We start from the raw sequence: 72089 nt of genomic DNA, 5'->3' as shown, positions 1-72089 counted from the left end.
ATGGGTTTAAGCTTCTAAGGGATAGAATTTTGGACATCAATCTTTCTTTTTCCTTTGTTGTCATGGGATAAGTGATGCAAATCGCATGTAAAAAATCATATATCACTCTCCTGAAACTCTGGCATACTGAAACTATGGTCTAGAGTCCAATATTTCAATATCCCGAGCAAACAAGGAACAAGCATAAGTCGAAATCATAGCAAGTGACCTACCAATACCAAATATGTCAAACAAGCGATATCCTAGGTTCAAATCACAAAACATAGGCCTCTGATGTCTCTTAAGAGAACCCCGGTGTTCGCTTGAGCAACAAACTCAAAGTAGGTGGGCATCACTTTAGTGATAAAAGGTCGATTAATCGACCAGTCACTTTAGTGATTTTTGGTCACTTTAGCGACTCCCGGCTTCAGGTGCATAGTCGCTTTAGCAAACTCCAAGTCTCTTTAGCAGAAATCAGTTTAGTGACTAGGAGTCGCTTTAGCAATGACACCCAATGCCTATTGGTTCAAGGTGAGCTTGACATGCCAAATTCTCTGATACGGTGTTCCGAATTTGTTCGGAACCCCGTCTGTTGAAATGAGATATGCTACCCTACAAATTTGGCATTTCAGACCCAATGGCACATTCAAAATTCCCATACGAGGGCTTTTTACAAAAAAGTGGGTTCCATACCCAAAAGCCAATTTCCACAACGGGCCTTGGGATTAAATTGGAAGCCTCAGGAAGTGAATGAAGGGTCGTTCTAGACCAAACTTGACATTCCAAAACTAACTGCACAATCAGATTTTCCATTTGAGAGCGATTTCCATGAATGTTTACCAAGGTGAACCATAGGGTAATTTTCAAGGTTAAAAGAAACAAATGGCTCCAAACTCATATCAATTGCCTCGATACTCATCCCGACCATGCTAATAGCCTAATTTGACTGTCTCAGAGCTCATGAAATCGTCTGAATTTTATTTTGAGATCGTTTAACATATGTTTTGACCAAAGTCATATTTTTAAGTTATAAAGGTTCCAAAATGAAGTAATGGGCCTAAAATCAATTTGAGCACCTTGGGAACCAAAAAAAGTTCATTCCAAACCAAACTTGGCGTTCTGGAGATAACTACGCTGTCAAAATTTTCATCCGTGCGCATTTACTAAAAATGTTGATTGGAATCAAACTTAGCCAAAATTTTAATGTTAAAACATCTCATTGCACAAACTCAAAATAAGGACTCCAAAACCCTAACCAAACTTCCTTCTAGACTAAAATGGCCCTTTTGGAGCTGATGGAACTGACAAAATCATCATCCAAAATCAGAATCTCTGAAAGTTGACTCAAGTCAACTCTTTCAAGACTTAAGCTTTAAGTATGGTCAAACCTTCCAAAAACTCAACCGAACACTTTTAGGGGACGTTTCACCCATTCCAACATCACATAAGAGCTATAAAGAAGCTATGAGTAGGGGTAAAATGGTAAAAACACGCCAAAACATGAAAATAACATTGGAGGTCATTTTAACATCCACTACTTAAAAGTCTTTCATCCTCGAAAGTCAAAGAAGAAAGGTAACTGGTGGCTCAAAAAGGTGAGGATATCAAGTTCGTATGTCCTACTCGGTCTCCCAAGTAGCCTCCACAACTGAATAAAGACTCCTCTACACTTTTACCCATGGGATCTCCTTAGACCTCAATCTCCTAACCTATCTATCCAAAATAGGTGCAGGGTCCTCCGCAAAGGCTAAGGACTAATGAAATTGAACTGAATCCCACTGAAGCACAAGAGACTCATCTGGAATACACCACCGCATCATAGAAACTTTGAACATAGGGTGAACAACTTAAAGTATTGGGAGCAAGGCTAATACATAAGCTACCTCTCCTACCTATCTCATGATCTCAAAAAGACCGATGAACCTAGGGCTAAGCTTTCCCTCCTCCCAAATCTCATTATGCCCTTGATGGGCTACACTCATAAGAATACCCAGTCCCCAGCCATAAACTGCAAAGGTTGAACCCTCTGATAAGCATAACTCTTATTCTTACTTTGGAAAGTAAAGAGCCTCTCCTAAATCATACGAACAATGTTCATCAAATCACGTAGCAAATTGGTGCCCTAAGGCGTAACCTCAAAGGCATCAAACCAGCCCACTGGGAAACGAAATCTCCTACCGTATAATGCCTCAAAGAAAGCAATGGCAATGCTCGAATGGTATCGATTATTATATGTGAACTCTGCTAAAGCCAAGAACTAACCTATTCATCTCCAAAATCAATAACACAGGCTCATATCATGTTCTCCAAGACCTAAAGGGTCCTCTCTGACTGACCATCATTCTAGGGTTGAAAATTGTGCTAAGCTCATCCCGTGTACCCAAATCTCTATGTATAGACCCATAAAAATATGAAGTGAATTGAGTACCATAGTTTAAAATTATAGAAACTGGCATCCCATGCAATCAAACCACATCTCAAATATAAATCTGAGCCAAACTCTACGAAGTGTAGATAGTTTAGACCGGTAAGAAGGAAACAGACTTGGTCAATCGATCTATGATGACCCAAATAAAATCAAAACCCTTGGAGATATGTGGTAATACCACTATAAAGTCTATAGCTATCCGCTTACACTTCCACTCTAAAATGGGTAGTCGCTAGGTCAAACCACCTGGCCTTAGATACTCGAACTTAACATGCTGACAGTTCAAGTACCTTGCTACAAAAGCTGCAATGTCCTTGAAACAACACCACCAATAATGCTGTCATAGGTCATGATACATCTTCACTACACTAGGATGAATGGAATATCTGGAATAATGTGCTACCTAAAGGATGAGCCTGACTAAATCTCCAACTCTAGGAACATAGATACGACCCTCAATTCTAAAAATGCCCTCTGAATCTAAGGTCGCCTTCCTAGACTCTCCAGTGAGTACCTTATCACAAATCACCCTCAGGTGTGGGTCCTCAAACTATTGTACCCGAATCTGCTCCATCAAAGAAGACCTAGCCTTTACACAAATAAGTACCCTGCAGGAAGACCTAGCCTTTACACAAATAAATACCCTGCCCAGCTCAAAAAATGACAAGAAGAACCATATGGTTAGCTAAGGTTTGAATGTCCAAAGCTAAAGATGGATCCTCAACTGATAATAATGCAAAACTCCCCATACTCACCACCTTTCAGCTCAAAGAATCTTCTACTACATTTGCCTTGCCCGAGTGATAGAGAATAGTGATGTCAAAGTCCTTCAGCAACTCCAACCACCCTTGTTGTCCCAAATTAATGTCTTTTTGGCTGAATATATTCTGAAGACTATGGTGGTTAGTGTAGATCTCACAATGAGCTCCATTAAAGTAATGCCTCAAAATATTTAATGCGAAAACCACCGCCATGAACTCTAAACCATATGTGGGGTAGTTCTGCCAATGCACCTTTAGCTTCCTCAAAGCATATGAAATATCTCTACCCTGGTGCATCAAAATCCAACCCAAGCCAATAGCTGAAGAATCACAATACACTATAAATCCCTAATCTGCCACAAGAAGAGTAAGAATCGGAGCTTCAGGAAGCTAGACTCATACTTGTCAGACAATCAGAAAGGAACATTCTTCTAAGTCAATCTGGTCAAAGGTGCTGAATAGAAGAGAGACCAACCAAAAACAATTTGTAATACCCTTTCAAACTAACAAAACTGCGGACCTCGGTAGGAGAAGTAGGCCTAGCCCAATCATAATCTACCACTATCTTCACCAGATCCACCATAATCCCATCCTTAGACATTGCTGCACCTTGGAGTAGTCAAATAAGTCATCAATATGTGGAATCGGGTACTAATTCTTGATGGACACCTTATTCAGTTGTTTATAGTCAATACACATGCATAAGCTACCATTCTTCTTTTTAACTAACAGAACAGGGGCACCCTAGAGAGACACACTAAGCATGATAAACCCTTTACTTAAGAGGTGCTGGAGCTATATCTTAACCTCCCTCAACTCAACTTGAGCCATCAAGTATGGTGGAATAGAGACTTGTTGTGTACCCAGCTCAATATCAATACGGAAATCAATAATGCACTTAGGAGAAAGGCTAGGTAGATTAGTGGGAAATACATCATAAATCTCTCGGACCACCGGAACAGAATTAATAGAAGGAGTGTCTTTACTAGTGTCACGGATATAAGCAAGATAACCTAGACCATCCTTTCCAACTAACTTTTGTGCCTTGAGAAAGGATATCACACATCACGGTATATAACTAATTGAACCTGCCCACATGACCGGAGAAATACGAGGCATACACAAGGTAATAATCTTTTAGAAGAAATCTAAAACCACATGATAAGTAGACAACTAATCTATGACTAGAATCAAGTCAAAGTCCACCATATCTAAGTACAATCAAGTTCTCTCTAGTATCATACCCTACGATAGTCACCACATAGGATCCATATACTCATTCCACTAATAAATATTCACCTACGAGGGTAGCTATATATATAGAAACAAGCAATGGCTCACATATAACATCCCATCGAGTAGCATAACGAGCAGAGACATTTGAGTAAGTGGACCCCAAATCAAATAAAGCATAGGCAGGCTGATGAGAAATAAAAATCATACTTGTGATAATGACATCTAATGTCTCCATCTCCGGCCTACCCAAAAAAGCATATATGTGGTTGCGTCCACCTCTACCATATATCCAACCTTCGTGAGGACTACTCCTAGTACACTGAGACTCACATGTACCACCTTGTACACTATCTCTAGGAGGTTGAACTAGGCCTTAGGGCCCTGAACCTGCTGACCTGGTGGAGCCTACTGACTCTAGTATATGCGATGGCTAATAGTAGTACTCCCTAGAAAAGTGTCATATCACATCACACTCATAGCATGACCCTTTAAATGAACCTCGCTAAGATGTACTAGGTAAACTTGAATGGCCACCACAGCCTGAATACCTAGAAGTCGGACATCGAGAACAATGACTTGAAGCCTGGCCACTTTGATCGCCAGCACGTATTGATCTACCATCAGTAAGCTCTAAGGTTGCCTGATTTGGTCTACTAGGTAGATACTGTTATCGAAGGCACCTGTAAAATAAACCCCTATCGTGCAACTGGCATCCCCTGAAATTTCCCTAATGGTGAGGCCTTTTATTGATTCCTCCATAGGCTTCATGACGTGTAGCTTCAGTAGTGCGGGTATGGTCAACTATCTGTAAGAATGAATAGCCCGATGAAACCATCTACTCTGTAGCCATCCTCAAGGGAATAGAAAACCCTAAAATGAATAGCATGCCTAGAGAGCTTATGGAACCAAGACTCATACTCTGTGACTATCATCGCTCCTTGTACCAGTGCTGTAAACTCATCCCGTAGCCTCTCTCTCAAATTATGGGGTACATACTTCTTTAAGAAAGCCTTAGAGAACTAGTCCATCTCATCAGCATGGGTCTATAGCTAAGATTGGACCTCCAACACTTCTTTGCTGGTCCATCTAGCTGGAAAGTAGTATAATCAACCCTGTGGGAATCCACCACGTCAAGGTTATACAACCTATACTGTAAACTAAACAAAAACTCATGGGCATCCCCGCCCACAATACCTAAGAACCTGGGAGGGCCGAATCTAATAAACCTGCCCAACATCTTCTGCTCCTCAACAGTCATAACCAATCTAGCTGCCATATACTGAACAATTATGGGAATAAGCTGAATAACCGAATGGGGAGCCATTGTAGTAGGCTGTAGAACTGCGATTAAATCATATTCGTCCCCTGTCTGCCCTGAAGTATGAGCCTCCTCTCGAACTTGGGGTCTGGCTGAAGTGCTAGGTAGTGTCCCAGCTCAGAACATACCCTCAATGAAGTCGAGGATCCAGGCCAAAGTATCTTATAACTCCGGCTGAGTCTCCAACTGCTCTATCTCTATATCTGGCTCCGACACTGGTGATGGGGCCTGAGATTCACCCCGACCTCTATCTATAGGCTCAGGTGGTCCTTGCTATCCCCGGGTGGATCTCATCCTTGCCATATGAGAAAGAGTGAAACCAGTAGGATTTAGAGGTGTTCATCATTATTAACACACGATCAGAAATAAGAATAATGAATTAATCCCTAATAATGCCCTATAGCCGGCTAGACACTTGCTCCTATAATGGTGAGACAAGTGAACGTAAGTTATAATACCACTTTGTGACGACCCATATCAGGATCGTGATGACGCCAACCATAACCCCTGAGTAGGTAATACAATCCTAACTATTGTGAAAGTCAAATTTCAATATAATTAAATAATTAATAACATAAGAAGGCGAAAGTAAAGAAATAAAACAGAAGAATAGTCTAGCCAAGGTATAGATATGTAAATACGATACAAAATATATAAAAGGCCAGATAGCGACCAAAATGAAGAACTTACACTAGACCAAACCCTAGACCTGGTGTCACCTATAAAGGATCTACTAACTACAAAAGCTGACAATATATGTAAATATAAAACACATAACTGACTGTCCAAAATATAAAATACAAATTAGAGCAAAAGAGGGAATATGGAAAGTCTCTGAATGCCTGGATCTCACCACAATCCGGATCTGGATCAACTACGGATGATTAGGCGCGTGCTAAGGGTGGCTCAAATTGGGAGTTGCATCAAAAAAGATGAAGAAGTGCACTATGAATACCAAAACATGGGTACTCAGTAGGTATCATACGCCGACCGAGCTCATAAAGAATAAATATATAATAAGCAGCACGATGAAACTAGTAATAACATAGAAGAAGCATAAAATCTACGATCTCAGGGAAAAGGGTACAGGAAGATCATAGAATAATCAAGTAAATCCAACAAATCACATGACCGCATCAATAATCTCAACTCATAAATACCAAAAGAATGACTAAATGTAAACTCGTAGTTATGGCCCATTTTCTCTAAAAATATCATGAAGTGCCCAAAATAACCCTCAAGATCATCAATAAAAGTGCCTCCTCGAATCATACTTTGAGCTCATCAACATCAAAATAATAACCTGAAACATGTATCAATGGGCCACCCAGAACTCACACCTGGAGCTTATCAATTGAAATAAAGTTTAGCCTAAAGTCAATAAAGGGGGCTTCCCAGAATTATGCCTCAAGCTCATCAACTATGAAATGTCATAAATGAGATATCACTGCATTTTCCTAAATTACTCCATTTTATTCATCCACTGAAAGTCGTAAACTCATTATTTATTCTTCATTCTAAAAAGGGTTCCTTTTAACACCAATGGGATAAATGATGCAAGTAGCATGTCGAAAATCATATATCACTGACCAAAAACTCTGGCATACTGAAAGTACGGCCTCCGGCCCAACATTGCAATATCCTGAGCAAACAAATCACAAGCATAAGTTGAAATCATAGTAAGTGACCAACCAATACCAAACAAGTCAAACAAGAGGTATCGTAGGTTCAAATCCCCTAGGAGCAATTTCTAAGGATTCTAGACATTGTAAGAAAGTCGAGCCAGCACCTAAACGAAGGCTCCAATGGCTAAAACCCAAACTATCTACTAATGATGACCCTTGGCTTCAAAATACTTAATAAGATATCAATACCTAAAACACTAACCTAATCACACGTTACCACCTAAAATACATCAATTACAATAAAGCCAAGTCTAACAAAGGAAAGACATAACCTACCTTAAAGCCAAAACCAAACACGAATCTCTAAATTCGAGTTTTTTCCATTCGGACCACCTTTGAACAATGCCACTCTATCAAATTATCGAAGAACACATCAAAACAAAGTTGATGGAATCAAAATAGAACTAACATCTTGTCAAAATTCAACATTGGAACCCACGCATGAAATCAAAAAACCAACTCTGTCAAAAGGTCCCAAATAACTCAAGGAACTTGTGCCCAAAAAAGGGCACAGTTCGAGCACTGAAAGAGCTCAAACAACCCCATCAATTTCAATCCCTAGAATGGCAAAATATACATGGAAAAAGGGCAATTTACCTCAAAGAAAGACTTTCTCCTAATTACGAACGCACCAATGGATTCCCCTCGAAAATCCATGCAATTGAGCCTTTTGAATCACCCAATGATTAAGAGAAAAATTGAGTTGGGAAAATAGGGATCAAATATGAAAAGGAGACCAATAATATGCCTCTGATGTTATTTAAGCGAATCCCCGGTGTTCACATAAGAGACCACCTTAAAGGAGGCGGTCATCACTTTAGTGACACTAGGTCACTTAATCAATAAATTGCTTTAGCGATGGGTGATCGCTTTAGAAACTCCCGGCCCCATGAGCCTTGTTTGTTTACAGAACGCCTGGTCACTTTAGCGGCAATAGCTTTAGCAACCAGGAGTCGATTAAGCAACGGTATGAGATACCTGCTAGTGCAAGGTGAGCTTGACATGCAAAATTCTCTGATGGGGTGCTTCGAATTCATTAGGAACCCCGTGCGTGCAAATAAGAAATTCTCTCCCACCCAATTTGGCATTCCAGATTTAATGGCACATTCAAAATTTCTATACGAATTCTTTTTATCAAAAAATAGGTCCCACACCCAAATGTCATTTTCTACAACAGGCCTTGGGATTAGACTGGAATCCTTGGAAAGCGAATGAAGGGTTGTTCTAGACCAAACTCTATATTCCAAAACTAACCACATTGTCTGAATTTCCAATTGGGTGCGACCATGCTATTAGCCTTATTAATTGTTTCGAAGCTGATGGGACCGTCAGAATTCTGTTCTAAGGTTGTTTAACATAACTTATAACCAAAGTCATCTTTTCAAATTATAAAGGTTCCAAAATAGGAAATGGGTATAAAATCATTTTAAGCACCTCTGTATCCATAAAAATGGTCATTCTAAACCAAACTTGGTATTCTGGAGCTAATCATGCTGATGAAATTTTCATCCATGCGCTTTTACTAAAAATGTTGACTAGAGTCAAACTTGACCAAAATTTCAAAGTTAAAATGCCTAATTGCAAAAACTCAAAACAAGGACTCCAAAACTCAAACCAACCTTCCTTCTAGATCGAAATGGCCCTTCCAGAGCTAATGGAACTGACGGAATCATCATCCGAGATCTGAATCTCTGAAGGTTGACTCAAGTCAACTCTTTCAATACTTTAGCTTCAAGAATGGCCAAATCTTCTAAAAACTCAACCGATCCCTTTTGGAGATCGTGCCACCCATCCTAACATCACATAAGAGATATAAACAAGCTATAAGGAGGGGTAAAATGATAAAAGGCAAAAGTATGAAAATGACATTGGAGGTCATTACACCTTACTATATTGCATCAAAACACAACCCAAATCAACATGTGAGGCATCATAATAAACAATAAACCCATCCACACCATCATAAAATGTCAAAATAGGAGCCAATGTAAGATGAACCATCAATATTCGGAAACTCTTCTTACATGCTTCCGATCATTGAATTTTCACCTTCTTTTGAGTCAACTTAGTCAATGGTGAAGCAATAGACAAAACTCCTTCAACAAACCTTCTATAGTATTCGTCCAATCTCAAAAAGCTTTTAATGTCTAGGCCAAGTTATTACCGCCTTTGTTTTCTTTGGATAAATATTAATCCCATCATCGGACACCACATGACCAAGAAATGCAACTTTCCTTAGCCAAAATTCGCACTTACTAAACTTGGAAAATAGTTTCTTGTCTCTCAATGTTTGCAACACAATTCTCAAGTTACCCATATGGTCCTCTTTATTCCAAGAGTAAATAAAAATGTCATCAATGAACACCACGACAAATATATCCAAGTATGGCTTAAAAATATGATTTTTCAAATTTATAAAAATAGCAAGATCATTAGGAAACCCAAATGACATAACTACAAATTCAAAATGATTATACCTTATCCAAAACAATATTTTGGAAATATCACACTCCCTTACCCTTAGTTCACGATAACCCAAATAGAGAGCAATCTTTGAGAAGTAACTTACCCTTTACAATTGGTTAAATGAATCATCTATCCTTAGAATTGGATACTTGTTCTTTACGGTGACCTTATTCAATTGTCTGCAATCTATACATATTCGGAGTGATCCATCTTTCTTCCTAACAAATAGCTTAGGAGAACCCTATGGTGAAATACTTAGCCTTATAAAGCTCTTATCCAACAAGTCTCTCAATTTCTCATTCAACTCCTTAAGTTTTGCTGGAGCCATACGGTAAGGAGGAATAGAAATAGGTTGGGTATCGGGAAGGAGATCTATGTCAAAATAAATTTCCCTTTCTGGAGGAACACTGGGTACATCATCAGGAAATACATCGGGAAACTTATTAACTATAGGGACCTACCTAAAACTAGGAGTTTCGGATTGGAAATCAGTTTTTGTGTCTTAAGACATGAGATGAATCGACCCTTGACCACCAAATCAATACCCTTCCATTTAAGAGTAGGCTCATTAGGAAATTGAAATTTGACCTTAAGGGTTCTACAATCAATAGATGCATAATCGGCATGTAACGAATCCATAACAAGAATGATGTCAAAATCGGTCATATCTAGTTCGACAAAATCATATGGAATAACTTTGTGCATGACCTACATGAGATAATTTCTATCAACTCTATTGGTTGATACAAACTCTTTAACGAGAATATAAACTAAAATAGGTTCTAATAACACTTCGGGGCGCACATCAAATCTCATAGTAAGGAAATAAGTAACAAAAGATAAGTTGGCATCCAGATGAAGCAATGGATAAATATCAAAGTTAAAGACCCGTAACATACTTGTGACCATATCAGGAATCTCATTAACATCTTGCCTAGCATGAAGAGAATAGAATCGGTTGTTGCATTGGCCGTCCTTAGGTTGAGCTTGGGTGCCTTATTGAGCTAGGCCTCCTTGTGGACAACTCCACCTTTGTTGGCAACATAAAGGCACTTGAATTGCTTATGGCCTGTATTTCCACATCCATAGAATACAACCGTTCCCATTAAGAATTTCCCTCCATGATTCTTTCCATACTTTGAAAACTTAGGGGAAAAAAGGCTACTAGAATTCCCACCTCTTCATCCTAGAATTTAGCGTATGGAACCCTATATTTAGCAAACTTCCTCCTCGAACCTTGGCCTTGTTAAGGAAGGCCACTGCTACCACCACCGGTCCTAGCATTGGATAACCCATCTTCATACTAGGCCCTCTTAGAATTCCTCATTCTCAACACCTTGAGCTTTTCTCCTTCAATTTGTTCGAGGAAAGTTATGAGATAAGATATGTCCATCTCCTTAACAATCATAGTTGTATGACATTCATTAGAAACTAAGTTGGACACTCTCTATATAAATTGACTCATTTGGGCACGTGGATTAGCAACCAATGAAGAAGCATACTTGGAAAACTTAGTAAACTTTAGGGCATAGTCCCTCATTCCTATATTTCCTTGTTGAAGGTTAATAAACTCCAACAAGTTAGCTTCCCTTAGCTTAAGAGGGAAAAACCGATTAAGGAATGCATGTTTGAAGGCTTCCCATTCAATAGGACTTTAGTTTACTCTCTTCACCTTCCATTGAGTGTACCAAACTTAAGAAACACCATTGAGTTGGTAAGCTGCCAACTCCACTTTCTCCTCCGAATTCAATGCCATGATACTCACTATTTTATAGACCTCATCAATAAACTCTTGGGGGTCCTTATCGACTTTTGAACTATCAAACTCGAGAGGATTCATTTGTACAAAATCTCTCACCCTTGAGGATGGAGTAGGAATATTAGGAGGAGCCTCAACCCCTTGGTTGGTCACTAATTGGGTTAGAATGGATAAAGCGGTCCAAAATTCTGCATGTATCACTTGATCGGGCGAAGGGCCAATGCCTTGAGGGGCTAGATGATCTTGGTCTTCGTTAGCATTTTCCCCCCTTGGCAAAGGTGATCTTCTTTGAGGCATTTTTTTGAAAATTGTAAAGGAAAAACATTAGGGATTGGAAGTGTTAGAATACACTCTATTGTAGGACATACATCAGGAAAGAAGTGAGGATTCTTAAAACGTCTTATAGCCTCCTGTTCATAGATGTAGTGCACTTCACATTTATGAATAAGACTCTACGTGACACAACATGTTGGACTTCCTAGGACATCTTAAACTTTGTGTTCTGATACCAAGTTTGTCACAACCCAACCTAGGGCCTAGTCACTACTTGAAAATTGAAATCCCAAAGGGCTCCAACCAAGCCTCTTGACATATCATAAAGCATACATAAGGTAAAATAAAGTGAAACATACCATAAGAACAAGTCTAACATAAAACAAAAGGGGATATAATCCGACTACATAAACTCTACATAGTTTGTCCAACAATTGCCTCTACTAATGAAAATGTCCCTAGATCACCCTCAAAATGAGACATAACAAAAAGTCTTTGAAAACAATAATCAACTCATATCTAGTGCTCGATAGATGAGGACTCACCAAAAGTTTACTAGAATGGAAGCTCATTAGCCATGTGTAGGAGTGTGATCCTCAACCTCAATCCCTATATTATGAGATAATGTAGGAAACAAATATGTGTTAGTATATTTGAATGTACTAAGTATGTAGGCAAAACATGCAATATAAATCATAAGATTCAATGATCAAGAATGTACATAATAAAGAAGACCGGTAAAGTCATAAGGACAATATGATGTTCAAAGCCTTTAAAGAACTTAGCTGAAAATCATAAAATAACATGATCAGAATATACATATATGGGACAGGACCATAACCGATAATAAGACCATGCGACCTATAATATGTAATCCCAATGTATCTCCATATAACAGAAGAAAGAGGAATCTACTTGCCAAGGTAGTCTCTACCCCGCTAAGCAGATCATGTACATTTGTTATATGTTAATCCAATAGTTAAGCCATGAAAGAAACATAGAGTGGCATATAGTTTATGTGACAAGAGGCTACTACTAAGGCTTTTTGTAGGGCCCCCACTTCAAGTCCACTTGGTGCTAAGTCAAATCCCACAGAATATATAGAGCATAGAAATCATAATGAACATATATCATCAACATGATCATGGGTTTGAAATTCATAGAGTAGCTCATTTCTTAACATAATTAAAAATTGATAATTGTTCTTTCATCATTACAAATCATACTTGCATAATTCTTATAATGAGGTTCATAGGTCACCACATAAGTTCTAAGTAACCTATCTTCGTACTTGCATAAAAATCATAACTTGAACATACTTGTAATTCATGATCATAATTCATTCTTGAATTTACATTAGAACTCATATACATAGTCAATTTGAATAAAAACCATGATAATACCTTAAAATCATTGAATTAATAATCATACTTCTGAATATCATCATTGAAAATAGCTTTATGCATATGCATCCATAATTCAACTTATAATCATGTAATTCATGTATAAACATACTTATAATGATCAATAATAATGATTAAAAACATAATTGAAATAGCCCAACATAATTCATCAAAATTGGAGTCAGAAGTAAAGAGATTTCATGACATTTTTGAAATAAACCTTAGACTGAATGAGTGGAAAGGACCCATGGATCAATCTACACATACCTTGATTGAAATTAGACTTGAATTTGAAGAATTAGGATTGATATTGAAGAAACCCTAACCAAAGCTTGATGAACTCTTGCGAAACCTTAGGAGAGAAGTTTAGAATTTGTTTGGGGAATAGTCAAAGAATAAAAGGGTTTAGGAGTATTTAGGACATAATAATTAATTAATATAGTCCATAAAAATGTCCATATACATTATTAGAATATAGAGAAAAATACCAAACTACCCCTCATTAAATTCTAAGATTTGGACTTATGAATGGACTCATATGAGTCGTAAGAGTTATGATGAGTCGTCATTACTACTCGTCCTACAGGTGTTAGAAAATTTTGAAAAATCAAGACTATAAATTTACTTCTACGGGTCGTGACTACCACCCTTCATTAGAGTTGTCGTCAAATCGACTCATCTTGCAGGTCTGAAAACCTGCAAGTATAGAGGGTCTCTGAAGTTTCTATATGACTCATTTCTACAAGTTGTAATCTTCTCTATGACTCATCCTGTTCAGTCGTAGATAAAGTCTTAAAGATCAGTAGTTGCAGGATATAAGTCTTGTACTACAAATTCTTTCTACGAGTCGTAGACTCTTTCACGAGTCGTCATACGACTCGTAGACTCTCATTTTTCCTTAGACAAATTTCTAACTCTTTACTTTACCTCCACAAGTCGAGTTTACTACTCGTAATAATCTAAATGAGTCATAGACTAACTCGTAGGTCTGGGTCAGTCCAATTCTTTTGAATATTTTTTTCGTTCAACTTTTCATCTTATGGGGTCTTACTAAAAAAGTAGGGAATTATCTGGGACTCCATGGATGGAAAAGATCAATGGATGAAATTCTCACACACCTGATGAGTTTGTATTTTACCAACTTATTTGCCTCAAATCATTGAATTATTATCACATTTTAATGCTAATTGAAGGGATTTTAGGCCCTAGTTCTCTTATATGTAAGCATTTCTTAGAAAAATAAAGTTCAAAGGAACTAGCGCCTTGCATAAGCTGACAAGTGTCTCACTGGCTTAACGTTGGTAGGACTGGAGTAAACTGCATCAGTGTCTGTGCTACAATTTGCATCACAGAATGAACAATCGACCTTTCACCGGTCTTATTGAAAAAGCTTCTAGAATAACAGAAGATCAATGTGAGGTAGCGACTGCATCTCATAATAAAGGATAGATGGTTCGTTGGTCCAGTGCAAGTCTCGATGCAGAATCTAATGGACCAAAAATGCATTTATGAAAATTAGTGCTTCCTTTGGAAAGTTCCAAGGAACAAAATAGGGATTTTTTCAATTATTTACTAATATCCTCATTATTGTCATTATGTAATTTTATCTAATGAGGTAGAGAGAAAAGTGTAGAGAGAAGTTCTAGAGTGAGAATTAGAATCTTCATCTTCATACTGAAGAATGCATAGCTTAGTAAGTAAGAAACCTTCAATATTATATACTCCAAGGCTTGGATTCAAATTTTTTTCATCATTTTAGCTTGGAATGAATCTTTCTTTTATGGTTATTGCCTTTATCCCCTATTTTATTAGTAGTTAAATCTATATCTAGGGGTGTGTATACTTGATGGGGGTGTAAAACCCTGAATGACTTTTGATTAATCTTACTTAAGATTGATTCTATGACATGAATCTATTGTTTTCTTAAATTTTTAACTTACAATCAATGGTTGCAAACATTGATTGACCTCTCTAACTCATTTTTGCTTGGAAAAATAAAATAGAATTGCATAAGACCCAATAGTGAGAACTTGTTGAAATGACTCTATTGATAGAGCCAATGATGGGATAATCCGAGTAATTTCTCATTTAATGATATAAGCTAGGGATAGTCTGTGTACTCAAGCAATGTTTGGTGTTTTGTTTGAAAGGGTCTTGGTGTTCAGAAGAAACCAAGGGACATACACTTGATAGGTTTGGATTATATCAAAGTATAGCCTAGACCAAATGTTATCATGTAACAACCTTTTTTGTTGACCTCTAGTCCTTTCCAATAGTCTAGACCAAATAGTCTATTTGAGTTGAAAGCCCGATCGTTATGCACATACCCCTAGTCCTTTCCAATCCTAGTTTATAACTCTGTTATTAAATCCCTATTTTCCATACCCATTAGTGATAATTTGTAGTTGTTAGATAAACTCCTAATTTTATAGATTATTATTTGCTTAGAACTATAATTTCTATCTGGTTTGATTTATCAAATAAATTGAAAAAGAGTCCCATGTACCAGTCCTTGAGGTACAATCCTTACCTAATCAATTGGGTATTATTTTACAAACAACTGAATACTCTGAATTATGAGACATATTTGAGAGTTCCCTAAAACTGGAATCATTATCGAGGATTGGTTAATGATCGTCTTTAATTGATTTTTATATTATAATTTGTGTGCAATTTGTTTCCATTTTACATGTTTCTTTATTTTATTTCATGCCAAAACTAAGGGTAAATGGAACATGCAGTTGATGAAGAGAGCATAGGAGATGCTGGCTTTGTACATGAGTTTGCTGCAAATGAATCACCTACAAAGATGGGTGTAGCCGAAACAATTCTCTTACCCTTGAGGTAGGGATGCATTTTTTCAAATCACTGGTCCTATGTCCATCTTCTGTAAATTTAAGGACTATTTAAAGGTCAAGCGGTTGAGGATGCAAACAAGCACTTAGAGAATTTGTAGAATTGTGTCTTCCTTTCAAGATACACATTATTAGCCAAGAGTAAATTTGGCTATGATTAATCCCACTCACTAGTATCTATAAATACACCACATTGCTTGCGGAATGATCTCAAGGGTCAATTACTACTTGGGATGAGCTAAAGAATATTTTCATCGAAAGATTTTTCCCACCCTCACGAATGCTGAAATTGAGGGATGAGATCAATAATTTTGAGCAAATATTGGGTGAAGTTATACATGAAGTATGGCTAAGGTTCAGGATGAAAGTAACCGAGTGCTTAAATCATAGGTTGTACGACCAAGTATTACTTTAAAGTTTTTATTGCTTCTTTGATGAAGTCAACCAAGCGATAGTAAATAACTTGGTGGGAGGTTCATTCACGAATCTGACTTATCTTCAAGTATCCTCTTTTTTGAATCAAATAGACAAGTCAATATGGCATGTCATACCCAAGATAGAGTGAAGTCAAGTTGTGGATCCATAAGGATTGGGTTTGATGAAGATGTGATATACTTGGAAGATTAAGGATTGGGTTTTTTCCTGGGTACCAAGCGACCAACCAAGGTCCTTGGTGTCCTAGGTATGAGAATCAAGGATTGAGGGATCGTGAAGGTTAATGGAGATATCAGGATAGAAAATGACCAAGATCAAACTAGAGGAGATGATATGTACAACCACCAGAGCTAAATATCGTACGTACCTCACAAAAAATCTAACGCTCCCCATGGACAAGCTAGTGTGAGCGACCCAATTGACTCTAAAATTGAGGAGATGCTTAATTATATCCTAAAAAGGGTCGAATTGACAGATAATGGAGTCAAAGATCTTAAAAGTGATGTATCAAAGATGAATCCAATCATTAGTTCTAAATCGACTTTAATCAACCATTTGGAGACTCGAATGAATCACTGGTCAACTCAAATGAATCAAAAAGCCAAGGATACACTCACAAGTGACACTCTCCTAACTCTGAAGAATGATGGACATTGTATGGAAATAGTCACAAAGAGTGGTAAAGTCCTTGAAAAGGCTAAGGGTGCGCTAAGGAAGTAGTTGATGAAGCATGAAATGAGGTGGTAAAACCAAGTACACCCATGTATAGTGAATATGACAAGGAAGTGGCTAATGAGGGAAAGTTATGTTTTGATGATGAACATAAGGGTTGACCCTCCTCCAATGATGGTTGGGGATGAAAGAAGTACAAGGGATAAAATCACTAAAAGTGAGAAACCTAAGTTTCCCCCTCCATACCCTTAAAGAGTGATTAAGAAAAAGGAAGATGAGCACTTCCAAAATTTGTGGATAAGCTGAGTAAATTGTCTGTGAATATCTCTTTGATTAACACATTGTTACAAATGCTGGGGTATGCAAAGTTCATGAAAGAATTGTTGCAGAAGAAAATAGTAGTAAAATCACATACAACCCAAACACATAAGTCTACAGACCTCTAAGAGTATCACAGTATCATATGGCGAGACAGGGCCCCCGCCGTACTCCTGAATACACGAACATATATACCAACAGTTTAGTCTCTGGTATAATAGAGTACTCCTAAAATCGCTGAGTGGAAATCCTATGATGATGGATCTCCAAACTGCGTGTTTGTCCCTGCGGGCATAAAACAAAGCTCTCCGAAGAGAGGGGGTCAGTACAACATATGTACTGAGTATATAAAGCATAACATATCATAAATAGGATCACATCTGAAAAAAGAGGTTTAGGAAACAAGTATGATACTCAAGAAATCACTGTACCCGTGCTCTATGAAGTAAAATTATGCATGCTCATATCATATATCATAATCGGACCATTATTGACTCGGTGATTCATATAGGACCCATCTTGAGGCCCGGTGCTATCATCCCATCATTATGTCATCATATCATATCATCATATATATATATATATATATATGCCGAGGAATGTACGGCACGATCTATATATATATATCATACCTGGCCCTTTAGTAAGGGACTCGTGAACAATACAGAGAAACTAAGGCCAATAACATACCCGGCCCATTCTGGGACTCGGTGCCATAATCAAGTTCATATCATCATATCATCATATACCATACCAAGCCCTCGAGTAAGAGACTTGGTAACATACCCAGCCCATTATGGAAATCGGTGAACAATGCAGTAAAACTGCACACGATAATATATTCGGCCTGGGACTCGGTGAAAGATGTGTTATAGTATACACAAGTAGAGTAGTGAGAAACTAAATATAATTTAAATCATTATCTGAGAATCAATGAAATAACCAAATGAACCATCACTTGAAGGTCAGGGTAGGAATTATCTAAAGTACCCTCTAGATGTTACTAAGGACTGTATCAAATAGAGCCTCAGGAATTATAGACATGTATCAAGATGCTGCTGAAAAGCTTATGGGATCAAATAAATCTGTCATCATAGAGTGCTTAGGGATAGGAGCTTATATCTCTAATTACTACTCAACATATAGAAGACTCGAGTATAGTAGATGTAACAACCCAACCCCATAGGTCGCGACTGGAGTCCGACCTAGACCCCCTTATGCATATCTATCAGCTACTCTTAAGTTGAACCGTGTGTGATGTGATACCATACACAAACCCCAATGGGTTAAAAACTTTTTTTCATAAACCTGTAGCCTCATTCACCTGTATCATAACAGGAAAGGGCACGCGAGCCGATGAGGCTTTCATACCACAAAAATATTTGCAATACGTCGTATGAGCGCAACTGAAACAAACTTACAAATAACCCACATACACATGTCTACAGACCTCTAAAAGTAATAACTGTATCATATGGCGGGATAGGGACACTATCGTATACATGAATAAATAAATATGTACATTAAATGACTAGTATCAAAAATTAGGCTCTAGGACAGTGAAGCACTTCCGACATAGCTGAGAGGAACTCCTAAGCTGACCGATCTCCAAAATGAACATCTGTACCTGCGGGCATGAAATGCAGCCCCCCGGAGAACAGGGGGTCAGTATGATATATGTACTGAGTATAAAAAGCAGAACATATCATAACTAAAACAACAACTAAAATGGGGATACAGAAAACATGTATAAAGTTAACAGATTACTGTACCTGGAGCATAGGACATGCAGTCATATACCTTATCATACCTTGTACTCGGCCCTCTAGTGAACTCGGTATCATAATCATTTCATCATAATCATGTCTCATAATATCATCATGTATATCATTTTATCTTGTCGTCTTATACAACATCATATCATCATATATGGCACAATCTCGTATGTCATCACAGTATTTCCGGCCCACTCTAGGGCTCTGGGTCATAAATGTGTCCCTATATTTTCATATGCATGCCTACATAAAGTATTCGGCCCTTTAGTGAGAGACTCGATGAAAGAGTAGTGTACGTATATAGCATACCATCATCATACAGTAAAATATGATGAGGAACGTTCGACCCGATCCGTAAATTAAAATAACACTGAAGAACATACGGCTCAATCCACATTTTCCATTATATCATCATATATATATCTGGCTCGGGATGCGGTGAAGAGCATCATAACATACGGCATCATCGTATGCTTCACTTCATCGTATACGACACCTCATCCTCGTATGCTTCTACATATATATAGCCGGCTTGGGACTCGGTAAACGAATAGTAAAATTAGGCACGACTGCATTCCCAACCCTCTTATGGGACTCAGAGAAAGATGGCTTACAGGGTGCTTGAGTAGAGTAGTGAGAAACTATATGAAACTAAGTCATCATTTGAGACTCAATGAAATAGGCAAGTGAATCGTCACTTGAAGATCAGAGTAGTAATCATCTAAAGTATCTTCTAAACATCATTACGGAGCATATCAACTAGAGTTTCAGGAATCGTAGACGTGTATCGAGACAAGGTTAAACAACTTATGGAAGTAGAGACATTTTTCATCGTAGAGACTTTAGGAATAGGAGTTGACACATTCATGTATTATTCAGCAGATAGGAGACTCGAGGGTAGTTCAACTATTTTAAGAATTCTAATACCAAGTAGTAAATAAAAGTCAGAAGTTATACCTGGAGCTTATAACTGGAACTACCCCCACCTCATATCATATGCTTTTACATTTATACTTAAGACCTTCCAAAAGTAAGAACAGACAAGCTTTACATATACAACTATTCATGATCTAGTAGCCTGGAAAGGCAATAACTCAACTATTATAGGAGTCTTAACATTACAAAGTGAATACAGTTTATGAATTACACTTGGAGTTTCACGAGTGGAATTATCCCCAAATTTAATATACAAACCATTCATAGCTTATACCTAAGACATGCCAAAAGAAAAGAAGAATAGCTCTACATACTTATTCCAAAAACATGCTAAAAGAAAAGCTTCACATACCTGTTATGGGTTAGCCTTTGTCTCGGTCACCTTGTCATCCCGTGAACCTAGGTAACATGAAATTAATACAAGAATCAACATCTTTAGACCTTTCAGCATCTTACATAACTTACGAGTATTCATAAACCCCATTCCCTCGGTCGTCTTCTCGACTAGTCCCCTAACTAGTTAAGGTGTTAACGAAAATCGGACAACACCTCCCCTATAATGTGCCCTATCCAAATTCCCAATCATGTCGCTAATACCTATATACAACCAAAAACATAACCATAAGATCGTATATATAGAAAACTTTTCAACATTATACATTAAAACCTCCGAACAACTCGCTCGAAATTACGATATCCAAAATAGGGTTTCTAGTTTCTATTTTGCGAAACCTTTAACCGTACGAAGCATGGAATCATGTGGCTGCAACCAGCATCTTCCACTCCTATTTTAGAACACATTTATACTGCAACACATACCACCCAACCAGAAGCAGCCTTCAAACACACCACGCCTCACTTTGACTACAATTTATCTACGACGAATTCAATTTAGATTGTTTCTTTCGCTGAGCATCCCCATGATTTTTATCATACTTAAAGTATTATAAAAGGTACATAATACACTAAATAACAACCCCATAAAGTCCAAATTTAAAGTAGAAACCTTACCTTACCCGAAATTGGCCAAACCTAGCCAAAATCGCGCCTCGAAAACCTCTTTAGCGCGCTGAAACTGTGTGGACTGGTTGCTGTCCGTTTTGGATGAACCAAACCGTGATTTCATACTTATAATACCTCCATATCATCTTGATATATGTTAGATAATTAATTTACAGAACGAAATAGGGACTTACCTCTTTTTTTTCCTCCTAGTCGTCGCTAGTTTCTCTCTAAACTAGGGTTTTGTTCTTGAGTTTTTGCTGAAGTTTAATGGATCAGAACTGAAGTATATATGTGGTCCTAGGAGGTGAAAAGTGCCAACCCCTAGGGGTGACACGTGTCCAGCCCCTATTGGCCACAGTATCCATGCATTGAAGGAAGGGATGCCACATGGCAGTGGGGCCCACCTCCCCCAAGTAGGTGGGTTGCCTACTTGACCCCAAGAAGGTGGGTCACCTTCTTGCTTGAGGTGCTACCACGTGTCACTCCTTCATTGGTTTCCACGTGTTGTCTTTTCCCCTCCCTCATGGGTTCGTAATCTCGTTGTATTTTAAGAGCCTATGTAATCCGTGCTACGTAAGCTTGGTATGCCCTAAAGTAGCTCAAGTATGTATGAATTGTAAGTTAGTAGCGTAAGTAGGTAAATCGAGTCCTACGACTCATTACTTGGCCTCCAATTCCTTCTGGATTCTTATGACTCTATTTCCCACCTTCTCTACTGTGGGGTATCACATTCTCCCTTCCTTAAAGTCGTTTGATAGTGTAATAGTTCATCCATCTCACATGATAATGTATAAGGAACTTAAGAGACATTCTGAGCTTAAGAGTGTGGGGTGTAAATTCCTTCTCCCCTTTAGAACATTCGTCCCCGAATGTTGAATAACCTCTTTAGCGCGCTGAAACTGTGTGGACTGGTTGCTGTCCATTTTGGATGAACCAAACCGTGATTTCATACTTATAATACCTCCATATCATCTTGATATATGTTAGATAATTAATTTACAGAACGAAATAGGGACTTACGTCTTTTTTTCCTCCTAGCCGTCGCTAGTTTCTCTCTAAACTAGGGTTTTATTCTTGAGTTTTTTGCTGAAGTTTAATGGATCAGAACTGAAGTATATATGTGGTCCTAGGAGGTGAAAAGTGTCATCCCCTAGGGTGATACGTGTCCAGCTCCTATTGGCCATAGTATCCATGCATTGAAGGAGGGGATGCCACATGGCAGTGGGGCCCACCTCCCCCAAGTAGGTAGGTCACCTACTTGACCCCAAGAAGGTGGGTCACCTGCTTGCTTGAGGTGCTACCACGTGTCACTCCTTCATTGGTTGCCACGTGTTGTCTTTTCCCCTCCCTCATGGGTTCATAATCTCGTTGTATTTTAACAGCCTATGTAACCCGTGCTACGTAAGCTTGGTATGTCCTCAAGTAGCTCAAGTATGTATGACTTCTAAGTTGGTAGAGTAAGTAGGTAAATCGAGTCCTACGACTCATTACTTGGCCTCCAATTCCTTCTGGATTCTTATGACTCTATTTCCCACCTTCTCTACTATGGGGTATCACATTCTCCCTTCCTTAGAGTTGTTTGATAGTGTAATAGTGTGGGGTGTAACATCCTTCTCCCCTTTATAATATTCATCCCCGAATGTTGAATAAAACTTTATTTAAGACTTTATACAAACTCTAGGGAGATTCCTTTCTATTGCGATAACATACATTTTCATCCGAGTAATTAATATACGAGTTCCAGGAGTGGGGATTTTTTTGTAGATATTTGGGAATAGGTACGGATACCTGTGTTTCATGTCCTCTTCAGCTTCCCAAGTTATTTCTTCATGATTCTTATTCCGCTACGGCACCTTGACAAAAGCTACGTCCTTAGTTTTCACCCCTTTTAATCTGTCGATCCAGGATGGCAATAAGTTGCCCCTTGTAGGATAACTCCCTGTTACATAGACCTTCTCCCAAGGAAATATTCTGGGAGGGTCGTTTATATACTTGCGGAGCATTGATCTGTGAAAACTGAATGTATTGCTTTAAATCGGACAGTAGGTCCTACTCATAGGCAACCTTATCTATTCTACGAATGACCTGAGAAGAACCAATGTATCCCCTTCTTACTGACTTTAGGCTGCTAGTCAAAAGATTGTCCCTGAACAAGCTTTACTTCATCAATATGTTGCTGGATCCCATTTGGACCTATCTGTTTATTTAAGGGAGAAACTGTGTGGACTGATTGCTTTCCGTTTTAGCTTAACCAAACCGTGATTTTATACTTATAATACCTCCATATCATCCTGATATATGTTAGATAATTAATTTACGGAACGAAATAGGGACTTACCTCTTTTTTTTCCTCCTAGCCGTCGCTAGTTTCTCTCTAAACTAGGGTTTTGTTCTTGAGTTTTTGCTGAAGTTTAATGGATCACAACTGAAGTATATATGTGGTCCTAGGAGGTGAAAAGTGTCAGCCCCTAGGGGTGACACGTGTCCAGCCCCTATTGGCCACAGTATCCATGTATTGAAGGAGGGGATGCCACGTGGTAGTGGGGCCCACCTCCCCCAAGCAGGTGGGTCACCTATTTGACCCCAAAAAGGTGGGTCACCTGCTTGCTTGAGGTGCTACCACATGTCACTCCTTCATTGGTTGCCACGTGTTGTCTTTTCCACTCCCTCATGGGTTCGTAATCTCGTCATATTTTAAGAGCCTATTTAATCCGTGCTACGTAAGCTTGGTATGTCCTCAAGTAGCTCAAGTATGTAGGACTTCTAAGTTAGTAGCGTAAGTAGGTAAATCGAGTCCTACGACTCATTACTTGGCCTCCAATTCCTTCTGTATTCTTATGACTCTATTTCCCACCTTCTCTACTATGGGGTATCACATTCTCCCATCCTTAGAGTCATTTGATAGTGTCATAGTTTATCCGGCTCACATGATAATGTATAAGGAACTAAAGAGACATTCTATGCTAAAGAGTGTGGGGTGTAACATCCTTCTCCCCTTTAGAACATTCGTCCCCGAATGTTGAATAAAAATTATTTAAGACTTTATACAAACTGTAGTGAGATTCCTTTCAATTGCGATAACATACATTTTCATCCGAGTAATTAATATACGAGTTCGAGGAGTGGGGATTTTTCTGTAGACATTTGGGAATAGGTACGGATACCTGTGTTTCATGTCCTCTTCAGCTTCCCAAGTTATTTCTTCATGATTCTTATTCCGCTACGGCACCTTGACAAAAGCTACGTCCTTAGTTTGCACCCCTTTTAATTTGCCGATCCAGGATGGCAATAAGTTGCCCCTCGTAGGATAACTCCCTGTTACATAGACCTTCTCCCCAGGAAATATTCTGGGAGGGTCGTTTATATACTTGCGGAGCATTGATCTGTGAAAACTGAATGTATTGTTTTAAATGGGACATCAGGTCCTACTCATAGGCAGCCTTATCTATTCTATGAATGACCTGAGAAGAACCAATGTATCCCCTTCTTACCGACTTTAGGCTGCTATTCAAAAGATTGTCCCTGAACAAGCTTTACTTCATCAATATGTTGTTGGATCCCATTTGGACCTATCTATTTATTGAAGGGCGAAACTGTGTGGACTGATTATTGTCCATTTTAGCTGAACCAAACCATGATTTTATACTTATAATACCTCCATATCATCTTGATATATGTTAGATAATTAATTTACGGAACGAAATAGGGACTTACCTATTTTTTTTTCCTCCTAGCCGTCGCTAGTTTCTCTCTAAACTAGAGTTTTGTTCTTGAGTTTTTTCTGAAGTTTAATGGATCAGAACTGAAGTATATATGTGGTCCTAGGAGGTGAAAAGTGTCAGCCCCTAAGGGTGACATGTGTCCAGCCCCTATTGGCCACAGTATCCATGCATTGAACGAGGGGATGCCACATGGCAGTGGGGTCCACCTCCCCCAAGCAGGTGGGTCACCTACTTGACCCCAAAAAGGTGGGTCACCTGCTTGCTTGAGGTGCTACCATATGTCACTCCTTCATTGGTTGCCACGTGTTGTCTTTTCCACTCCCTCATGGGTTCGTAATCTCGTCGTATTTTAAGAGCCTATGTAATCCGTGCTACGTAAGCTTGGTATGTCCTCAAGTAGCTCAAGTATGTAGGACTTCTAAGTTAGTAGCGTAAGTAGGTAAATCGAGTCCTACGACTCATTACTTGGCCTCCAATTCCTTCCGTATTCTTATGACTCTATTTCCCACCTTCTCTACTATGGGGTATCACATTCTCCCATCCTTAGAGTCATTTGATAGTGTCATAGTTTATCCGGCTCAAATGATAATGTATAAGGAACTAAAGAGACATTCTAAGCTCAATAGTGTGGGGTGTAACATCCTTCTCCCCTTTAGAACATTCGTCCCCTAATGTTGAATAAAAATTATTTAAGACTTTATACAAACTGTAGTGAGATTCCTTTCTATTGCGATAACATACATTTTCATCCTAGTAATTAATATACGAGTTCCAGGAGTGGGGATTTTTCTGTAGACATTTGGGAATAGTTACGGATACCTGTGTTTCATGTCCTCTTCAGCTTCCCAAGTTATTTCTTCATGATTCTTATTCCGCTACGGCACCTTGACAAAAGCTACGTCCTTAGTTTGCACCCCTTTTAATCTGCCGATCCAGGATGGCAATAAGTTGCCCCTCGTAGGATAACTCCCTGTTACATAGACCTTCTCCCCAGGAAATATTTTGGAAGGGTCGTTTATATACTTGCGGAGCATTGATCTGTGAAAACTGAGTGTATTGCTTTAAATCGGACAGTAGGTCCTACTCATAGGCAACCTTATCTATTCTACGAATGACCTGAGAAGAACCAATGTATCCCCTTCTTACTGACTTTAGGCTGCTAGTCAAAAGATTGTCCCTGAACAAGCTTTACTTCATCAATATATTGCTGGATCCCATTTGGACCTATCTGTTTATTGAAGGGCGAAACTGTGTGGACTGATTGCTGTCCGTTTTAACTTAACCAAACCGTGATTTTATACTTATAATACCTCCATATCATCTTGATATATGTTAGATAATTAATTTACGAAACGAAATAGGGACTTACCTCTTTTTTTTCCTCCTAGCCGTCGCTAGTTTCTCTCTAAACTAGGGTTTTGTTCTTGAGTTTTTGCTGAAGTTTAATGGATCACAACTGAAGTATATATGTGGTCCTAGGAGGTGAAAAGTGTCAGCCCCTAGGGGTGACACGTGTCCAGCCCCTATTGGCCACAGTATCCATGTATTGAAGGAGGGGATGCCACGTGGTAGTGGGGCCCACCTCCCCCAAGTAGGTGGGTCACCTACTTGACCCCAAAAAGGTGGGTCACCTGCTTGCTTGAGGTGCTACCACATGTCACTCCTTCATTGGTTGCCACGTGTTGTCTTTTCCACTCCCTCCTGGGTTCGTAATCTCGTCGTATTTTAAGAGCCTATGTAATCCGTGCTACGTAAGCTTGGTATGTCCTCAAGTAGCTCAAGTATGTAGGACTTCTAAGTTAGTTGCGTAAGTAGGTAAATCGAGTCCTACGACTCATTACTTGGCCTCCAATTCCTTCCGGATTCTTATGACTCTATTTCCCACCTTCTCTACTATGGGGTATCACATTCTCCCTTCTTTAGAGTCGTTTGATAGTGTCATAGTTTATTCGGCTCACATGATAATGTATAAGGAACTTAAGACACATTCTATGCTAAAGAGTGTGGGGTGTAACATCCTTCTCCCCTTTAGAACATTCGTCCCCGAATATTGAATAAAACTTTATTTAAGACTTTATACAAACTGTAGGGAGATTCCTTTCTATTGTGATAACATACATTTTCATCCGAGTAATTAATATACGAGTTCCAGGAGTGGGGATTTTTCTGTAGACATTTGGGAATAGATACGGATACCTGTGTTTCATGTCCTCTTCAGCTTCCCAAGTTATTTCTTCATGATTCTTATTCCGCTACGGCACCTTGACAAAAGCTATGTCCTTAGTTTGCACCCCTTTTAATCTGTCGATCCAAGATGGCAATAAGTTGCCTCTCGTAGGATAACTCCCTATTACAAAGACCTTCTCCCCAGGAAATATTCTGGGAGGGTCGTTTATATACTTGCGGAGCATTGATCTGTGAAAACTGAATGTATTGCTTTAAATAGGACAGTAGGTCCTACTCATAGGCAGCCTTATCTATTCTACGAATGACCTGAGAAGAACCAATGTATCCCCTTCTTACCGACTTTAGGCTGCTATTCAAAAGATTGTCCCTGAACAAGCTTTACTTCATCAATATGTTGTTGGATCCCATTTGGACCTATCTGTTAATTGAAGGGCGAAATATTGTACTAAAATTCACCTGCGTTACCAACCCCTACCGAAACGATCTCCAACGATTAGCTATACATTGCACTTCTCCGTCTGAGATAATAGATGTGGGAACCACGTGAAATCGTATTGTTTTCTTGTTATGTCATCTTGCATAACCCTTAGCTGAATATATCTTCCTAATTGGATGAAAATGGGTTAATTTTGTTAGCTTATCTATCATAACCCATATGAACTTATACTTTCATAGAGTGCGAGGTCTGTCTGCACTATAACCTACATTACTTGCCTTCCATTTCTGAGTCAGGATTCCCATCCTCCGTAACAGGCTATAAAGCCTCCGAGACTCCATTTCATTTAAACGATTATACAATTCCTCTTAATTCAACTTGTAAGACCATAGGTATGCTATCTTGCACTTTTACTCAGATCCTCTTTCCAGTTTTATTACCAAACATTATGTTGTAATTCTTACACAAACGTGTGTAGGTAGTTAGAGAAATTCAGAAAATGCCTTAGTGTCGCTATACTAGCAGCTTACCTCCTTCAGTCGAGGTTAGGACTCTACTATGGCTTTTGTCCTTAATATCGATTATATCTTGCTCGAAACATCTTACACTTTTCCTTAATCGATTCTAAATGTGGACATCACATTGCTATTACCGACTTCTTTTTATCGAGTAATCCCTTGATTTTACTCTTAGTATGCCAATGTTCATAGGATGCACAACTATTCTTGTGCTATTTGCATGAAGTGCATTCCATTTTAGTTTTAATCGTTCCTGCTCTTGGCTTATTCTGCTCTACATGTGTCATTATACTACCACACACTTACATCTCTTTTATCATACTTGTTTCGTTTCCTTTTTCATTTCCCAGAGGGTCACCCATCCCAGTTCTACTCTCACCCAAGCACACTTACTTTGGAGTTTTGACAAAATCCGATGTATTAGTGAGGGTATAATCGTATCCATCCCTTATGGGGTCTCGTTTAAAGTTTAATCGTTCCCATTTACATACGATAGCGTCGGTTGATTTTTTCTTACACTTGTACTTCTCTTGTCCACTTCCCCCTTTTAGGGTGTACCCATGTCATCCTCCATTTATTTTCAGCTATTCACACGCGAATGATTCTACTCCAACATATTTAACATGCTGCACTATGTCTACATCTTCTGTTAGATCGTCTATAGGTTAGGTTACTCTTATAAGAAACCCTAGCACAACCATAGGGTGGTTTGGTATTCGTAATATATCATATAAAATCTCATTGGACGATTGGTACTCGAATAACATCCATAATATAGCAGTGCATTCAAAGCCATATTCCATTCATCCCAATAAGTAATTGGCTAGTGCCCATGATTGGTTCAAATTCCCCACTCAGGAGCACTTATACTCAGATGATCCGTGTTTCGAGCTTCATCATAACACTAGACTAATTCCAGTGGATACCATTTATTCTTCTAATAACCTCATAATACAGCAGTTATTCTGTAAATCAACATTCCCTCTCCTTGCAGGATCTCACTAATCTCCAAAATGGAGTCACGTATACCCAATACTTCTTTATGCCTCATGAGCTTTCATCTTTGTCGTGTGCTTAAGGCTCACTTCTAATCCTGCTTAAAACTATATCAACTTTGTTGTAGTAGTGGCCTTATCTTATCACCTCTTTATTGTACTATACCTTCTATCGTAACTGTCTATTTCCCTTTTCGTTGGATACTCATACTTAATTAATCACATATATCTTGAGTGCCTTCTTTGGTAATCCTTCCATTCCTCTTGTCTATGTCCATTTGTTTTTGTGTACAAGGAGTTCCATGTTACTCCTATATCCTCCGGAAAACATTAGTTTTACATGACCTTCCTTTTTTATTTTCAAAACATCTCTTGTTTATCACTATCTGCTCTTAGTATACCAATCATTTTTGGCATTCATCCTGTCTTGTCGCTCGTGTTCACTTTTGCTACCCCTTGACCTTTCATTCTGAAGTCTTCTTATAAAGTTGTGCAAGTCCTTCTTATTCGTTCACTATTTTCCCTTCTATTCTTCCCAAATCACCTCTTATCCTTCAATTACTTCTTTACTAGGCTTTCCTTACTCCCATAATGATCTTCATTATATTCACATAGTATCTTGTTCGCATTCAATCCCATAGTATAACACTGTTTAACCTTCTTCATGATTCGTACTATGGGTTACTTACTCTTCTTAGTTAGTCTTATCCTTAACGTCTCACAAGCTGCCTTATTAATACTTCACATCCCTCACCATCCTTTGTCCCTTGTACTCTCGTCTTCATCATATTGTTACTTGTTTTAACTATAACTTGTCATAGTTTATCCTTATATGCCAATTCAGTCGGTGCCTTAATATATTGTTCTGTTCAGATCTATCAGTCTTTCCTAATTCATTTTCTTAGAGTCACAAGTCTTTTCCAAAATCCTTTTACCATACCAGTATTGACCTCCTAGTTTCTATTGCCGTCAATTCAGTAATTACTCATTTCTCGAGGTCAGCCATACTCGTAGTTTAATCAAATCTCGTTATTGTTATGGCACGACCTTCCAAGACATACTTCAGTACGATATCTCCTTCTCTTCTTCTTTCTAAGAAAAATTGGGCAGAGTTTCCTCTATATTTCTTACTATCTCAACACCTGCACGTAGAAAATGCCAACAGTGCCACACAGGGCACGCATGTATATATTCAGATCATATTAGATTGCAGCCACATAGGGAACACATATATAGTCATATCATCTCATCTCGCAGCTACACAGGGCGCCCATAATTAACAGAATGGAAATGGACTTACCTGTTATGTCCACTTGAGCTGCACCTGTTACACTTTCCTATTTACCTTTTCTTTCACTTTTCAATCATATATGTCAATCGCATTTCAATTCCATACCTAATATATGTCATTCATGCCTTTGCTTACATGTGTGCGGTGTAACTTCCGATATCGTCAGTTGCTTGCTTCTATTGATGTGGTCTTCCTGCTAAAATCACAGGTTAGTATGAGGAATTTCATTCCCTATGACTCGGCTCTATTGCACGATCTTAAATATGAAAGAAACTAACATCCTAAATGTCCTGTAGCCTCCTATCTATAGATGTGGTGCACAACACACCAATAAGCAAGACTCTACTAGACACGGTCTGTAGACATTCCAAGGAAGAACTGCTCTGATACCACTTCTATCATGACCCAACCCCATAGGCCGTGACTGGGGTCCGACCTGGACCCCCTTATGCGTATCTATCAGCTACTCTTTAGTTGAACCGTGTGTGATGTGATACCATACACAAAACCTAATGGGTCAAAAACTTTTTTTTCGTAAACCTGTAGCCTCATTCACCTGTATCATAACAAGAAAGGGCATGCGAGCCGACGAGGTTGCCAGACCACAAAAATATTTGCAATACGTCGTATGAGTGAAACTAAAACAAACTTACAAATAACCCATATACACATGTCAACATACCTCTAAGAGTAATAACTGTATCATATGGAGGGACAGGGCCACCGCCGTACCCATGAATAAATAAATATGTACATTAAATAACTAGTATCAAAAATTAGGCTCCAGGACAGTGAAGCACTTTTGACATAGCTGAGAGGAACTCCTAAGCTGACCGATCTCAAAAATGAACATCTGTACCTACGGGCATGAATTGCAGCCCCCCGGAGAATGGGGGTCAGTACAATATATGTACTGAGTATATAAAGCATAACATATCATAACTAAAACAACAACTAAAATGGGGATACAGAAAACATGTATAAAGTTAACAGATTACTGTACCTGCAGCTTAGGACATGCAGTCATATACCTTATCATACCCTGTACCCGACCCTCTAGTGAACTCGGTATCATAATCGTTTCATCATAATCATGTGTCATAATATCATCATGTATATCATTTTATCTTGTCGTCGTATACAACATCATATCATCATATATGGCATAATCTCGTATGTCATCACAACATATCTGGTCCACTCTAGGGCTCGGGGTCACAAATGTGTTCCTATATTTTCATATACATGCCTACATAAAGTATCCGGCCCTTTAGTGAGAGACTCGGTGAAAGAGTAGTTTACATCTATAGCTGCACCAAGCCATGATTTTATACTTGTAATACCTCCGTATCATCTTGGTATATTCTAGATAATTAATTTACGGAATGAAATCGGGACTTACCTCTTTTCTTTCCTCCTAGCCGTCGCTAGTTTCTCTCTAAACTAGGGTTTTGTTCTTGAGTTTTTGCTGAAGTTTAATGGATCAGAACTGAAGTATAATACACATATACATATATATATGTGGTCCTAGGAGGTGAAATATGTCAGCCCCTAGGGGTGACATGTGTCCATCGCCTATTGGCCACTATATCCATGCATTGAAGGAGGGGCTGCCATGTGGCAGTGGGTCCCACCTCCCCCAAGCAGGTGGGTCACCTGATTGCTTGAGGTGATGCCACGTGTCACTCCTTCATTGGTTGCCACGTGTCGTCTTTTCCCCTCCCTCGTGGATTCGTAACCTCGTCTTATTTTAAAAGCCTATGTAATCCGTGCTACGTAAGCTTGGTATGTCCTCAAGTAGCTCAAGTATGTAGGACTTCTAAGTTAGTAGCTTACGTAGGTAAATCGAGTCCTATGACTCATTACTTGGCCTCTAATTCCTTCCGGATTCTTATGACTCTATTTCCCACCTTCTCTACTATGGGGTATCACATTCTCCCTTCCTTAGAGTCGTTTGATAGTGTCGTAGCTTATTCGGCTCACATGATAATGTCTCAGAAACTTAAGAGACATTCTAAGCTCAAGAGTGTGGGGTGTAACAGTAGCTCAACTACTTTTAAGAGTTTTAACTTCAAGAAGTGGATACGGATCATGATTCTTGCTCGAAGCTTATGAATAGAATTACCCCAGATTTCATATACATATCATTCGTAATTTATAACTAAGACATTCCAAGAGAAAAGAAGGATAGCTTTACATACTTGTTATGGATTAATCGCGTCCAAGATCGCTTCGTTACTCCTTTAACCTAGTTAACACGAAAGTAATACTAATGTTAATAACCTTAGACTTTCCATCTTCTCAGGATATAACCAGTTATCCATAGGAATCATTTCCTTGTTCACACTTCTCAACTAGTATGTCAATTAGTTAATGGAAATCAGGCAACATTTCTCCTATAATTTGCTCCATCCGAACTTCCAATTAACTTCCAATAAGTGCAGCCATACCAACAACAACAACCACCATCCATATAAAATTAAACTACTTTAACATTAGCCAATACATGTCCCAAATAGTCCCCTAAACCACGACTTTCAAAAATATGATTTTCAACCTTTATTTTGTAAAATTACAATCAAATGGAAGGGCACACAATATGGCTGAAACAGAAGCACTTGTACGTATTTATAATCATATTTCTATCCCTTCAACATACACAAACCACCTTCAAATACACCACCACAATAATAACAACACTATTCAACTTTAATCCGCTAGAATAGCTTCAAAACAACCCCTACACGGGTTCCAACACCCTTCAACAGTAACGTGTATATTTTTACATTTCCAACCCATATTTACACATTCATAACATGCTTAAACCCTTACTCAAACATGTGAAAAGGGAATCAAGCAAAACCTTAACAAACGAGCTTCCAAAACTTGTTGAAAGTTGTAGGTTCGCGTTGAACCTCCTTGCTACCCCAACTATTAATTTATGTCCTTAAACATTTTATTTAATAGAAGAATACCTTAGATAATTAATTCACGGAGTAAAAATCGAGGGCTTACCTTGTTCTTGTCAAAGTCGTGGCTCTCTTTCTTCTCCCTCTTCATTTTTCTCTCAATATCTCTAAGCTAAGGATGAGGAAATAAAGACTTAGTCATGGAAATAGGTATATATACCCTTCTTTAGAGGGTGACACGTGAAAGCTCCTAAGGGTGACACGTGTTCATCCCTCATAAGTCCACCTCATCCATGCACCCATCCCATGGATGCCACGTGGTGGGCTGGGGTCTACCTTAGTAGGTGTGTCACCTACTAACTCCCCGTAGGTGCATCACCTACTTGCTCATTTCCGAAGGTTCGTAATCTCATCTCACTTTAAGAACCTATATAGTCCTCACTACTTAAGCTCGACATGTTCTCCAGGAGCTTAATTATGCAAGACATCAAAGTCGCTAGCTTACGCAAGTAGGTTGATTACCACGACTCATTACTTGGCCTCCAACTCCTTTTAAATCCTTCCAAACCTATTTCCAACCATCACTACTCACATAGAGCTAGCTTATGCAGAATATGGGGTGTTGCATCCTCCTCCCTTCCTTAGACTTATTTGATAACGTCATGGGTAACACGGATCACATGGTATTTTTAGAGAAGCTAAACAAATGTTCCCATGTATTGAATGTGCGGGGTGTAATACTTCTTTGGAGGAAACCCAAGTTATTTTTATTTCTTTTTGTTATACCCCATTTGAATCAGGTCAAATAAGTGTACAACATATTGGTGATTCCAAAATTAATTGAGTTAAGAAGTCACCACCAAATTATTCACGGTGAATTAGCACACCTAAAATGATTAAAGTTAAACTCTATTTTTAAGGTCTTAAACATGAGATTCTAGGTAAGGGTTCCACTAATCTTAAAGGGAAGGAATTAGACATCCTTTAAAATCCATTAAAAAAGGTTAACCGACCGAACTTATCACTTAATAATAGTACTTCAAACAATATTTTTTTTTAAATATAGGACAACATAAACTCAAAAGCACAATAAAATCATTTTTGCCTCTAAAGAGTCTAAAGGACTTGTGAAACAGAAGAAGATGGATCATTAATTTTTTTAAAGTCTTGAAACTAAGGGAATATATAGTTTGTATGATGAAACAAAATATTCATGATACTAGCTAGGTGTCAAAGAAAACTCCAAATAAAGTCTAGCTACTAGTGTTATATCAGTAAAACATAATTATAGATAAAACATTAGTCATACCAACACAAGTAAATAAAACATGCTAAAGTAAATGAGGTAATTAATGGTCGTGCTCAATTTTAATAGATGGAAAGAATTTCCTCTGTTATTCGATGTATTAACAAGGTGAAGAAAAACATAAGGATGTGAGGAATTCATGTATAGGGTATGCAAGCTCCATGAGACAATGGTGTCGTTGAGTCTCATAGCGGGACTCTTCGGCTCTGGTGTTCATGCAACCAAAAAAGGAGAAAAAGAGTTAGAGAAAAAATATGATTCTTGAATAGTTAACAATGGCGCAAAACAGAGCAAGTTATACGAAAACATGACTCATAACAAGACTAACACATACATAATAGAACACTACTCTTTTGTATCTATGTATTGGACAATGGGAACATCACATGGATAGGTTCAAGAGAAAAGCAACTTCAAAACATAGCATCTAAGTAAAGCACTTTTAACAAACATAGTTTATATATAATGAATACTAAGTGAAATTTAAGACATGACTTTAGTGTCAAATGTAAATCATGAAAAAGTGTTCTGTTAATAGAAAAAGTTTTCAAATTTCAAATAGTAAACTAAGTAAAACTCTACGCCTAACATACATATTTTCTAGTACTTCACTTAGCTAGTCTTAGCCAATAATACGTAAGTACATGGGAACATACTATAAACAGTTCAGATTGAAATGAATCAGCCATTTATAAGCATTATCTATACCTAAAACATGATTTCTAACTACAAATTAATCGTTAATAATTAATGAAAAAGTTCAAATTTTTACCTATTGTGGAGTAGTGAACTGAGAAGTTATCAACCTCGAATCTACCTTCGTTATTCAAATGAAGTCAAGCGCAAAGGAGAGAAGATTCAAAAATTAAGAAATATTCAAATGAAATAGTGTACTGCTTCTTGTGAGTGTGAAAACTTTAGGTGATTTTCTTAGCCAGCCAAATACTCGATCCTCAACTGAAGATATATAGGAGTATTTATAGTCGAGGCTTTGAGCTGGATTTCAAGAACAAAAGTGCCATTTGAAATTTGTAATTCATATTTGGTGTCAGTCCAAAATGTGAGACCATATCAATCCTCAGTATCATGTCCAACAACTCCACAATGAAAGGCCCAATGCTTGGAACCATCAAACCATTTTGCAATAGGATCAAGAATTTTCCTTCAATTGATTGTATCATACATGTTGTTTCCAACTAAGCCAATGGTTCAGCTATTTTGGTGTAGTGGAGAGTGGTTTTGATTTCATGATTTGGACAAGCTCTAGGTATAGCATGTGGTTGATTTTGATAAGTTGAAGCTTGGACAAGTTGGTATGGATGTGAATTTTTGTAAGTAGAGGATCAAGGTTGATAGTTTTTTTTTTTTTTTGGGGGGGGGGGTATTGTAGACATAGTAAGGAGTTGGTGGAGAACGGTAAAGATTTTGTTAGGCTTCACTATATTGGTAAAGGAAAATGGGTTGATGTGGTTGATTTAGGTAGGGGAAGAACTTGACCTGACTTGTGTCTTTGGTTAATCATGACAGCAGATACATCTTATTTATTCTTTTTTGATCCCATTGATAAAAACATATAGAATTTCTTTGCTTGAAGCTTGCAAAGCTGTAAAATCTTAGATTCTCCCTGATTTGATCCCTTGTTCCAAAATTCCCTCATTAAAATGATTTCTGTGAACTTTTGTCACATCATGGTTATCATTTTCTCATATAAATATTGTTATCTTGGTATTTAATGAAGGTAGCAGTCATTTCACTTTAACTCATCGGTGGTTGTACTCTAGTTGCTTCCTACCTCCAACGTAGAGTATGCTCACGAAATGTCTTATTTGATTTCTTCTTTAACTTAGTCAATTGGAACCTATCTGGTATGATATCAATTTTGCACTTAAATTGATCCATAAAATCTTCTGTCATATCACTCCAACCAAGCTATTTATGGAGATCTTGTTTTGTGTACCAAGCAAGAGCTTCACCAGATAAACTTCTTATGAAAAAATTTATTTTGACCCTCTCATCTCTCCCCACTACTACCAATTCATAACAATATGCCCTTAGATGTGTATGAGGGTCACCTAGTCCACTGAATATATCAAAAATTGATGGTTTGCAAACTCCAGGAAAGTCAATGACAGGTTGAACAAATAAATCCTTATACTCTAGGCTTTTCCTTTCCTTAGTAGTTTGGAGAATTTTTTTTCTTCCATAAGATCGCAAACTCTTTAGCTAATACATCACCAACCTTTTTCTTGACATCCTTCTCCATTTCCTTATATTGATTTACCTCGGATTAGAACTTGACAGAAATTGGGTTGGTAAAGATTTGAGTTTCCATTGCATATAGTGGAGGAATATATTTCACATAAGGAGCGAAAATATGTGCCCCTTATATATGCTGAGTTAGATAAGTTTGGACGGTGGAAGTACTTTGAATGGGAGGTAGTGAAAGATTATTAGTGTTATTGACGGTTAGTTGATTTGGTGGGTTTATGAGAGTAGTCATAGGTAGTGGATAGATGTTAATAGGGGGAGAAGTGTAAGGAATGTGAGTTGGAGGTTGGTTTGGTGAGATGAAGGGTGGTGGATTAGGAGTACAAGCATAGGTAGTGTAGATAGGTGGTTAACTTTGTAGTGGAGTGTTAAGGGAAGATAAATTTGGTGGATTTGCAGGGGTGACCAGATGTAGATTGTTGTTGGTTGGTGGATGTTGTTGTCGAGGAAAGTGTTGAGGAACTAGTGAATCAAGTGATGGAAAGCAAGGTGGGTTTGGTGAGATATTCCTAGTTTTGGGTTGTGGAATTTGAAATGTGATGGATAAATTGATCAAGTTCCTACCCCATTTAGTTCACTAAGTAAATCATCAATCACTTGAGTCAAGAGGACGATATGTTCATCATGTTTAATAGTAGTTCTATTTTCAATAGTCTTGGGATGAATGTTGGGAACTTTGATGTGTTCTGGACCAATTGGATTAGACACGGTTGGATCGTACATAGTTTTTTTTCTTCCTTGAACAGGCCAACTACACTGAGGTAATGCCGATGACTTGGACTTTGTGACGTAAGGATGGTCAGCCAGCTCATTTATCAACATGAATATACTTTTGTATGAGAATAAAAATAAAATAAATGATAGAAAAAATAGAACATAGATAATGTAAATTTTAAATGAAATTGGTAAGTAAAGTCATGTTCATGTAAATTCAATAAGTCATGTAGCAAGCAAGTCATCAAGAAAAGTCAAATAAGTTATAAAAATAATATTCAAACAAGTCATCAAGTGAAGTCAATGAAGTTGTAAAAATAATATGTAAATGCATTGTAATATGCTTGTGACCTCTTTGTGCCGGTTGTAAGCCTAACGTATATTTGAGGAGTATATTTGCCATAATATGTCCTTCTGTTTCTTTTGGTTAATTAAATATTTTTTTCCTTCCAAAATAAAGTATAAAAGTTGAAAAAATATTTGTTACATGTCGAATAAATACAACATAAAGTACTTCCTAATCTAAGTAAAGCAAAAGAGATTTTATTATGTCTATCTTCTTGGTTCCTCTTGATGATTTATTCACCTCTTATCCTTCATTGATAATAGAATGTACCTGTCATGGAAAGATTAATCTTACCCTCACCCCTATAGTTTAATTAATTATAGCAAATGGTCCATATTTAGGCACACATAAGAGCAAATGGTCCATATTTAGGCACACATATCCCTCAAATGTGCACATGAACAATGAATACTTTGTCTCTTAGGAGTGGGAACCCATCTGGACATTTATGGTAAAGTCGACTAATGAACTTAACATACCAAGAGTATTAAGCCTCCTAGGTCATGATATGATGTATTTTACTAGTAAAGTGTGTTGGTTTAGCTCTATCATAGAAAAACTAAGAGTGGGTTCTCTATACACAAGGTTCTCGAGTGGACAACTAAAGTGGAAAGGCTACGTGGTCATATGAAACAAGATCCGGATATCCCGTGCATATGCCAACTCTCCTAAATTTTAGAATTTTAAAAAATATTTGCACGAGCGCAAAATACACCTAGCAGTTCCAAAAAGAAGTTCCCTATTTTCAGCTTGAAAAAGGAAAGCCTCAGTGATAGTTGTAAGTTTAGGAAAAGCAGGTATGATAAAATCCTCTTTTTGAATAAGAATTCATTTGGTGTCTAAATGACAAGTGATATATGTAAATTAAAGGTAAAGCTTCTAAAGTAGGTAAAATGAATTAAAGTAATTTATAAAGTAGAGAGTAAAGTAAGCGTGTAGCTGTTTTACTTATGCAGATGATGTAATAAGGTGTCAAGTTGTCTTCGGGGACTTGAATGATAAATGAGACCTCTGCTTGTCTTTAGGGTTTCAATTATAAATAATGTATGTAAATGAAAGGTAAAGTTGTTAATGCCATCATAAAGTATGGGTTCAATATGTTTGTTTCCTATTTTGGGGTAGATGAACCCAAATGTGTGTATCCTATTCAAGGGTGGATGAACCCAAATTCATATATCCTAATTTAGGGTGGATAAACCCATGTCCTATTTTAAGACTAACGAATCCATGTCTTATTTTATGGTGGACAACTTGTGTATCCTTTTTTAGAGTGGAGGAACCCATGTCATATTTTAGGGTGGACCAACAAGATAAGTACTATTTTAGGGCGGACAAACCAGTGTTCTATTTTAGAGTTGATCAACTAGATATGTCCTATTGAAGGAGGAAAAGCATAGATAACCTCCGGTTATCTTTGCGGACTAGCTGTAATGACACCTTTGATTGTCTTTGGGGTTAGAAGTTGACTTTTGTAAACTCTTATAAAATTTTATGGTAAAATTATTAATAAAATAAAATAAAGATAAGTGGGAAGTAATGTCATATGGCTTACGACATTGGGGACGTAAAGAGGAATGATTTCTTCAATTGTCTTTGAAGGCACGTTGTTGATTTCTGTAAAATTCAAAATAAAGTGGTTAAAGTAAATTATTAAGATATTTAATAAAGAAAAAATAAAATTAGTGAAGTTGTTAGCTTATTGTTGATGTTGATGGTTGTAATTGGTTGAATGTCATTTTTGATATGTTAGCCTTGATGTGCAATTCGGTGGATTGAGCGACGCTTCTAATGGAATTAATTTTTATTCAATAAATTTCAAAGTAATGTCACCCCAGAGAAAAATGAGGCATTTGACCTAATACAATATTGGTATTTTGTCTCTTTGTTGTTCCTGTACTCAAAGGAAAATGCTTAGTTGGGAGACAGTGTTGATTCGTGTAGACTCAAAGCTTGGCTTTGTTGGTCCCTCTACAACCTGTTTGTTCAAACCTTGTGATCTCCTTTTGAGACTTGGTATGTGAACAATAAAAGTATTTTTTTCAATAAATAAAAATAAAATCAGATAAAACTATCATTTGAAAGAGACATATGTTAATGTATAAGTAAGTTTATTATTATAAGACGTAAAAAAAATTGTCAACCAACTTAGAATGTGACACTCTTGAAACAAATGAAACATCCTCTGTCTATTTACTTCTTGTTGGGAGGAATGAATCAAATGTAGCTTGACATTGTCCAATCATTCCTCGTTCATGTTTTTCCAAAATATTCCCTAGTGTTGGTTGCAAAGAAGTATACTAAAATTATTTTGTTGTGAGACTGAACCTTATATAGGTTCTCTGCATATCTCGCCAAAGAGAATCAGGTCAGAATGTAGTTCAAGTAATATAAAGTTGATTCTGAATTTTTCTAATAAAGGGACCTAATTTGATATGGATTTCCTACATATCATACCAAAGGAATCAGGAATTTGTAGTTCAATTACATAAATAGTAAAAGAATTTGATATTTCTACCCTTGATCAAATCTTGCATGGGTTGCCTACGTATCCCACCGAGGAAATCAGATCAAGCATATTTCTCCTGATACTAATGAGGGAATTCTAAATTTTTCTTATAGTGAAACTGAATCCTTTGTGGGCTGCCTATGTATCCTACCAAGGGAATCAATTCACAATGTAGTTCATAAGTTACATGAAAAGAAAATTTATTTTGTAAAAACCTATCTAAAGTCATATGTTGACGTAGTGTCTTGACTTCTCTTGAATGGACAAATTACATGCTCGAACAATTTCATGTTGTCATGCTCCTTGATTGTTCAACTATAGGTTATCTTCACATCCTTCAGAATCTTCTTCGGCATCAAACTTTGTTCATTTGTTCATTATATGTCACAATCATAAAATTGGCATATTTAAAAAAATTAATATAAAAAAATATCTGAAAGTAATAAGTAAGAGAAAATTAAGAAAATATGAAATGCATTCATAGATTTTACAATTAATCTACCAAAAAATGAGGCAAAACAACATAAATTCAAGCAATATTTAAGGCTCAATTTTAAAATGCATGTTATTTCAAATGTACTACTACTTTTTCAATCTAACAAGATTCCAGGAAAACCACGGATGGAGTACAAGTCCAATTTTTCAAAGTCTCCTATTGTTCAGCATCCTAAATGGTCGGTCTCTCGGTGTTGTAGAGAGGCATGCAAGTAGTTGTAGCAGTAAACTCTGTGAATGGTCGTTCTTAGGTTCTCATGGCATGAGAATAAAAGGCTGATAAAATATCCTTTTTCACCTTTCCAATTAGCATAATACTTCCCTTCATGTCCAAACCTTCCTCGGTAGTTATCGTGTTCACATTAGCATTTTCGTGGATAGGTAGAGGGTTGTTATTAATTTTTTGCCGAGTTCCAGTAAGTTATATTACTCCTTCCTTAATCAAGGCTTCAATCTTAGTTTTGAGACTATAGCAATCGTCATGTCATGTACAACAACTCTAGAATGATATGCACAACGCTTGGAACCATCAAACCATTTTGGAATAGGAATAGGAATTTTCCAATCAATTGGTTATATCATACCTGTTGTTTCTAACTTCTTAAACAACTGAGCCAATGGTTCAGCTATTTTGGTGTAGTTGCGAATAGTTTTGATTTCATGATTTGTATGAGCTCTAGGTGTACCATGTGGTCGATTTTTATAATTTAGAGCTTGGATAGGTTGGTATGGATGTGAAATTTTGTAATTAGGGGCTCAACGTTGATAGTAATTTTATTAGATATTGTACACATGGTAAGAAGTTAGTGGAGAATGGTAAAGAATTTTTTAGGATTCACCATACCGGTAAGGGTAAATGGCTTGATATGGTTGATTTAAGTAGGGGAAGAACCTGATCTACCTTGCATCCTTTGACAATGATGACATCAGATATATCTTATTTCTTGTATTTGATCCCATTGATAAAAACATATTGAATTGCTTTGGTTGTAGCTTGCAAAGCTCTAAAATCTTGGATTATCCGTGATGGGATCCCTTGTTCCAAAATTCCCCTATTCGAATGATTTCTATAAACTTTTGTCCCATCATGGTTATCATTTTCTCATAGTAAAGATTGTTATCTTGGAATTTAATAAAGGTAGGAGTCATTTCACTTTCATTCATCGGTGGTTGAACTCTAGTTGCTTCTGACTTCCAGCATAGAGCATACTCACGAAATGACTCATTTGACTTCTTTATTTATTTAGTTAGTTAGAATCTATCTAGTGTGATGTTAGTCTTAAACTTAAATCAATCCATAAAATTTTGTGTCATATCACTCCAACCAAGCCATTTATCTAGATCTTGATTTCCGTACCAAGCAAGAGCTTTACCAGATAAACTTCTTATGAAACACTTCAATCTGACCCTCTCGTCTCTTCACAATCCTACCTGTTCATCACAATATGCCCTTAGATGTGTATAAGGGTCACCAATTCCACTGAATATATCAAACATTGTCAGTTTGTACCCTATAGGAAATTCAATATAAGGTTGAAGACATAAATCCTCATACTCTAGGCTCTTTCTTCCCCTAGTAGTTTGGAGATTTCTCATTGCTTCCTTAAGATTGCGAACTGTCTAGCTAACATATCATCAACCTTTGCCTTGATATTCTTTCCTATTTCCTCATACTGATCTACGTCGGGTTGAAATTGACTAATACTGTAATAACTCTTCAGGTCATTTTTTCTGTTTCTCAATCTTTTCAGCATTTAGAACTTTTCTATAGAGATTCCAAGTTATTTATGACGTGCTTGGACTGGCCATTCGGTCTTCGAGTCGCTCATTTGATTTGGGCGTGAATTTTCTCTTTTATAAAGTTCTTAAGTGAAAGAGTTGACTTTAGTCAACATCAAGAGTTACGAGTGTTGGATGGGATTTTCGTCGGTTCCATCAGCTCTGAAAGGGCCATTTTGATATAGAGTGATGTTTGGTTTACGTTTAAAGGATTTCATTTAGAGTTTATGTGATTAGAAATTTTAACTTTGAAGTTTTGGCAAAAGTGTGACTTTGGTCAATATTCTTAGAAATGTGATCAGATTGAAATTTCATCAGTGTGGTTAGATTTTGGAATGCCGAATTTAGTGTAGAAGGACCTCTAGTTCAGGTCCCAAGGCTTCCAATGTGAATTTGAGAACTTAGACGAGATGTTGGAAAGCATAAATTCGAAGAGTTGAGTTTGGTCAACATTTGGAGAATTAGTTGTCGTATGAGAATTTCGTCTAGGCCATTAGCTCTGAAATGTTAAATTAGGTCTAGTAGGACCTTCGGTTTGGGTCTTGAGGTCATATTTTTTTTATTCTGTATGTTTAGGCAAAATTTTGAGTGTTCCTAATGGAATCCCAAGGGCGCATTTCTATCATAACAATCGTTTTTTTAAAAAATGACAATTCCATTGAGTATGAAATATCAAATTTATTAGAGTAACTTATCTAGTTTATTTTTATCTGGCCCTGAATGAATTCTGTGGGTATGTTCGGAGACTGTGACAAAAATAGAAAAAAATTGATATGTGGTGCTGACCTTTAGCGACTAGAAGTCACTTTTTGCGACCAAATCTGCCTTTATTTAAATCCAAAAATCAGCATTCAACCTTCATTTTTAAAACACTATTTCCCTCTTATTTTAGCTCGATTTTGGGTGATTTAAAGGATGTTTTTCTTGAAATTTGCGTGACTACACATTGGATCCCTTGGGGACTGTCGGGGGACCTCCGTTTGACATATGTTTTGAGTTTTAGCTGCTTCCCTCTCTCCTTCTTTAGCTTTAATGGTGAATTAATTATATGGGATGATTTCTTCATTTTCGAGCATCGAATTGGATCATATATTGAAACACAAGTTCAGTAAGCTCAAATAAACCTTTTCAAGGAGTCAATTTTGTGATTCCCACTACTGGTCCCACAATCCTGTTTTAGACATAATTTTGGGCCCATTTTCAAAAAATGTAATCTTGGTGACAGAACATCCATATTGAAGTTTTGATCAATATTGTGTGAGCGTGGAATCAATTGGAGGTGATTCGAAAGTGGAAATCTTTAAATTGGTGGATTCAAAGCGTGCATGATCTTCTTTGTGGTAGGCTACGGTCCCTATCTTGGCTGAGCTTCATTAGATACTGTTTAGTATAAATTATATGTTATTTGGGTTGGTACTTGCCGAGAATAGGTTTTTCCTCCTCCCAGTCTATTTTCATGATTCTCGATGAGCTTTAGACTATAGTAGTGTCACGAACCAAATCTGAGCCATGATGGTGTCTACTATAACCCTCAGTAGGCAAGCCAAAGGCAACTCAAAAAAAATGGAAGTCAAACATCAACTCAAATAAATAAGTACTATCATAAGAGGGCAGAAGCAGGAATAATATAATAAAAGAGATTGAGCCATAGTATAGATATGTAAATACGATAAAATATACAACATGACTCGAAAATGACCAAAATAACAAACTGATACTAGACATATCCCCCAACCCGGTGTCATTTATACGTGAGCTGCTAAGTACAAAAGGTTGAAATAATATGTATAATACAGAACTGACTATCTAAAATATAAAATACCAGTCAATACAAAAGAAAGAAGATGACAAGTCTATGAATGCCGATAGCTCACCAATATTCGAATCTGAGTCAGCCACTGATGATTAGGCATGCTGGGGTGGCTCAAATTGGGAGTTTCATCAAGAAGATAAAGAAGTGCAGTATGAGTACCAAAACACAGGGTACCCAATAGGTATCATAGCCGATAGATCTCAGAAAGAATATATATATATATATATATATATACACATATATATAAGCAGAAAGATGATACTAATAATAGCATAAATGAGTCATAAACTACACCTACAGGTGTATCGGGGTATGGGTAGAACATAAAATCCAACAACAACAGGTAATCACAATAATTGCCTTAATTTGTAGAATACTACAAGAATATGTAAATTTTATTTAACATAGGAAAAATGTAACAATAACCCCAAAAATATTATGAAACACTCGGAATAGACCTCAAGCTTATTGATATCAAAATAATCACCCAGAATATGTATCAACAGGCCGTCCAAAATTCACACCTCTAGTTTATCAACAATGAATATAACCATGTAGCCCAAGTCAATGAAAGGGTCGCCCAAAATTATGCTTCGAGCTCATCAAAATCAAGAAGTGCAATAAACAATGAGATTACCAGTATTTTTAAATCTTTAAACTTATTCATTAAAGAAAATCTTGGTCCTTTCATTAATTAATCCATTTAAACGGTTTGAAACATTGGTGAAGCAACCAAGGCAAGTAAAATATTAATCATCATGTATCTCTCAAAACTGGGAGAAAACCCTGTGAAGGGCATCAATTCACTAACCTAGAACTCCAAGGTACAAAAACAATGACCTTGGGCCCAATATTTCAATAATCATAAGTAATCAAACACAATTACAACCCGAAAGAACACCAAAAAGGCAAACACAATAAACCAAGTCAACAAGCAACGTCCAAATTTTCAAGTCACCTAGGAGCAAATTTTAAGGATACTAAATGGTAAATATAAGACTAGAAAGCACCTTCACTAAGGCTTCAACTGCTAAGCTCTAATCTAATTACCAACGATGACCATCAACTTCTAATTTACTCAAAAAGGCTATCAATAACAAAAAGTCAACCTAATCATGTGATACTACTCATAATATACAAGTTCTAACCAAGCCAAGTATAAAAGAAAAAAAACCATATCCTACCTCAAGGCCGAAACCGCATATGAACCTCTAAACTAGATATTTTCCTTTCCGATCTGCCTTCGAATGATGCCACTCTACCAAATTATTAAAAAATACATCAAAACAAAGCCAGCAATACTCGTGTTGTCATAATTAAAAATGAAACCAAAATTTGGTTAAAATTCAATATTCGGACCCGCACTTGAAATTGAAAAACCAACTCTGTCAACAAGGTCCTAAATAGCTCAAGGAACGTGTGCCCAAAAAATAGGCACAATCTAAGCACCAAAAGGGCTCAAATCAGCCCCAAATAAATCAATCCCTAAGAGGGTCAAAAATGGAAGAATTCAATAAAAATACATAAGACATTCAACATTTTTAGGACAAGAAAAGCTTCTAAAACATTGCCTCTAGATTTTCCAACACAATGCAACAAGAATGATCGAAAATGACCAAGAAGAGCTCTCAAAATCCTAAAATTTCTAAATTCCAAAATGAGACTTAAGCTGCTAGAATGGGAATTTTAATTCACTAAAGCCCGTGAAATTTCCCTTCACGGTCGCATTACCCAGGTCCCCGATCTAGAGACGTAAACAAAATTCCATTTGTGAACGCATTCATCAACCCCACGATTGCGATGACCAAATACCCCCAACTTTGTAATCGCGGCCCTTGGCTTGTGAACGCATAGAGGAAAGTGAGATGCACTGGCAGTTCAATTGGTGCTGAACTTTGAGGAATTGAGATTTCCCCCGACGGGGGTCCATAAATTATCGGAACCCCATCAACGCAAACGGACTATACTACTCAACTAGAAACGACAATCTAACCTCAATGGAATCGATGAAAGGACCAACAGAGTTCATCTTGTCAAAATATTGACCAAAGTTAATACTTCCAAAGAAAACACATAAAATGCCCAAACTGCCAAAAGATTATTCTGAGCACCTAACCAAAGGTCGTTCTAGAACAAACACGGTGTTTCAGTGCTTACAAAATTTTCATCGGAGAGCATTTACTTAAAATGTTGATCGAAGTCAAGCTTGGCAAAACATTAAAGTTAAAATGGCAAAACCACACAAACTTAAAAAAGAGACTATACAACCCGAACGAACCTTCCTTCTAGACAAAAATGAACCTTCCATACAATGATCGAATCTCCCCATGTTCACTAAAATCAACTCTTTTCACTTTAAGCTTCTAAAAAGGGAAAAACTCGCACCAAGCACACCTAACCACCTTAAGGAGTGTAACACCCATTCCAATATCACGTAACGGCTAAAACAAAGCTACAGGGTGGGATAAAATGGTAAAATCATGCAAAATAATGGAAATGACCATGGAGGTCATTACAACATGTACAACTAAAAAGACTTTCATACTTAAAAGTTAAACGAAGATAGATACCTCATGGCTCAAAAAGGGGAGGATATCAGGTCTGCATGTCCATTTAGTATCCCAAGTAGCCTCCTAAAATGAGTGATGCTTCCACTAAACTTTCACCGATGGTATCTCTTTAGACCTTAACTTTCTATCTAAAATAGCCACAGGCTCCTCCTACGAAACAAAGGACTATTCAAACTGAACCAAATCCCACTAAATCATGTGAGACTCATTGGTAACATACTATCGCAACAAGTAAACATGGACTATAGGATGAACACTTCAAAATGTTGTAGGAAAGTCTAACTTATAATCTATCTCTCCTATCCACATCGGGATCTCAAAAGGGTCGATGAACCTGGGGCTACGCTTACCCATTCTCCCAAATCTCATCAAGCCCTTTATGGACGATAGCCACTAAAATACCTAGTCTCCAACCATAAACTCCAATGGACGAGCACTATGATCAGCATACAGACTCTATCCATCGAATCACGCAGAAAATTGGTGCCCCAAGGCCAAAGCTTAGAAGCATCAAACCATCCCACTAGGGAATGATATTTACTACCGTACAATGCCTCGAAAGGGGACATATCGATGCTCGAATGGTAGTTTTTATTATATGAAAAACTCAGCTATAGCCAAAGAATGACCCCACTGACCCCCAAAATTAAAAAACAAGGTTGTAGCATGCCCTCTAGAATTTGAATAGTCTTCTCAACTCGGGAGTCCAAATCTATCTGAATAGATCACCAGAAATGCAAAGTGAACTGAGTACCATGGTCTTAGATGATGGATACCAATACCCTATGCAATTGGACCACCTCTCTGATGTAAATATAATTCAAAATCTCTTAAGTATAGGTAGTTTGAACCAGTAAGAAGTAAGAAGACTTGGTCAATCAGTCTATGATGACTCAAATAGAAAGAAACCCTCAAGAGATACGTGCTCAACCTAATACAAAGTCCATAGCTATCAACTCCCACTTCCATTCCAGAATGGGTAATTGCTGAGTCATTCACCAGGCTACTAATGCTCAAACTTAACCTACTGACAATTCAAGCACCTAGATACAAAAGCTAAAATATCCTGCTTAATCCCACACCACTAGTAATGATTCTATAGGTTATAATACGTCTTTGCCTAATTGGGATGAATAGAATATATATAACAATAGGCCTCCACAAGAATCAGCCTAACAAATTCTCAACTCTAGGAACACACATACAACCATCGATCTTCAATGACCTTCAGATCTAAGGCTGCCTTCCTAGCCTCCCCAATGAGCACCCTGTTATACCCCACATCTTTGAACTCACAAGGTTCCTTAAGTTACTTAGAAGCTAGTATGTGAGCCACTTAAGTTACGACCCTGTTGAACAACTCTAAGAAGGGAGAATGTGACACCTCATGGTAGGGAAGGTTGGAAATAGGGTCAAGAGAAGTCAAAAGGAGTCGGAGGCCAAGTAGCGAGTCGTAGGACTCGACTTATCTACGTAAGCTACTAATTTGGAAGTCTTACATACGTGAGTTACTTGATTACATACCAAGCTTATGTAGCAAGGGTTTGATAGGCTCCTAAAGTGAGACGAGATTACGAATGAGACTATGAACCCACGAGGGAGGGAAAAAATTTGGACATGTGGCAGCCTAGGAGGGTGACACGTAGCAGAACCTTAAGCAGGCAGGTGACCCACCTGCTTGGGGTCACGTAGGTGACCCACCTGCTTGGGGAAGGTGGACCCCACTGCCACGTGGCAGCACCCCCTTGGCCGCATGGTTGAGGTGGCCCAAAAAAGGCCTGAGACATGTCACCTCATATATATATTTGTATATGATTCTTAAGACGTTCATTATCCTAAAACATCAGCCAACATAGAAAAACAAATGTGAGAAAGAGAGATAGAGAGGCAGCCATGGTCGTTGAAGATTAAAGGTAAGTTTTTCAATTTTCTTCCGTGAATTAATTATATATGGTGTACCTTAAGTATGTGGATACATATATATGTATTTTAATATGTTCATGGAAATAAAACTCCAGCTTTGCAATTGGAATTTTGAAGAGAAAACAAGAGAAAAGCGTGAAAGGGACAAGGGAGAGGGGTTACGGATTTGACCCTTTTTGGGTAAGCTTCTGAGTTTCATTCTGTGAATTAATTAATTATGGTATCCTGTGGTTATATGAAGATGTTTAATAATGATAAAATCCAATTTGGGGCAGCGACGACGTCGCACAACCAGCTCGCTCAAGTTCAGCGCGTTTGAAGAAGTTCCGAGTTGCGATTTGGCTAGTTTTGGCCTATTTCGGGTAGGGTAAGGCTTCTCCTTTAACTTTGGAATTTATGGTGTTATTATAGGGTGTATTACACACCTTTTGGGCTGCTGGAAGTTGTGGAAAATTAATAAAAAGTCCGACGTTCGGAATAAACTAAATTGAAGTCGCTATAGTTGAATTGTTGTCGAAATAGATTGTTGTTCTTCTGAGTTGCTGCTGCAGGGGTGTGGATTATGGTTGCATGGCCTAGATATTTTATAATGTGGGTTAGGGTGCTTCTGTTCGAAGCTACATGACCCCCCGCTGCGTATAATTAAAGACGTTACGAAGTATAGGCTAGACGCCCTAGTGTTATATCGTATTTTTGAATAAGTCGTTTGGAGTTTATGTTGTATATTGTTGTTATAAATTGCTGCAGGTTTTTTTTGTTGGTTGGTTTTAGGTCTTAGGGACCTAATTGGAAATTCATATACGGCACATTTTAGGGGAAGTGCTGCCCAATTTTCGTTAACACCTTAACAAACTAAAGAACTAGTCGAGGAAACGACTAAGGAAATAGATTCCATTAATATTAAGGCGTAACCAAAGATGTTTGGAAATTTAAGAGTAGTTGATATTCATATTACTTTCATATTGAATAGGTTCAGAAGACGACGAGACGAGCAGGATAAAGGGTAACTCCCAAGAGGTATATAAAGCTTTCTCTTGGCATGTTTTGGTATAAGTTCGTACAACTATTTTTCTTTCCTTTTGGAAATGTTTAGCCTTAAGTGAATTGTATATGAAGTGTGGGGATAATTCCATTCTTTGGATTCCAAGTATGCCTCATAACCCCTATCCACTGTTCAGTATTAGAATTCTTATGAAGATTAAGTATTGCCTAGTAGGGCTTCTATGTGTCAAAATGTAATATATGGGAAGCTATCTCTCATTTACATTGAGAGGTACTCGATACGAAAATGAGATTACGATGCCACAGTGGTTCATCGAGACCCATGAAGGGCTGGGTAAGAAACATGTATATTAAGATCACATGAAGGAAAGTACAGACTAGATATAGCTTATTCTCTTTCTTCTTTTGGGGCATGTCCTTGTCTTAGTTATAAGTTGAATATGATCTGAACTCCGAGGTAACTCCATTCTTAAACATATCTTAATTACTTTTGAATATCGAACTCTGATAGTAGTTGAACTATTTCCCTGGAAACTTTTATATATTAAAGAGGTAACAAATGTACAGGCTCCAAGTCTTACAGACTATATGTTAACAAATGTTTTTGGTTTCATAAGTGATTTGGCTTTATCTTAGTACATGTGTAGGAGCCCCGAGATTATAAATGATACTGCCCATAATGGCATTTAGAAGTCACTCAAGATGACTACACTAATACTCGAGTCCTCCTACAATATTTTTAATCTTCTTATACGTTCAAGTCTCTAATAATGATTTAAATTGCATATAGTTACTCACTACTATACTCGTGTATATTGTAACACTTCTTTCCCTGAGTCCTGGGCCAAGATATGTTCTTGTGCATATTTCACTGCATTATTCCCCGAGTTCCTTAATAGAGGGATAGGATACGTGTATAGATATATGATGATGTGTTGTGATAAGGTGGTGATGGAGTCGGGCCTATGATGATCCTACAGATGTGATTCACCGGGCCCTTGATAGGGCCGGCTATATTGTATAAATTGAGCACGCATGCTTTTGTGATTCACAGAGTACAGTTACATGACTTCGAATTAATAATTTTTTCCCCTGCTTCTCTATGTCGAAAATACCTCCAGTGTATTATGTTACATTTTACATACTCAGTACATATGTCATACTGACCCTCTTTCCCGGGGGGCTGCATTCATGCCCGAAGGTACAGATACAGATTTTAGGAGTCCGTCTGCTTAGGATTCCATGCAGCTCAGCTGGAAGAGGATCCGTTGTATCGGGGCCTAGTTTTTTATACTACCCACGGATGTATAAAAATTGTTTTATCCATTCAGGGGTACGGCGGGGGCCCTGTCCCGCCGTATGTTGTCATTTATATGTATAGAGGTCTGCAGACGTGTATATGTGGGTTGTGTATGTCAGTTTGATTCAGCTGGGTCTAAAAGATATATGATATATATTACTACGTTATGGTAGCCTTGTCAGCTTGCGTGCCTTGTCATGTTATGATACAAACGAAAAGGGCTACAGGTTTATGAAAATGTTATCGCCCAGTGGGGCTCTGTTACATGATATTATCTTATTTATGATTCAATATGACCGCAGCTAACAGATATGTGTACGGGGGGGTCAAGATCGGACCCCAGTCGCGGCCTACGGGGTTGGGTCGTGACAGAAGTGGTATTAGAGCAGTTCGTCCTCAGAGTGTCTGCAGACCGTGTCTAATATAGTCTTGGTTATCGATGTTTTGCGCGCCACATCTATAAATAGAAAGCTATAGGACATTTAGGATGTTACCTTTCTTCTACATCTGAGATCGTGCTTTAGATCCGAGTCATAGGAAAAATTTCTTATACTAACCTTGGATTTTAATAGAAGGACGACACCAACAGAAGGAAGTAATTGACGACATGGAAAGTTACGAAGCATGAAAGTAAGTGAAGTAAAGCCACGAAAGATATCTGTCGGGTAAGGTGTTGAAATATAAAGTTGAAACCTGAAAGGAAAGCAGACAAAAAGTGTAACAGATGTAGTTTGAAGTTACACATATGAGGTAAGTCCATCATTTTTATATTATTGTTGACGTTGAAAGTCCTGTGTGGCTGCGATATGAGATGACATTGAAAGCCCTGTGCGGCTGTGATATGATATGTATATATATATGTTGGCCCTGTGAGGCATTGTTGGTATTTTATGCGTGCAGGTTTTGAGATAGTAAGAAGTGTAGAGGAAACTCTGCCGAAATTTTCCCAAAACAAGGAAAAGGGAATAAAACGTAGCTTTATAACATGTCTTGGAAATTGATATCGAGTACCCGTATTATGCTAAAGTAAAGTTGTAAGAGGTAATCTTCATGTCAACAATAAGGGACACCCTCTTTACTTGGGGAAGTTTATTTCGAAGAAACAAAACTCTATCTGAGCAGTACAGTTCAGACCGTAGTATCTCCAACCGTAATTATGTTGTAGGACAACAAAAGAGAAGCTCAGGTTGAAGGGTAAGATGTCTAGTAATTGAGATTCACTCTTTTTGAAGGTACCTGCCCCCAACTCCTATTGTAAATTAGATGAGTTATTCATAACTCGAGGGTAAACTCGGAAGGGGACCAGGTAGGTCAAGTATTAACAGAAGTACTGTGATGTTTAAGAAATTTTGGTTTCTTCAACAATGGTTGGAAAATGATTTATGATAACAGTTTATAGTTTTCCACCGAATAATTGGGAAAAGAACTCCTAACGGAAGCATCTCAGGGAGATGTCAGGGACGAATATGAATTAAAAAGGGGATATGTAAGTATGAATTGAATAGTGTGATACGAGTATGCAGGGACAAAGTGAAACCACTAGTAAGACGCATTTAGTACGCATTGACTATGTTAAAGGCCTGCATTGAGAACGCAGTAAGAGCATGGGGCTTAATAAAAAAAATGAAAAATGACGCGTGTACATAACGTCGCCCCAAAAATGTTGGAACCCTTAAGGGACGAGGATGCCAAACTTAAGGAATAAATGGCGTAACTCCTATTCGCCCCAAGAAGCACAGGATATAGGTTGGGATAACGCTACTACTCCAAGAAAACCTTATTGTCGGAATATTAGCACTGCCTAATTGGAATTGGAACGACTACAAGTACAAACAAAGGAAAGTATGAGTACCCTCTAAAGGGGGGAAGTTAATGAGAAAATGGCAAAAGTAAGATGAAGGCAATCGATATGGGAATATATTTAAGATGGACATCTAAACATCAACAAGATATCTTACCGAACCAAGTTAGAAAAGTCCGGAGGCTACCAATAATTGGATGGAAGCCAGAATGCTAAATAAGGCAGCGTTAAGAAGTTTTAGATGAGACCCTGATTGACATAACACTAGAAGGCAGCTGTGGATAAAAACAAAAGAGTGTAACCATGAAAGGATATTAACCAACTTAAGAGACATTACGAAGGATAATGACAGCATGCTAGACCAAAAGCCAAAATGTTGGTTATAGAGTTAGTCGCAAATGATGTTGCGATAGATAAATCACCAAAGAAAAAGGAATAGAAAGCCTCTTGTGGTAGAAAATAAGGAGAACATAAAGTGAATAGAGGATAGTGGAGTTAAAGGTATACGCTGGTACTGGATGCAAGATAATAGACGGAAGGACAGGGCGAAACATAAAGACTCGCGAAACAAAACTGAGGTAAATCTGGAGCTAAGTCGAGTGCCCCACACATTATGGCAAGGATTACAATGAAATGCTACACGAAGACTTCCCATGGAGGTCACCCATCCCAATATTACTCTTACCCCAGCACGTTTAACTTCAAAATTCTGATGGAACTTAATGCGTTAGTGTTGGTGTGATCGCGCGAGATGGAGGAATCTAAATTAGCAACGGAGAGACGATATGAGATTATGTACTCAGAGTATTATAAGATACGTTAAGCCAATTGTAACAAGAACTTAAGTAAAACAAGAAGGATTAGCTAATCGCTACCTTACGACGCACTTAAATGCCACAATTCTTCAACATAGAACTAGTTAGTGAGAGAAAAACCGTAGAATGACCATATGGGCCAGTGGGCGAGGGAATTTCTACACCACTTGGTAGCCAACTCTGAGGGCGAAAAAACAGAACCCAAAAGGTTAGGGTACCAGCTGATGTAATTTACGAATGACAGGAAGTAGTGCCCAAGGTCGGAAATTTCACAATATGACCAGGACTATGAGACTCAGTTCGCACTCCAGTGCCAGATGAATCTGGAGGGAATGTTACTGGTGGATTAACGATATTAGTCCCTACCTCTTTGATCAAAGGTTACCTATTCTGCCGAGAAGGTGAAAATTGTAGAGTAAAAGAATGGTAGGATCTTACGGAGTCCCCATAGCTATTATCCAAGATGAGGGATCCCAACTTACAGTTAACCACCGAGAATCAGTCCGCAAAGAAATGTCATGAGCTGGTGTTGTTAACTTTAAAGATAGCTGGGATAATTATCAATCACTTATCAAGTTCCCTATAATAATAATTACTACTTCAGTATCCCAGTGGCCCCATACAAGACTGGTAGAGCAAGACGTGTAAGTCCCCTATTGGACGGGTCGATGTTAGGAAGACTATGCTAAAAAATGCCCGACATGATTAAGCAAACTAGTGACTAAAAGCCCAGAGTCGGTAGAAATGATATACAGATAATCGACGTCGACATACAGAGTTCAAGTTGATGATTGGATGTTCATAATAGGGTCACCTAGAAAACAAACTTGACCCAGAATATGTTAGCCTGTATCAAGTTACTCGTAAGGTGGGCAACATGAATGGTAAGTTGAGCTTACCACCTCATTTGGAAACTATACGCCCAGTCCATCAGATAAGAATGCTTTGCAAGGGTACTGATGATTCACCCAGGGTATATTTCATAGTGAGGACCAGAAGATGAAATCTCGTGAAGAAAAACCTATCGCCCTCTTAGATCGGCAAACTGGAAGATTGTAGACTAAAGACGTGCCTTCCGTTAAGATACGGTGGAAAAACCAAAACCACAAAGAAGATGACTGGGGAAACTAAAGACAACATGAAACACAAGTATTCGCACTTGTAACCGATGTCTACAGGTAACTCCAACTCTTGAGGACTTCTATGTTAATAATATAGATGGAAATATATGTGCTATCATAAAGGAAAAGAACCCCTCTATAATTTTTATAAAGTCTTAAAGGAAGTTGCATTTAACATTCGGGGACGAATGTTCTAAAGGGGGGAAGGATGTTACACCCCACATCTTCGAACTCAGAAGGTTTCTTAAGTTATGTAGAAGCTAGTATGTGGGCCACTTAAGTTACGAACTTGTTGAACAACTCTAAGAAGGGAGAATGTGACACCTCATGGTAGGGAAGGTTGGAAATAGGGTCAAGAGAAGTCGAAAAGAGTCGGAGGCCAAGTAACGAGTCTTAGGACTCAACTTATCTACGTAAGCTACTAATTTGGAAGTCTTACATACGTGAGTTACTTGATTACATACCAAGATTACGTAGCAAGGGTTTGATAGGCTCCTAAAGTGAGACGAGATTACGAACGAGACTACGAACCCACGAGGTAGGGAAAAAATTGGGACACGTGGCAGCCTAGGAGGGTAACACGTGGCAGCACCTCAAGCAAGCAGGTGACCCAACTGCTTGGGGTCAAGTAGGTGACCCACCTTCTTGGGGGAGGTGGACCCCACTGCCACGTGGCAGCACCCCATTGGCCGCATGGTTGAGGTGGCCCAATAAGGGCCTGACACATTTCACCTCATATATATATGTGTATATGATTCTTAAGTTGTTCATTATCCTAAAACATCAGCTAACATAGAAAAAAAACGTGAGAAAGAGAGATAGAGAGGCAGCCATGGTCGTTGAAGATTAAAGGTAAGTTTTTCAATTTTCTTCCGTGAATTAATTATATACGGTGTACGTTAAGTACGTGTATACTTAAGTACATGTATACTTAAATAAGTGTATACTTAAGTACGTGTATATGTATATATGTATTTTAAGACGTTCATGGAACTAAAACTCCAGCTTTGCAATTGGAATTTGGAAGAGAAAACAAGAGAAAAACGTGAAAAGGACAAGGGAGAGGAGCTACGGATTTGACCCTTTTTGGGTAAGCTTCCGAGTTTCATTCCATGAATTAATTAATTATGGTATACCATGGTTATATGACGATGTTTAATAATGATAAAATCCAATTTGGGGCAGCGAGGACGTCGCACAACCAGCTCGCTCAAGTTTAGCGTGTTTGAAGAAGTTCCGAGTTGCGATTTGGCTAGTTTTGGCCAATTTCGGGTAAGGTAAGGCTTCTCCTTTAAATTTGGAATTTATGGTGTTATTATAGGGTGTATTACACACCCTTTTGTCTGCTGTAAGTTGTGTAAAAGTCGTAAAAAGTCCGACGTTCGGAATAAACTAAATTGAAGTCGCTATAGTTGAATTGTTGTCGAAATAGAGTGTTGTTCTTGTGAGTTGCTGCTGCATGGGTGTGGCTTGTGGTTGCATGGACTAGATATGTTATAATGTGGGTTAGGGTGCTGCTTGTTGAATCCACATGACCCCCTGCTGTGTATAATTAAAGGCGTTACAAAATATTGGCTAGACGCCCTAGTGTGATATCGTATTTTTGAATAAGTCGTTCGGAGTTTATGTTGTATATTGTTGTTATAAATTGCTGCAGGTTGTTGTTTTTGGTTGGTTGTAGGTATTAGGGACCTAATTGGAAATTCGGATAGGGCACATTATAGGGGAAGTGCTGCCCAATTTTCGTTAACGCCTTAACAAACTAAAGAACTAGTCGAGGAAATGACTAAGGAAATAGATTCCATTAATATTAAGGCGTAACCTAAGATGCTGGAAATTTAAGAGTAGTTGATATTTGTATTACTTTCATATTGAATAGGTTCAGAAGACGACGAGATGAGCAGGATAAAGGGTAACTCCCAAGAGGTATGTAAAGCTTTCTCTTGGCATGTTTTGGTATAAGTTCGTACAACTATTTTTCTTTCCTTTTGGCAATGTTTAGCCTTAAGTGAATTGTATATGAAGTGTGGGGATAATTCCATTCCCAGGATTCCAAGTACGCCTCATAACCCCTATCCACTGTTCAATATTAGAATTCTTGTGAAGATTAAGTATTGCCTAGTAGGGCTTCTATGTGTAAAAATGTAATGTATGGGAAGCTATATCTCATTTACATTGAGAGGTACTCGATACGAAAATGAGATTACGATGCCACAGTGGTTCATCGAGACCCATGAAGGGCTGGGTAAGAAACATGTATATTAAGATCACATGAAGGAAAGTACAGACTAGATATAGCTTATTCTCTTTCTTCTTTTGGGGCATGTCCTTGTCTTAGTTATAAGTTGAATATGATCTGAACTCCGAGGTAACTCCATTCTTAAACATATCTTAATTACTTTTGAATATCGAACTTTGATAGTAGTTGAACTATTTCCCTGGAAACTTTTATATATTAAAGAGGTAACAAATGTACAGGCTCCAAGTCTTACAGACTATATGTTAACAAATGTTTCTGGTTTCATAAGTGATTTGGCTTTATCTTAGTACATGTGTAGGAGCCCCGAGATTATAAATGATACTGCCCATAATGGCATTTAGAAGTCACTCAAGATGACTACACTAATACTCGAGTCCTCCTACAATATTTTTAATCTTCTTATACGTTCAAGTCTCTAATAATGATTTAAATTGCATATAGTTACTCACTACTCTACTCGTGTATATTGTAACACTTCTTTCCCTAAGTCCTGGGCCAAGATATGTTCTTGTGCATATTTCACTGCATTATTCCCCGAGTTCCTCAATAGAGGGATAGGATACGTGTATAGATATATGATGATGTGTTGTGATAAGGTGGTGATGGAGTCGGGCCTATGATGATCCTACAGATGTGATTCACCGGGCCCTTGATAGGGCCGGCTATATTGTATAAATTGAGCACGCATGCTTTTGTGATTCACAGAGTACAGTTACATGACTTCGAATTAATAATTTTTTCCCCTGCTTCTCTATGTCGAAAATACCTCCAGTGTATTATGTTACATTTTACATACTCAGTACATATGTCATACTGACCCTCTTTCCCGGGGGGCTGCATTCATGCCCGAAGGTACAGATACAGATTTTAGGAGTCCGTCTGCTTAGGATTCCATGCAGCTCAGCTGGAAGAGGATCCGTTGTATCGGGGCCTAGTTTTTTATACTACCCACGGATGTATAAAAATTGTTTTATCCATTTAGGGGTACGGCGGGGGCCCTGTCACGCCATATGTTGTCATTTATATGTATAGAGGTCTGCAGACGTGTATATGTGGGTTGTGTATGTCAGTTTGATTCAGCTGGGTCTAAAAGATAAATGATATATGTTATTATGTTATGGCAGCCTTGTCGGTTTGTGTGCCCTATCATGTTGTGATACAAACGAAAAAGGCTACAGGTTTATGAAACTGTTATCGCCCAGTGGGGCTCTGTTACATGATATTATCTTATTTATGATTGAATATGACCGCAGCTAATAGATATGTGTACGGGGGGTCAAGATCAGACCCCAGTCCCGGCCTACGGGGTTGGGTCGTGACACACCCTATCACAAATCACCCTCAATTATGGGTCATCAAAATGTTATGCCCTAAATCTTTTCCATTAAGAAAGACTTAGCCTCTACATAAGCAAGTAACTTTCTCGGCTAAGAAATATCAAGATGAATCATCTAGTTAGTTAAGGAGTGAACGTTCGAAGCTACAGGTTGCTCCTTAACTAATAAGAATGTCAAACATCCTATACTCACAACATTCATGCTCAAAGCATCTGCTACTATATTTGCCTTTCTTGAGTGATAGAGAATAGTGATATCATCGTCCTTTAATAACTCAACCCACCTGCTCTATCTTAAATTAAGGTCCTTCTAGAGAAAGATGAACCAAAGACTATAGTGGTCAGTTAGATCTTACAATGGGCGCCATACAGGTAATGCCTCCAAATCTTCAATGCGAATACTACTACTTCAAACTCCAAATCATGTGTACGGTAGTTCCACTCATGCACCTTTAGTTGACTGGAAGCATATGTAATTACTCTACCCTATTGCATCAGAACACAAACCAAGCCAACACCTGGAGTTCACAATGCACTGTAAATGTGTCAGCAGGAAGAGTAAAAGTCGGAGCTGAAGTGAAAAAGGCGTTGAGCTGTAGAAGGATCTCCTCACACTCATTAGACAAATAGAAAGGGACATTATTATGAGTCAATTTGGTCAAAGGTGCTGCAATAGAGGAGAACCTTTACACAATCCATTTGTAATATCCTAAGAACCTTACAAAATTGCAAACCTCAATAAGAGAAGTGGGCCTACCCCAATCATGAACTGCTACTATCTTTTTTGGATCTACCATAATCCAATCCTTGGACACCAGGTGCCCTAAGATGGCCACAGACTCATGCCAAAATTCACACTGAGTGAATTTCGCATACAACTGTTCATCTTGCAAGGTCTGAAGTACTATCTTCAGGTTCTACTAATGTTGCTCTCTACTCCCAGAGTAAACTAGGATGTTATTGATAAATACAATAATAAAGGAGTCCAAGTAGGTTTGAACACACAGTTCATCAAGATCATTAATGTTGCAGTGGCATTAGTCAACCCAGAAGACACGACTAGGAACTCATAGTGGTCGTATTAAGTCCTAAAACAATTCTTAAGGATATCTATCTCCCTAATCCTCAATTGGTGATACCCCGACATAAATTCTATCTTAGAGAACACTGCTACACCCTAGAGTTGATCAAATAAGTCATTAATACATAGTTTTGAATACTTGTTCTTGATGATCACCTTATTCAGCTGTCTATAATCAATACACATATGCAATATACCTTCTCTTCTTCATGAATAGAATCGCAGCACTCTAGGGAGACACAATGGTCCTTATAAACCCCTTAATCAAGAGATCTTAGAGTTATACCTTAAGTTCCCTCAACTCATCTAAAGCTATCCAGTACGGAGGGATACATACTAGCTATGTACCCAACTCAACATTAATGCCGAAATAAATATCACGCCTAGGAGGAATACCAAGTAGATCAGTAGAAAAGTCATAAGGGAACTCTCAAACTACTGGAAAAAAATCAACCTAAGGAGTTCAGTAGTAGTGTCACGGACATAAGTAAGATAACCTAGAGACCCCTTTGCTACTAACTGTTAAGACCTAAGGAAGGAGATCAGACCACATGACAGATGAGTAGTTATACCTGTATACAGGATCGGAGGAATATCGAGCATACACAAGGTAATGGTGTTGGAGAAATAGTCTAAAAATTCATGATGAGTAGATAACCAATATATACCTAGAATCAAGTTTAGGTCCAGCATATCTAACACAATCAAGTTAGCTCTAGTATCATACCGCAAGATGGTCACCACACTTGATTGACTTAATCCACTACTAAAGAATCACCTATGAGGGTATCTATATGCATATTCACCAGCAATGGCTCACTTATAATAACCTACCGAGTAGCATAACAAGAAGACACATATGAGTAAGTAGACCTCGGATGAAAAAAAGTATAGGCAGGCTGATTAGAGATGGAAATCATACCTGTGATGAACGCATTTGATGCCTCTACCTTCTTCCTTTCTAGAAAAGTGTTATACCCCGTACTTTTGTACCTTGAAAGGTTTTTGAGTTTCTAGAAAGATTCTTAAGCTTCTTGAAAGGCTCTTAAGTTTTTTTTTGGAAGATTCTTCAGACTCTTAAAAGAGTTAACATGTGAGCCGGATAATCTATAACGCTATCAAATAACTCTAAGGAAAGGAGAATACGATACTCCATAGTAGAGAAGATTGAAAATAGAGTTATAAGAATCCGGAAGAAGTTGGAAACCGAATGATGAGTCATACGACACGACTCATTTACGTAAGAAACCAACTTGGAAATCTTACATACTTAAGCTACTGGAGTACATACCAAGCTTACGTAGCAAAGATAACATAGGTTCATAAAGTAAGACAAGATTACGAACACACGAGAAGAAAAGAGAATGCCACGTGGCAGAATGAGAGAGTGCCACATCGAAGCAGCTGGAGTAAGGGTGGTGGACCCCTCCCCCCCATATTCCACTTGGCAGCCTGTGATTGGAGGAAAGGGGGTGTGTTGGCCCAATAAGGGCTTGACATATGTCAGCACTTAGGGCTTGACATGTGTCACCACTTAGGTCTTGACATATTTCACCCCCTTTGGTAGCCTATATATATATGTATTATGACTTATTAAAGTTCCATACTTATCTAGAAAATTCAAGAACAAGAAAGAAGAGAAGAGAAGAAATTAGAGAGGGAGAGAGCCATGGTTTTGGAAGGAAAACAAATGTGAGTTCTTCGATTTTTCTCCGTGAATTAATTATCTAGGATATACCACGATGTTATGAAGGTGTAATTAATGAAAATTTATGGTTTAGAGCATCCCAAAATGTTAGCAAACAGCCACAAAATTTTAGGTGCGCTAAAGGAAATTTTGAGGCAAGTTTCGATGAGTTTTGGGAAAGGTAAGGGGCTTCCCTTTCAAATTGGAGTTTATGATGTTTTTATTAGGTATATTACATGTCTTAAATAAGGTTTTAAGTGGGAAAAATTGCATAAGAATGATTGACGTTAGAAATAAACTAAATTGAAGTGGTTATAGCTAAATCAAAGTCGAGTAGTGGGTTGTCGTTGTGGTGCTACGGGTGAAGCTGGTTGGGTTGCATATTGCAGGGATTTAAAGTGTTTTTAAAAGGGTGTGGGTTCTTCTTTTTTCAGTCACACAACTCTACGTTTGGTATGGTTAAAGATTTTGCAAAATAAAGATTAAAAAACTGTATTTTTGTATCGTAGTTTGGAGCTAGTTGTTTAGAGCTTGTATTGTGTGAGGTTGAAGTGATTTACTTGTAATATTCTGCTGGGTTTTTTTGATGGTATGGTTTTTAATATTGTGTCTGAGTTGAAATCTCGAGAATGTTGAAGTTATAGGGGAGATGTTGCCCGATTTTTGGTAGATTCAGAACTAGTAACAAACTAGTCGAGGGTAATGGATAAGGAAATAACTCCTATGAGTACGTGGGTGTAGATTTGGAAATTGGAAAGTTAAAGGATATTAATATTTGTATTACTTTCATGTCAAATAGGTTAAGGAGGTATCAAGGCAAGCCGTAATTCAATTAATCCTGAAAAAGCTATGTGAAGCTTTCTCTTGGCATGTCTTAGCCTTAAGTGATTGATATACAGAATATGGGGATAATTACATTCATATAACCTCAAGTATGACTCATAAGTCTTATTCACTTCTCGATGGTAGAATTCCTATACTAGTTGAGTTATTGCCTCTCAAGGCTTCTATATGATGGAGAGTAGTAAGTATGTGAAGTTATCTCCTTTCTCCTGGCATGTGTTAGCATAAATACGTAGAGCTACCCTTCTTTCCTATTGATATGACTTTGACATTAAGTGTGGTGCTCTGATGGTAAGGTAATGCAGTAATGAGGTTATGATACCGAGCCCATAACGGGCAGGGTACGATATATGTAATGATGACTCCTTGAGGAAAAGTAGAGACTAGGTAAAACTTACTCTTTCTCTCCCTTTGGCATGTCCTAATTATAAGTAAAATGTGAAACGAGCTCTAGGGTAACTACACTTTTAAGTCCTAAATGTAATCCGTATCTCTTATTCACTGCTGAATGTCAAACTCTTATAGTAAGTTGAACTACTTTCCTAGAACTCCATAGGTTGAGAAGTACTCGATGCATAAGCTCATAGTCTTAAGGTCAATGTGACGACGGGTGTCCCTGATTCTATGAACTATTAGTATTACTTTAGTACATATCTAAGGTCCCCGAGATCCTAAGTGATATAGTCCTCAATGGCATTTAGAAGGCACTCGAGATGGCTACACTACTATTCTGTTCCTCGGACAATAGCTTAATCTTCTTACATTATCGAATATCTGATAATGATTTAGATTGAATATGGTTACTCAGTACTTGAGTTATGTATACTATAATACATTTTTCATTGAGTCCCGGGTTGGCTATAATATAATAATTATTATATGATATGTGGATCAGACCGAATATTCCTCGGCATTACTATATGATATGTGGATCAGACAGAACGTTCCTCAGCATTACTATATGATATGAGCATAGGACCGAATGTTCCTCGTCATTACTATATGATACATGGATCAGGCCGAACGTTCCTCGGCATTACTATATGATATATGGATAGGGCCGTCGTTCCTCAGCATTATTATACAATTTGCAGATTGGGCCGTATGTTCCTCGGTATGTACTAACTATATATATTGATCGGGTTGTACATTCCACATCGCTAATAATATATATGTGCTTATGATGATAAAATAATGTAGATAGTACACTAAGTCCCCTAACGGGACGGGCACAATATGTGATGGTAATATGTATCACTTTATGTTATACGATGTGAGTACGATAAATGGTTAAATGTTGTAGTTGCCCCCTGTATCCCTATGCCAACTATAATTTCCTTATGATGTCTATATTTTACATACTCAGTACATATGTCGTACTAACCCCCTTTTTTCGGGAGGGCTGCGTTCATGCCCGCACGTAGAGATACATACTTTGGGAATCTGTCAGCGTAGGAGTTCCACTCAGCAGTTCAGAAATGCTTTATTATGCCAGAGCTTAGTTTTGGTATTAACCTTCGATATATATATTTATTTATTCACGGGTACGGCGGGGGCCCTATCCTACCTTATGTTACTGTCCTTACTCTTAGAGGTCTTTGGACATGAATGTGGGTTGTGTATGGGTTGTATATGCATGTATGTACAGTGGTGCCTATGATAAGCCTCGCCGACTTATATGTTATCTTGCTTGTTGATGTTCTATAACTTAAACAAGGGACAAATTTACTTACAAATAGCAAGGATAAACGCGAATGCCTAGTTCGAGCACCCGTCATGGCCTACGGGGTTAGGTCATGACAAAAGTTGTATTAGAGCAGTTTGGTCCTCAGAATGTGTACAGACCGTGTCTAGTAGAGTCCTATTTATCGTTGTGTTGTGCACCACATCTATCAACAGGAGGCTATAGGGCATTTAGGATGTTATCTTTCTTTCTTGTCTTAGATCGTGTGATAGAGACTAGCAATAGGAAATAAAATTCCTTTTTTACTAACCTTTGGTTTCAGCTAAAGAACGACATAGACAGAAGAAAGTGACAGATGATATTGGAAGCTACATAGTATACAGGTAAGTAATGGTGTGAAAGAGGCATGATGGATAAGGTAAGAAGATTGAAATATGATTGAAATGTAAAGTTTAAAATTAAATGGAAAAGTAGACAGGAAAATGTAACGTGTGCAGTTCTAGTTTGACATACGAGGTAAGTCCATCATTTTATACTGTGGTTGATATTGGGTGCCTTGTGTGCCTGTGATATGAGTATATATATGTTGGCCTTGTGAGGCATTATGGCTATGATATGATATGATATGGATGTGTATATATATGTTCGCCTTGCGTGTCATTATTGGTATTTCCTGCGTGCATGTTTGGAGATAGTGAGAAATATAGAGGAAACTCTGCCGAATTGTTTTTTTAGAAATTGAAAAAGAATTAGATAAAAGGTTGTAATATATTTTGAGAAATTGTATCCATGGTATCGGTAAGATCCGACTAAACTAGGAGTACAACTAACTTTGGGAAATAAGTTAATTGCAGTATGGGTGGTAATTAGAAGGTCAATACTGATATAGTGAGACAAATGGTGATTGATATGAACATCTTAAGATGGTTTGCGAGGTATTAAGGATGAGAATGATGAGGAAGGATAAAGGATTAAGTATGCTTACTCCGCCAGGTGTAATTAACCCATGGTAAGAGTAGTGAAAAAAGGTTAAGAAATATTACCCTCCAAAATTGACCATGAGCAGAATATAGTGTGAATATAATGAGGATCATCCTGGAAGTACGGAAAGCCTAGTAAAGAAGTAACTAAAAAATGTGACTGTGAGTAAGATTAGGATTTAGCATCGGGTGCACGATAAGGATGAAAGCTCATGAAGCAGAAAGGGGTATTGTGTATATGTATCTCCATTTTGGAAAATAGTGGGATCCCTCAAGGATAGGGAATAGAAATTGCAAAACAACTGAGGGATTGTGAAATTATTAAAGGAACAAGTGGTATCCTTTGGAAAAAAAATTGATAACAAAACATGAAACAAGTGTCATCAGAGTATAAGTGCCCCCGAATGGAGAATCGGATACGATTATAAGCACTAGTGACGTACTGATTGAGAGAAATGAAAGGTGACTTTGACTAAACTACTACAACAGATATAGGACTCGAGTACAAGTACTTGGACTAGATTGGGTACTAGTTCTCAAGAATTCTAAGCACCCCATGGTTGTATTAAGGTTTCTTACATGGGCAACCTAAAGTATAGATGATCTAACAAAAGGTGTAGACATGGTGTAGTATGTTAAGTGTGTTGGAACAGAATCATATGCGCATGAATAGTTGAAAATAAATAGAGAATGACATGGGTACACCCTAAACGAGGGAAGCAGAAAAGAGAAATAGAAATATGAGGTAAAGTCAACGAACACAATCACATATTAACAAAAATGCTTAAACTTCGAGCGAGATTCCATGCTGGCACGAGTTTAGAAAGTCCTAAAGGCCAATAATAAATGGATAGAAGCCATGATATGTGAGACCGTGCATAGAACCATTAGCAGAGAAATTAAGGTATGGGTGCATACAAAAAGGGGTGAATACAATAAAAGAGTAAGACTAAGCAATCTAAGGACCTTGTAAAGGGTAGTAAGGTCATGTTTGAGTAAAGATTAAGATATGGTAATAGAGTTATTGGCTGCTAAGATATGACATATAATTAACAAGGGGAAAGAATTGAAAATCTCCTATGGTAGTAAATGAGGAGACCAAGGAGTACCTAAAGAAAGAAAAAAAGGGGTAGGACAGAATAGCATTACCGCGAGTAAGTTCTAGTCTGAAGGTACTATGTAAAGAAAGAGGGACCAAGAAATGGAAAGACTGTGTCTACCTCATACCAGTTGTATAAAAGTAATTGTGCAACCTATAAATATATATATACAGCATAAGACCAAGCGGAGGAGTACATGATGAAAAGGGGGTATGATATTTTGGATACGTTATAGAGGAATACAAAGAGAAGTTAAATTAAATGACCAAAAAGGATATGGTCATGGTTGAACTAAAGACCTACCCCGATACCAGTTGTAATATAAAAGAGGAGAGGGCAAGGCAGAACCTGAAGACTTGCAAGACAACGCTAAGGTAAATCTTAGGCTAAGTAGAGTGTCTTCGCATATTATTGCAAGGATGGCAATGTAACATGCAACAGGAAAATTGGAGCTAAATCTGATTAAAGGACCATGAAAGAATCTGAACTAATGATGAAGCAACCTATCGCCATCATGGATTGGCAGATTAGAAGATAGCGGACTAAGGACGTAGATTCCATCAAGGTGTTGTGGAAAAAAAAGAAGCGCAAAGAGATGACTTGGGAAGCTAAAAGAGAGGGTAAAATATAAATGTCCGCACCTATTCCTTACGTTTACAAGTAATCCCAACCTTTGGAACTATCATATTGATTGTTCAATGAAAGTATATGTTATTGTAATGGAACAATGAAACTCTCCATATTGTCTGTATAAGATCTTGAGGAAGGTTTTAGTTCACATTCGAGGATGAATGTTCGAAAGGGGGGAAGGATGTTATACCCCGTACTTTTGTACATTGAGAGGGTTTTGAGTTTCTGGAAAGATTCTTAAGCTTCGCAAGCTTCTTAAGCTTCTTGAAAGGCTCTTAAGTTTTTTTTTGGAAGATTCTTAAGCTTCTTAAAAGAGTTTCCATGTGATATGGATAATCTATAATGCTATCAAAAAACTCTAAGGAAAGGAGAATGTGATACCCCATAGTAGAGAAGATTAGAAATAGACTTATAAGATTTCGGAAGAAGTTGGACACCGAATGATGAGTCGTAGGACACGACTTATTTACGTAAGCTACCAACTTGGAAATCATGCATACTTAATCTACTAAATTACATACCAAGATTAAGTAGCAAGGATTACATAGGTTTGTAAAGTAAGACGAGATTATGAACCCACGAGGAGAAAAATAGAGTGCCACGTGGAAGCATGAGAGAGTACCATATGGCAGCATAAGAGAGTGCCTCATGGCAGCATGAGAGAGTGCCACATGGTAGAAGATGGATCACGGGTGGTGGACCCCTCCCCCCCTATGCCACGTGGTAGCCTATGATTGGAGGAAAGGGGTGTGTTGGCCTAATGATGGCTTGACACGTGTCACCACTTAAGGCTTGACATATGTCACCACTTAGGGATTGACATATTTCACCCTATTTGGTGGCCTATATATATATTTCTTATGACTTATTAAAGTTCCATACTTATCTAGAAAATTCAAGAACATGAAAGAAGAGAAGAGAAGAAACTAGAGAAGGAGAGAGCCACAATTTTGGAAGGAAAACAAAGGCGAGTTCTTCATTTTTTCTCCGTGAATTAATTATATAGGGTGTAACACAATGTTATTAAGGTGTTATTAATGAAAATATATGGTTTGGATCATCCCAAAATGTTAGAAAACAGCCATGAAATATTAGGCACGCTTAAGGAACTTCCGAGGCAAGTTTCGACGAGTTTGACGAGTTTCGAGAAAGGTAAGGGCTTTCCTTTCAAATTGGAGTTTATGATGTTTTTATGAGGTATATTACATGTCTTAAATAAGGTTATAAGTGGAAAAAGTGCATAAGGATGATTGACGTTAGAAACAAACTAAATTGAAGTGGTTATAGCTAAATCGAAGTCGAGTAGTGGGTTGTCGTTGTGGTGCTGCGGGTGCAGCTGGTTGGGTTGCGTGTTTCAGGGCTTTAAAGTGTTTTAAAAAGGGTGTGGGTACTTCTGGTATCAGCCACATGACTTTCTATTTGGTATGGTTAAAGATTTTGCGAAATAAAAATTAAAAAACTCTATTTTTATATCGTAGTTTGGATCTAGTTGTTTGGAGCTTGTATTGTGTAAGGTTGAAGTGATTTACTTGTAAATATTCTACTGGTTGTGATTTGTGGTGTTGTTGTTGATATTGTGGTCGAGTTGAAATATAAGGGATGTTGAAGTTATAGGGGAGATGCTGCCCGATTTTTAGTAGATTCGAAACTAGTAACAAACTAGTCGAGGGTAATGGATAAGGAAATAACTCCTATGAGTACTTGGGTGTAGAGTTGGTGTAACACCCCCCAAAAATTTTCCCTAAGATTTAGACCCTTCTTGTGTTCGGGTAGGGTCAGACTCGAGTATTGTAGAGCCTTCGCGTGAGTAACATGAGTTGTTGAGAAATGTTGTAGCATTAGAGGTGATGTGGGGTCATGAAGGACCCCTATGACCAAATTTAACCCAAGGATTCGTCGTGACTAAGTTCGAGGAGGCGTTTACTTTAGGGGTTGACTTCTAACGACCCTATCTTTTGATAGATGACGATCTGGGTAGCCCACGATCTATTAAATCAAAGGTCGTCGAGTCTTCTTTCCAACGCCACCAAGAATGCAAATTTTGGAGTTCGGAGTCGAAAGATATGACGCTCCTAAGACCAACTGCTGGGGAAATGTCCTTGGTGCTGTAAGGGTGCGACGCGCCACTATCGCACCAGAAACATGCCTCAGTAGTTTGGTTCTTGGTGCGATGCGCCACTAAAAGTTGTACAGGGTTTTTTAGGGAAAATTTCCAGAACCCAGAAACTTTGGCCTTGGCGCTATAAGGGCGCGACGCGCCACTATCGCGCCAGAAACATGCCTCAGTAGTTTGGTTCTTGGTGCGGCGTGCCACTACGAGGTGTGCAGGTTTTAGGCATAATCGGCCTGGCGCTGCAATGGCGCGACGCGCCACTATCGCGCCAGGTGCATTTTTGCCTATTTTTCAGAAGTTTTGAGAAGGGGTAATTTGGGAATTCCCCCAAATTATATATGTATCAGCCCTAACACATTTTGGGATCATTTTCAATTCCTCACTCTCTCTAAAAGCCCTAGGAGCTTCTCCCTCTCTCTCTCTTCTTCTTCTTCTCCATTTCCAACAAAGAAGAGTTCTAGGAGCTTCAAGATTTGAGTCCTCCATTGAAGATCCAACAATAAGGTTTCTTCAAGTCTTCACTAAGGTATGTAAGGCTATCCAAAATATGGGTTAAGTCCACCCATGTTCCCTACTCTTGCTTGAGGTTAGATGTTCATAAAAATGGAGTTCCTTGGTATGGTTTATGAGTGAATGAGTTTTGTTCCCTATTTATTTGATTCTATATGCTTCAATGTTGTTGAGCTAAGAGGTTCCAAAAATGATCCCTTATGTGAGTATGAGTTGATAAAGAAATAAGTTATGAAATATGTTTTATTTATCTTCTTAACTATGTAGATTATGATAAAGGATGTTATTTTCTTGAAAATGTTGCTCAATATGAAATGACAATTTAAAGCCTTGTAATTGTGATAAGCCTCAAAGATTTCTCAAATGGATGAAAGAAATGATTGATTATATCTAGATGATGCTATATATACGCATTTAAATTTCTTTTGGAGATGTGATTGAGATTGATCGGATAGTATGATTGGAAGAGATTGATTTTGATAGAGTCTATATGTTGACAAGGTTGTAATGAGACTTGTTGATATGAGTTGATTGAGTTGATTGAATGTGATTGATTGAATATGTGACTGGACCAGGTGGTTTGCTCGGAGGTCAGAAATGGCCTTCGAGTGCCAGCCATGCCTAGGGTACCCTCCTGGGGCATGTCAAATATGGTATCAGAGCCCAGATTTCAAGTGTCCTAGGGAGTCTATGAAGCCGTGTCTAGTAGGGTCTTGCTTATAGGTGTGTTGTGCACCACACTTATAATCAGGAGGTTATAAGACATTAGGAGTTGTTTCACTTCTTTCATACTCTGAATTCGTGCGATAGAGTTAAACTCTATAAAACTCCTTTCTAATTCGTGTGTTTATACGTTACAGATAATACCTCCTAAACGTACTGCTAGCCAGAGAAATGTTGATAACGCCGAGATTCCCCAAGAAGAGGTATGTCCAGCAAGGGCTAGGGGCCGACCTGCGAGGTATGCAGAGGCACCCCAAGTGCCTGCTACTCCACCTGTGCCCATATCAGAGGCAGAATTTCATGGGGCGATCGCAATGCTCATGCACTTAATAGCTGCCCAAAGTGGTAATCAGAGTTCGCCGACTCTTAGCTATAGTTCCCAAGAGCCATCTGCTGCCATTAGAATTAGAGACTTTCTGAGGATTGATCCACCGGCATTCACGGGTTCTAAGGTTGATGAAGATCCCCAAAACATTATTGATGAGATGTGGAAAATTCTAAAAGTTATGCATGCTACGGAAATTGAGGGGGTTGAGTTGGTGTCTTATCAACTCAAAGATGTGGCAAACATTTTGTATAACCAATGGGAACAAGGTAGGGGGAGGATGTCGAACCTGCTAGGTGGGATGAATTTGAGGGAGCCTTTCTTGCCCACTTCTTTCCCCGAGAATTGAGGGAAGCGAAAGTGAAGGAATTTGTGAATCTGAAGTAAGAGGGTATGACTGTTAAGGAGTATGGCCTGAAGTTCATCCAGCTGTCCAGGTATGCTCTCGAAATGACCCCAGATATGAGGTCAAAGATGAGGAAGTTTGTCTCAAGTTTGGGGAGACATGTGAAGAAGAAATGCAAAGCAGCGTTGTTCTCAATTCCAGGCCAGTGTAAGTCAAGGTACGAGGGAGAAGCCACCATGCAGTAAGTGTGGTAGGCTTCACTTGGGAGAATGCAGAGCGGGAAGGGTTGGTTGTTATAAATGCGGCCAAATAGACCATTTTCAGAAGGAGTGTCCAGCATGGGGGAACAGAGCCCAGTTCTCCACCACCACCCCGCCAGCTAGGGGTAATTAGAGGGATACTACTTCAGGTATGAGTGAAGGTACAAACCGCCTATATGCCATGGGTAATTGCCAATATTAGGAGGACTCTCCAAATGTTGTGACGGGTATGAATCGAGTCTCTTCTTTTGATTGTTATGTATTGATGGATCCTGGTGCCACCCTATCTTTTGTGACTCCTTATGTGGCTAGTAAATTCAATAAAATTCCTGAACATCTTCTTGAGCCTTTTAGTGTGGCCAGTCCTGTCGGTGATTCTGTCTTAGCTGAGAGAGTCTATAGAGATTGCACTGTGTCCATTTACCACAGGGATACCTTGGCCAACCTAGTTGAGTTGGACATGGTTGATTTTGACGTAATCCTTGGCATGGACTGGCTCTATATCTGTTATGCCTCTATTGATTGTAGAACTCAGATTGTCACGTTCAAATTCCCGAATGAGGCTGTCATAGAGTGGAAGGGTAGTCTTGTTGCACCTAAGGGTAAGTTTATTTCATACCTTAGGGCCAGGAAGCTAATCTCAAAAGGGTGTGTTTATCACATTGTCCGAGTGAAAGATGACAGTATTGAGTCTCCATCCCTTGAGTCGGTTCCGATTGTCAATGAGTTTCTGGATGTCTTTCATAACGATCTGCCTGGAGTCCCTCTTGATAGGGAGATTGACTTTAAGATTGATGTTCTTCCTGATACCCAGCCTATCTCAATTCCTCCATATAGAATGGCCCCAGCTGAGTTGAGAGAGTTGAAGGAGCAGGTGAAGGACTTATTAGATAAGGGATTTATTAGGCCTAGTGTCTCACCATGGGGACCTCCAGTCCTATTTGTTCGAAAGAAAGATGGGTCTCTTAGAATGTGTATTGACTACAGGCAGCTGAATAAGGTCACCGCAAAGAACAAAAACCCTCTCCTCAGAATAGATGATTTATTTGATCAGCTTCAGGGTGCCACGTGTTTCTCAAAGATAGACTTG

The sequence above is a fragment of the Solanum dulcamara genome, chromosome 8 (assembly GCF_947179165.1).
Source record: "Solanum dulcamara chromosome 8, daSolDulc1.2, whole genome shotgun sequence".
In the NCBI taxonomy this organism is placed as follows: Eukaryota; Viridiplantae; Streptophyta; class Magnoliopsida; order Solanales; family Solanaceae; genus Solanum; species Solanum dulcamara.
This window is presented reverse-complemented; position numbering follows the sequence as displayed.